This window comes from Hibiscus syriacus, unplaced genomic scaffold (assembly GCF_006381635.1).
Source record: "Hibiscus syriacus cultivar Baekdansim isolate YM2019G1 unplaced genomic scaffold, ASM638163v2 tig00110694_pilon, whole genome shotgun sequence".
In the NCBI taxonomy this organism is placed as follows: Eukaryota; Viridiplantae; Streptophyta; class Magnoliopsida; order Malvales; family Malvaceae; genus Hibiscus; species Hibiscus syriacus.
Window position 1 is genome coordinate 134,794 of NW_024062828.1, and position 72,089 is coordinate 206,882.

The 72,089-nt window shown below is 32.1% G+C and overlaps 1 long non-coding RNA gene and 2 pseudogenes across 1 annotated transcript; 1 reads left to right on the plus strand and 2 right to left on the minus strand.

The window, feature by feature from the left end:
• Positions 1-8,240: 8,240 nt before the first annotated feature.
• On the minus strand, positions 8,241-9,997 carry LOC120138511 (annotated as a pseudogene).
• Positions 9,998-21,102: 11,105 nt separating this feature from the next.
• LOC120138468 lies at positions 21,103-22,902 on the plus strand (annotated as a pseudogene).
• A 35,713-nt stretch (positions 22,903-58,615) lies between these two features.
• LOC120138470 lies at positions 58,616-70,116 on the minus strand. The gene is made up of 3 exons (XR_005517540.1): positions 69,975-70,116; positions 64,959-64,964; positions 58,616-58,626 (listed from the first exon to the last, which is right to left on the minus strand). It is a non-coding gene; the product is annotated as an uncharacterized LOC120138470 (long non-coding RNA).
• Positions 70,117-72,089: the final 1,973 nt, after the last annotated feature.

Genomic DNA, 72,089 nt, shown 5'->3' on the forward strand with positions numbered 1-72,089 from the left:
AAATGGGTTCAACTTAAAAAATGTGTTAGAGCCGCCACCAATCATTTATCTAAAAAAAGGTTTATCGAACACCTTAATTTACCATCTTACCTGATCTACGTTTTCCAGAAATATTCGGATTCAGGAGTCGATTACAGTCAAGGAAGGATTAGCACCTTGTACTGCCCTTTCGGTACCAATTTAATTTCTCAGTTGTCTTAATTGCGAAAATTAAAAGTTAAATTGAAATTTAAAGATTTGATTCGAATTACCTACCTTTGATCAATTAAAATTGCCCCTAAAAGTCAAAATGTTAGATTGGAAGATAAATATTAAATAAATCAAATAAGAAAAAGGTTAAAAACACTGTTGAAAGTGAAAAAATAAATAAAAACAATAATAAAATGAAGAAAATATTGAATTTCAAAGTAATAAATAATATAAAAATATTAAGAAAAAAAAGCGTTAAAAATATAAAAAAAGGACATGTCAAATCAACAGAGAAAAAATGAATGAATAAATGAGATTTAAGAGGATCAAAATTAGGGGTTAAATTGCAAAATATTAGAAATAATCAAGGATTAAATCGAAATAATTCAATATCAAAGTCCAATTTATACAGGTGACTAAAATGAATTATACATCAAGTATCAGAGACTGTGGAAATAATTTAACTATTTCATATTTACAAGTACCATCCCTTATAAATACGCCAAAATTAACAAATTTCTCATTTCTCACCTCTTCCCCTAAACCAAACCCCCAACTCTCTCAACTCTCTCATTACTCGACCGAATGGCAGGCACCGCTCTAGCCCGACACCTTGCCCGACTGTCGCTCCGACCACCACCACCACCGGTGGCTGGAAATCCTAAAACTACCCTAAAATATTCCCCTCATGACCCACACTGAAACCAAACCCCAAATTCCTTGTAAAGTCCCCAAACGGCGTAGATCTGAAAATAAATTTTAGGTTTTACCTTTTTCTGTCGAGCTCCTTTGTTTTCCGGTGACCTTCGTTTCCCCACAATCGTGCTTTCCTCCGCCTAGCAGAACCGAGGTTTAAGGCTTGTTTTTATGCTTTTTGTTTTGTAGTATACCGAATGTTTTGGGCTTTGTTATGCTTCGTTTTTGGTATTTGGTGCTAGTTTCTTCGATGTTAACGCTTTGCTTTTCTTTGTTGTGATGTTATTTTTCTTCTTCGATTTCCTCTCTATTTTCCTCGAATTTCTTGGCTTACTCTCCCTCTCTTTCTGATGTGTCCGGCATGGTATTTATATAACCACTCGATGGGGTTGCTTCTAACTTTAACGGGGTTGTTTCCCTCGTCTCTAATTTACTCGGGCTTAAGAAAGTTGTTGTTGATCGGGTAAACGGGATGTTACAGTTTGATTTAGTCGGGGTTCCTTTGCATGACGATTTTTGACACTTTCTCGATTTTGGTTGTTTCATTGGTGCGTAGTCGTTGTTTGACTGGGGGACCTTTCGGTTTCTGATATGCCATTGTATCATTTTGACCACATCCAATGGTTGTTACTCCTTGTGGCGTTGGTACTAGGGTTGAAACCCTAGTTGTCTTTATCAGGCCGTTGATCTATCCTCGATCTAACGACTGTGAACCGTGCGTGTCCTTTGCTAATTATTGAACCCTAGCTTTGTTGGGCTCACCGGGTGGGCTTGATGGGTCTGGTTTGCCCACCCGGTTGGGTTCTTTACTGGGCCCTTTAGACTATTGGACCCGGTTGGACCTCGACCCTGCCTTTGATTTGGACCTGAAAAATAAATAAAATAAATACATAATAAATAAATAATATAATAACAACTAAAAACTATATTATATACGTTTTTTAAATGTTTTCAAAACCATTATTTGTATATGGTTTCAAAGTCATTTTAAAAACTATATATTACATGTTTTCAAAGTATTTTTAAAAACTATATATTATACGTTTTCAAATATTTAAAAAAACTATATATTATACGTTTTCAAAAATATTTTTGTAAAACTATATTTATATGTTTCAATTTATTTTAAAACTATATATTATGTTTTCAAAAATATTTTTTTAAAACTATATATTATACGTTTTCAAAATATTTTTTAAAAACTATATATTATACGTTTTTAAAGTTATTTTAAAAACTATATATTACATGGTTATATATACTATGATATATAATATAATAAAGACCATGGACGGAAATAAGTGTCTACAAATACACATAACATGTTGCCTCATTAAAATCTTATAAGGAAAACCTAATATGAAAAACATTGATTAAGAGAAAAAGAGTACAATGTTTATTACTCCCCCTCTTATATGCATCACTGAAGATCTTTAAGATGACACAATTAATATTAAAATTAACTTCTTAAATGTAGCATAGGAAGTACTTAATAAATAAGTCTATCAATTTTTCACTTGATCGATTTTGTTGAAGATCATGTCTCAACTCTTTGTGGATCATGAGTAAAGAAAATATTGGTGATACGAGGTGTGTTTGTCACTTTTTATTTATCTTGCTTTAAGTTGGATGATACAAGTTGTATTATCTTCATGTAAACTATTGTAGCTTCTTTTTCCTAAGCATAAACCATCGTCTTTTCAAATTTGATGAATTACAATCTTTAGCCACACACTTCACAACTAATTTCATGAATAACCAAAATCTCAACATGATTAAAAGAAGTGACATATCTTTATTAATTGATCGCCAAAAATTACAGAACCATCATATGCGAAAACATAACCATTTTAATCGGTATTATGAGGATCAAATAAGTACTTTGAAGGTAACAATATATGCTTGATCATTCTAATATTTCTGATTGGATAAGTTGAATCTAATAAATTGACAACAAATGATATGTCAAATCGTGTATGACTAACCAGGTACATTAGTGCATCAATGGCACATAAGTATGATACTTTTAGACTAAGAAGATCTTCACCCTTTTCTCATAGGTAAAAAGGGTCCTTTTTTTCATCAAATGATATAATCATTGGGGTGCTCAACGAATGTGCGTTGTGCATATAAATATTTACCATCTTTAGTATATTGTTGATCGGTGCATAATGATTCCAATTTTTAGGTGCTTAAAATGATCTAAGACAAAATCTTTTCTTTTAAGGTCTTCATTTGGATATTTTTAAGTATTCATCATTACAAATATTTTTTAGGATCCCAATGATATATAAATTATCAACGTATACAATAATTATCTGATCCAAACTTCTTGAAGAAAATATATTGGGAATAAGATTATTCTTATATTCTTCCTTCAACAATATTCATCGAGGTGATTATATCACATGCGTTAAAAAAATTTAATCCATAAAATTTAATTTGATTGAGTAATGTTCTCGAGGACCTAATTAACGATTTTGGCAGTTTGAAGCCTTCTAGAAATCTCATGTAAATTCACTATTAAGTGAGTCATATAAGGCTGTGATAACAACATCCATTGGACGAATGATAAATTCTCTTTTTATTACGAGAATAATAAAAAATCTCAAAATAGTTACATCTACCGTAGGAGAAAAGTCTATGAGTAATCAATGTCATGTATTTTGAAAATACTTGCAACCAATGTGTTTATATCTCATAATCTTCCTTTTCATTTCTCTTTCCCACAAAAATCATCTATACGTCACGAGCTTCTCACCTTTAGGAGTACAACTACATGTGAATACTTCACTTTTCTAGAAAATTTTTATCTTTGCAGTTATTGGTCAACCACGCTTCGATCGTGCTCTAAATCATTATCATTAGAGTTATCTTTTAGAGACATCAAATTTTAGTCAAAGCATTCACATTTGATATTATGTGACTTAATTACTCAGGTTCATGTTTAATATTAATTCGAATCGAATCGATTACAGATTATCATCACCTCGGACCACAAGAATTTACACTCGAGTTTATTCATCAATTTTTCAGATCGGGTAAGTTTTTTACACCCTAATAGACTGTAAATAAATATAAACGTTGTACTAAGACTAAATGAAATTATCAACCTTTCTTAATGAAATTTCTTCTTCTTCAACTAAATTAACGATTTTTGGCAGTTTGAAGCCTTCTAGAAATCTCATGTAAATTCACTATTAAGTGAGTCATATAAATAGGCTGTGATAACAACATCCATTGGACGATGATAAATTCTCTTTTTTTACGAGAATAATAAAAAATCTCAAATAGTTACATCTACCATAGGAGAATAAGTCTATGAGTAATCAATGTCATGTATTGTGAAAATACTTGCAACCAAATGTGTTTATATCTCATAATCTTCCTTTTCATTTCTCTTTCCCACAAAAAATCATCTATACGTCACGAGCTTCTCACCTTTAGGAGTACAACTCCATGTCTGAATACTTCACTTTTCTAGAAAATTTTTATCTTTGCAAGTTATTGGTCAACCACGCTTCGATCGTGATCTAAACTCATTATCAATTAGAGTTTATCTTTAGAGACATCAATTTTAGTCAAAGCATTCACATTGATATTTATGTGACTTAATTACTCAGGTTCATGTTAATATTAATTCGAATTCGAATCGATTGCAGATTATCATCACCTCGGACCACAAGAAATTTACACTCGAGTTTATTTCATCAATTTTCAGATCGGGTAAGTTTTTACACCCTAATAGACTGTAAATAAAATATAACGTTGTACTAAGACTAAATGAAATTATCAACCTTTCTAATGAAATTTCTTCTTCTTCAATCTACTAGGTAGACCTTGGGCTAGGGAAGAAGGGGCGTTCGCCCATGGTTCATAAATTACAAAATATGTTAGTATAATATTTTCCCTTATTTTTTTTATAGAAATTAAAAAAACTGTAAATAAAATAATGGACTTTATAAGTTTATTAAGTGTCTGTGTAGACATCAATTTTTTTTCATTTAAATTATTATTATTAAAATTATTATTATATTTATAGTATTATTATTAGTATTAGTATTATTATTATTATAATTATTATTATTATTATTATTATTTATTATTATTATTAATATATATATATTATTATTTAATAAATAATTACAAAACTGGAAGCCATTTACAAGCCCAAAACCATGCCCAACCAGAAACCGACCCATACCCAAATGGAAACCCTAAATTGATTTAGGGTTTCAGCTAGGTTTTCAAACCCTAGCCCCCAGCCGCCGTCAACATCATCAGCCGTTGGATCTGGCAAGATCCAACGGCCCAAAAGGGTTCCAGATGGAAAACCCTAGGGTTTTTAACCCTAGCAGCCAGCCGTTTCTAGATGTTTCCAGCCGCCTCCGATGAGTCCAGGTTGTCCAATAGCTGCTGCCACTCCAGAACGTCACGAAGCTACCCACGTTGAGCCCTATGGTGAGTCACCACCATAGCTATGGTGACTCACCGGGCCTTTCATCTCTGGAACCGGTCCAACAAGAGCCTCGGTGGTGGCTATAAAAGCACCCCACCTGCAAGAAAGAAACAGCCACAGAGAGCAACGGAGAACAACAGAAAAACAGACGAAGAGAACAAAAAGAGATAGATACGAACAGCAACAACAACCAGACCAAACAGAAACCAAAAAGAAAGGAAAGCTTACCAAGGAAGCCACCGGTGATCGAAGACGCTACAGGCCGACTAAACTATTTGAAATACCCGAAGGTATTTCTCAGATCTACTCCGATCGGGAGTTTTTTAGGGGAAACTAACGCCGGATTCGGCTTAATAGGGTTAGGAGGTTATTGGGTATTTAGGAAAAACCCGGCCACCGGTGTGGTGGCCGCGGTGGAAGACCGACAGGTACGGTGTCCGGCGACTGCCGGAAACTCTCTCGGTTAGAGAGAGGCGAGAGAGTTTTTAAACTCTCTCGGTTAGAGAGAGACGAAGCGGAGAGGAAATGAGGATGCTGGCCCTACGGGCCAGCCATTTGTCTTATATACCCTCCCAACGACGCCGTTTTGGGCAGGGGTATATCTGTAATTTCGCGCACGGGTCAAACCTCTCGCGTAGTCATCCTAGATTTGTAAATTTCTATTTTTGTCACTAAAATCAATTCTTATACGTTTTAATTTCGTCTCGTATAATATAAAAAAGTATACCTTCTTGTTATGGAAAACAATTTGGAATTCTTAATGTTTAGATAAAATAAATAAGATTTCGTTTGTAGAGTTAGTACTCTTTAGTATTTGCCTCACTAAGTCATCGACTTAGCGTATTATTTCCTCACGCGTAAGTTTCAAGAAATCTAAAGATTGAGTTTGTTGAGGATAGCATACTCCCTTGAAGATCAGATCAAGACAATTGAATGTAGGTTTTATGTAATTTTATAATTGTTGGCATGTACTACACGTTTAATTTGAAATGTTGTGATATATTTTTGTAAACTCATACTTTTGTATTTATGTAAATAAGTAAAGACTTTTATTAAGTATGAATGTGAAACTTATATTTATTTTAAGTTAAAGAGTTTTACCTTATTAATATGAATAAAAGTTACAATTTTCCTTATTTTTATGAATCAATGTTTGAAAAGTCATGTGACACATCAAATTCTTATTCGGGTCGGGTACGGGTTAGGGTGTTACAAGTCTGCTTCTTTTCTCTTCCATATTTCACAATTCTTCTGAAAATTATTACTTTTACTTTTTAATTACTATTCTCGCAAACAGAATCACAATTGTTTATCATCAATTGTGGTGCTTGAATCATACTGAAGATTATTCTTAAATTTTAGGTAAGATCGTGTTCCAAATTATTTCTTTTAATTTTATATATTTCTAAATTTTAAATAATCGTTCTTTTATTTCCAAACTATGTTATATATTGAGAAAAATATATTGGGAAACATTATGTTGACACTATTATCAATGATTTGTATCAAGAAATCGAATGCAATATTTTTATAAGTATTTATATGCTTAAATAATTTTTGATATTTTTATATGGTAATCAATTGTTTTGTTTAATTTAATAAAAAATTCCAATAGAAATTTTATATTGCATATTTCTTACTTTTTTTTTAATTAGGGACTATTTTTTAATTCTATCCCAAACCAAAAAAATAATCATGACCAGTCCAGTCAATCTATAAAATTATTCTCTCTCGTCATTAGGGGTGTTCATTCGGTTAATTCGGTGGCCGAACCGACCGAACTACCATTTTCGAATTAACCGAACTTTTTTTTTTCTTTAACCGTTAACCGAATCGAATTTTTTTTCGAAAATATTAACCAAACCGAATAAATTTCGGTTAATTTTCGAATTAACCGAAATTTTTTTAAAATTTTCTAATTTATATAAAAATTAAATATTTATAATTCAAAAAACAGTTTATAATTAATTTAAATATATAATTATAAAATAAAAATTTTATATAAATTTTTAATTAATTAATTGATTTAGGTTTAAAAGTTATTGAATCTTAAATTATTAATTGGGTTTTAAATGGTTTGGGCTGAGCCCATATGTTATATATAATATATATAATATTTTTAATTCAAAAAAATAGTTTACAATTAATTTAAATAATATAATTATAAAATAAAAATTTTATATAAATTTTTTAATTAATTAATATTGATTTAGGTTTAAAAGTTATTGGATTTTAAATGGTTTGGGCTGAACCCATATGCTATATATAATATATTTAAAATTTAAAATTTTATTTCAGTTAATTCGGTTAATTAACCGATTTCGAACCGAATTAACCATTAACCGAATATCCAAAAAAACCTTAACCGTTTCCCGACCGAACTAATTCGGTGGCCGACCCAATTAACCGAATTAGTTCGGTTCGGTCGGTTAATTCGGTTAAAACCGAATTTTGAACGCCCCTACTCGTCATCCTTTCTTTTCTTAATTTCTTCTGAACCAATGGAAACCCCTTAAATCTAAACAAAGAGATGAAAATACAAGCCCAAAGCCTTAACCATTACAGATCGCCATTTGCCTTATCTGTAGTAGCACTATCCCCATTTGCCTGTTACTGCTGGAAACACTTTGGTGGTGAAGAGATAGAAGGGGAATGGGTTTAAGAGATAGAATACAGATATCAAATTGTCTAAAAAGAACTTTTATGAGCACTATGATCAAGAACCAGAATCAAATTCATTACAAAACAAGGATTGAAGAAGATTTCTTGATGATTTAACAACCCAAAACTTAACTAAGCTTATTTGCATTAAACAACTATAAGCTATTTATAACAAATATATATGTATAAGCTTGTATGCATTACCATGTTCCGTAGATTTCTCCCAGTTTTACTCTATAAGGCTACATTGATTCATAAAAAAATCAGTGGGAAATCATCAAATTCTTCCGAGGAACCATTTTCTTCAGCCATTCTTTTCAATGACTCGTAAACCTGGTACATTGACCATCGTTCCTTCGACAGAGGGTTGACACAGTTTAATGCTATTTTGAGGAACTGCAATAGTCCTCATCGTGTCCTTTTCCACGAAGAGTGACATCGATAGCGTCTTTGGTTCTGCCGGAGTTTGAGAGATGATTAATCCAATCCACCAAATTCCCTTTGAATCCTTCTTACCACCTGCGTTAACTTCCAGGGGATTTTGCCTAGTTACCAATTCAAGAAGCACGACTCCGAATCCGAATTCATCCCCTTTAAGTGAAGCTACCATAGTGGCTGAATACTCAGGAGCAACGTAACCAAGTTCACCTAAATCCTCTTTCATGAAATTAGTCTCATTAATGTCTGAGGTATTCAAAAGCTCTGCCAATCCGAAGGCCATTATCCTGGCATCAAATCCTCATCGAGAAGAATCACTTTGGAGCTCATGTTCTGTTGCAGAAACGGAGGCCTGCAACCATGGTGTAGCCAAGCAAGACCCTTGGCTGAACCCAACCAATCTGAAACCGAGTTGGCCAATCTAAAGCTGCAACACTACCGTGTAGCAAGGAATATAGAGTCCCTTAGACTATGCTTATAGACCAAGAGGTTTTCATCCCCTGCAATGCAAAATCCCAAAAGGGGTGCCAAATTTGTGTAAGCAGTTCCAGTCCTAGTAGGAAACTATGATGCTTTCAGCACTGAAATTGTTTGAAATTGTTTGTGGCAGCCATTAAATCAGCCAACTTAACTTTCACAAGTGACTGCTGAAACAATGAAACTTGATTCAGCTTGTGAGCCCTCAACCTCTCAGCCAACCACCGTCACCATCCCTTCCAAAAACACCATTTTTCCTCAGCCTCACCCTTCTCAAATGGTGCCACCACCAGACCCCAAACCCATACATCATCGAAACTGCAGCACCTAAAACCCATCTGCAATTATAATGGCTAAATTCCTCCTACTCAAACCCCCACAGCTTCCAAGAGGACCTCCACAAAGACCACCATTCCCAGCAAAATCTGCCTTATCATGCCCCTCAAAAGCTGAAGGAATAGCACCGGTAAGATCATTATTTGCTACTGAAACCTCTTCAGCCTAGCTAAGCCAGATAATTGGTATGGAACTGGCCCTGAGAGTCTATTGTTGGACAGTACCAAATTGTTCAAGTAAGCACAATTTGATAATTCAGAAGGGATAGGACCTGACAGATCATTGCTGGACAAGTCGAGGGTTACTAAATAAGGTAACCAAGAACATATCTGAGGAGGGATATTACCAGAAAGATTGTTGGCCGACAGATCCGAAGCAAACTCCTACAGTACTCCAAAGATTGAGGTAAGTGACCCGAAAGTCTCATGTGACGAAGTTCAAGACTTAACAGCCGGTTTTTCCCTTTGGTTCCAAACATGTAACTCCAACAAAATTGCATATAAAACCAATGGAATTGTTGTGAAAATTCCAACTGCTTATTTTGTCATCTGGGTCGTGTAGTGAACTCTGGACTCCTTCAAGGCACCTCATATCGTTCTCAGTTACAGCTGACAAGACAAGACATGGGAGAAGCATCCAAGCCAAAACTAGGAAGCTGGAAAAACATCTCTTCATTGTTTATCACCAACAAAAGAAAGGAGAAAACCCAGAGTTTTGTTTGTGATTTAGATAAGGAAAACTGGTGATGATAAATATTGACTTTTCTTCTTGTTGGAGCGAGACAATGACTTTGAAGGAAGTAAATTTGCGCGTGGAATGGTCTAAGGAGAAGGATATATGTCTTGAGAGAAATTACTAAACAATATCATTGATTTGATTGTTTGTTTTGATTAGTGAGAAAATCCGTAAAGTAAAAACGTTAAGAAAACGTCCAAATTGAAAATTCAGTCTGTTCCAACATTTAACCCAGACTTTTATACTTTCTCTCTCTATATTTTTCAATGGTAAAGTATAGAAATGATCCCTCAACTATAGGATATTACTTTTTCGAGTTCTCAACTACTAAAACTTATAAAATAGTCACTTGACTATTCATATATTCCAAATTCATCATTTTTCATTAAAAAATTGATGTCGCCTGAGCTTGACGTAAATTTGTTGATTGTGATATGATAAAATCTGATTCTAGAAACGTTTGAATTTTATTTTGTGGATCGAGTATTCGTTTATATTATGCCACTAAGCTAGTTAGCAGGTTTACATAATGTAAACGGAGACTCGAGCTAAAAACGATTGTTTGGTGACCATTTTATAACTTTTAATAGTCGGAGCACTTAAACAAAATAGTGCCCTATAGTTGGAAGACTATTTATGTACTTTATCAGTTTTAACTTCAAGCTCAAACTATCGATAATTTTCTAATAAAAGAGGATGAGTTTGAAACATTAAGAATAATTAGATGACTATTTTGTAAGTTTTAATAGTACGAGACTCAATAAAGCAATGTCCTATAGTTGAAAGACCATTAATGTAATTTATCCTTTTCAATTTGCGAAAAGTATCGTTGACTTAAAAATAGAAATGTTTATGGGGATATCAAATTTTCTTTTCCAATAATCAAAGCTCCTGACCCTTTTTTAGTTTGCAAATTTCTTTGACCAAAAGACAGCCACCAAACATCAACTCATTGTATTATTTTCTGTGACTTTATTTCTTTTTCTTTTCAGAACAAAGGAATTATTTTATTAGTTTGAAGTTGATTTGGCTGAATTATAATAGTTTATTTGACTGAAAGATTTATTTATTTAAAATAATTAGTTAAGAATTCATTAATTAAACTAAGAAATATAATTAGACTATGGATTTATGCTTATTAAATTATATATTTTTTACTTTCTCATTAAAATCATATTTGCACAAGTTTTTAGCTTTTTTCTAATTTCTTTAAATATTAGTTGATAACATATAAATATTTTTATATTTAAATAAGCTAAATTTGGAATTAAATTATCCAATGTAAACTTATGTTTCAAGAATCAAAAATTAAAATAATGTGAATTAAACACAATAAAAATGATGAGCTCAAAAGTTAGGTACTAAATTCGACTAGGTTTCATGTGGATTTCGGGCTTAATGTTTTTCAGATTTAAACTATTTTAGGTTTAAGATCTTTTCAATTCGAATCTTTTCAGGTTTAGATTTTTCTAGATTCGATCTTTTAACTTTTTGATCAAATCATGTGTAACTGGCTTAGGCTCATATTTATTTTATGGTCTCTATTAAAAATAATAATATTTGATCAAATCAATATGATCTTTTTATATAAGTTGAATGACTAGTTTAAATTAAAATAAATTAACTATGAAACATGTTGTTTACTATAGTGGTGAGTAAGATTTTTCATCAATTTAAATTGAGGATTAGAACTACAAGATTAGTAATATAATATGTGAGTGTATAAAAAATTAAATATTAAGTATTTATTTTAACCAAAAATAATTTAAGGACTTAATGCAAAAAATGAAAAACTTTAATATTTTTTAAACTCTAAGCCTAAATTTAATAAAAATAATAATACCCTAAACCATTAATCCAATTGTGAAATCATGATAGCTTTTAGGGTATAAAGGACGCCTCCTATAAGAATAGTCTTTTAAGTATGTAATAAGTGCTTTCTATAGAAAACACTTTTGCCAATTAAACGTCATATCGATAATTATTTGTGAATGTGTTTTATTTCGATAAAAATATTTTGAAGTTATATTTAGTTAAAAATGCGTGTTTGATCCGATAATTAGTTTTAATAGTCTAATATAAAAATAATATGAAAATTAGAAAATATTATTATAAGAATATTAATTGTTGCTTAAATAAAAATATATTTTAGGATAAAATATACAAATGATCCCGACTATATAATATTGTTTTGTTGAGTCCTTAAATATTAAAACTTACAAAATGATCCCCAACTATAAAGAGTTATTTTATTGAGTCTCTTGACTATTAAAAATTATAAAATAATCACCCGATTATTTATTATGTTCTAAACTCATCCTTTTTTTATTAAGCTAAGGTAATTACAAAGTAATATTTGTTCTAAATACTCTACACTATTTAACAATGAATGCACACTCACATTTGCAATTGATGGTGCACGAACCCATGACTTCTGAAAACGATAACGATTCTTTTAAACACTGAGGTAAATTGATTCGTACAACTCGTCCTTTTTCATTAAAACTTGATTAACCCATAATATTTATTAAGTTAACGATAACAATAATAAGCATAAATAAACGTACATTACTGGAGTTAAATATACATTGTTTCATGTTAAAACATCTTTTTTTTTACAAAGAAAATCGAGGGAAATGAAGAAAAATGTATTTAATTGAAGTACTTTATTTTATTCTCTTGATCTCTTACATGAATTATAACAAAATTTTCTCTTCATTTTTACTGTTTAACCAAATAATCTTTTTCTGTACTTATTTGGATAATTGTTTGATAAATTGATTATGATGATTTCTTTCTCGATAAACAACTTTAATTACTGCTATGTAATGTGCCCTTAGTTGTAGAGGAAACAATTTACATATATTTACTTAGTTAAAATAAAAAAGAAAATAAACTTGCTAAAATGTTTTTTATTCATTGTTTTTACATCTTAGAATATCTTTTAAAATTTAAATATTTTTTAATATTTATATATAAATTTATAATGCATAAAATGTAAATAAATAATTATCATTTTTTAATTTTAATAAAATTTAATTTAAATTAATTTATTTAATTTAAAAAATCCTTTCTTTCTAGTCTATATTATAAAAGAAAAACTTATCTCAATTTAGTTTTTACTTTTATAAGTTTATTTTATTTTCATGGTCTTATTTGTTAGGTAAAATAGTTTTACATTTTTAATAGATTCTTGTAGGATTGATATTTTTATTTTCTGCATTTGTAAATATGTATGTCAAATATCAAGATTATGAAAAAAAATAATTAGTTTTATATAAAAATTTCAATTGTTAAATTTATATTGATAAAAAGAATGTTCTAATTTGATGTTTCGTGATATTAAATAAGAGTGTAAAAAGTTGACCCGACCTGTAAAACTGACTGAAATCGACTCGAGTCAAAACTGTTTTTGACATGCGCTGTGGCGATCTGGAACCGACTTGAGTCGGAACTGATGTTGACCTGAACCCGAGTTGGACCTGGAAATTGTGGATTTGAACCCGACCTGAGAACGACCTGAACCCGAATTAAATCGAAAATATGATACCCAAACCCGAGCTACATTCGATTGATATCAACCCGAACCCGAGATTGACTTGGTAAATAATTAGTATTACTCGACTTGTTTTCAACCTTACTTGTTATGAACCTGACATGTTTTCAACCTGACATGTAAATGATCCGACTTGTTATTGACCTGATCTGACATTTACCTGACTTGACATTACTTGACTTATATATTACCACTGATGAAATTATAAGATTTTAATAAAATTGTGAGATTTTGAGTTTATAATAAATCATATTAATTAATATGATTACTTTTTAAATTTTATAATAAAATATTAATTATGATAATTAAATTAATAAATAGACTTATTATATTAATTATGATTCTTATGTTATAAATATTCAATATAATCATTAATTTTATTTTATTAAGTAATTTATGTATTCAACATTATTAATTAAATTAATTATAATGATTACAAGTTAGAATAATTTATTGGCATTGAACATGACTAATAAAATTATTTTAATGTAAATTATATAGTTTAATTTATGTAAAGAAATTTTATCTAACAATTATAACATATATAAAACATAATATAAAAGATGAATTTAATTGATATTGATAATGTAAATAACATTTGATCTAAAATTTGAATAATATTTGATTTATTACAGTTGAATACAATAAATGAACAAAAACAAGGTGTTTTTTAATCTCTCAGATCTTATAACAAAAGTTTTATAAGGCTAAAAGCCCAACTTTGCAACAAGAAATTTCTTCATCGAGCTTTTGTATCAAAATATCTACATGCTGCTAACATTGTTAAATTACGAGCAACTTTTCAGCTTTAAAGTCACCAACATAATTTAACATGAGTAACAATATAAAAAAAATGACAAGTTACAACAATTTATTTAAGTCGAACCAACAAAATAAATTACAAGGCAACAACAGACAGCATGCAGCAACGGCCAACAGGTAGTAACAACCAACATTTCTACATTAAATAAGCATGCAGTTAGTGGTAAAGCCAAAGGAAATACGATGGCCAATAGTGCCAAACATTTCCGACTTTATAAAACCCTTTCAGAATCAAGCATTCAACATAGTTTATAATAACAGAAACAATATCAAGCGGAATCAGGGGAAAAACAACAAGAATCATTTAGAATGATGCTTGTTGTAACTTGCAAGGTACCCTACAAAAAACAGAAGCATTAGTAAAGAATGGTTTCAGTTACTCTTAAACATAATAAATATAATAAGTCACTAGTATATAGAAGTTACCTGTAAAGGGAAGAAACAAGACAGAATCTCCAATTTCAATGGTTTCACTTATTGTTAAACACCCTAACAAATTAAAATGAAAATGAAAATGAAAATAATTAATAAACAATTTGAAATATTAATGACATTGACATAAAAAATAAAATAATTTGGCATACCTTTACATAGAAGACTCATTAACCACAGTAAGATATTCTCCATCCTTATCCTCTAACTCAAAACCATACAACTAATTAAGGGTTGTTGAAAAAATCTTAACATTTTTAGGTAAGAGTTTAACTCTTAATTTGTTCAAAATTCGACCCTCATAATAAAAACGATTCAGATGCAACTGAAGTAATTGGAATAGTCAATATATATCTCGCCATGCAAGAAAGTATCGGATATGAAATACTTTGATTTTTCAATACTCCAAATATCAAAGTTAGATTCTCCAGTATGAGGGACAAGAGGCAAATTGATGTAAGAGTCAACATCGGATCATCCACTCCTTGAAGCAGCTAAATTGCCATCAAAATTATGAAAAATAAAAGACAAAAATTAGTAAATGAAAATAGGAAATAAATAAGATAAAATGCAACTCGAAGTTATAATAACTAACCTAAAATAGATCTGATTTTCTATATGTTCGAGGTCGATTGGAATTTGAGTCACTTCTGTCTAAGAATGTGTTACTTTGGATAGAAGAAGAAGAAGAAGAAGAAGAACTACAAGGTGCATTTTTTGAATAAAATACATATAACTCAATAAACTCATTATAAATGAGACTTACCCTCCGTTAAACCTCATCCTCAACATAAATAATATTTTACAACTCCTTCATAAGTTGTAATTTATATCAAGGATAAAGTAAAATAGCAAAAGACAGAATCATTGAGTGATCATACCAATATTTCTCATATAGTTCAAGCATGGGAACTGCCATTGCAGAAATACCTTTATAAGAATCATTATGTTCATCACACAACAATTTTTCAATTGTAACAACGTTAGCCAAATACAAGTTAGAAGTGGGATACTTAAAACCAGATAACAGAGTAGTAATTTCATAAAAGGCTCAAGAAAATCACATATTGTTTGAACAATTTCCACTCATGATCAATAATGATATCCAACTCATTTTCCTATTAACAAACAAGTTAATTGCTAATCTAGTCTCAAGTGCTCTATGAATCATCAAGTAAGTAGAATTTCATCGAGTAGGAACATCTAATACTAACTTACCAGAGAAAGAAGAATCACAATCTTTAACAGCTAATTCAAAGGCACAAAGTCGAGAGTCAGAAGAATCAAAGAAATTAACAATCTCACGCAATTTAATAACATAAGAATCAATTACCTTCAAACCTTTTTTAACTATCAAGTTCAAAATATGAGCATCACACCTTATATTGAAGTACTTACCATTGCAGGGAAGAAGAGAAATGACATTCAAATCATCTTTCAATTTCTTAACCATTTTATCATTTGCAGAAGCATTATCAAGTGTAATGGTAAATGGTTTTTTTTTCAAGACCCCACTCACATATCATCTTTTTAACAAACTTAAAGATTGACTTACCATAATGAGGATGAGGAAAACGATGAAAAATTAAGTATTTTAGACTAAAGTTTCCAGTTATTATCAACATAATGAGCAATAAGAGAAAATAAGAACGTGAAGTGCAGGCAGACCAACCATCACATGTAAAACAAACACGACTTTAAACAGAATGTATTGAATCAAATAGCATTTTTTTATGCTTTTCATGCTCCAACATGCAAACTTAGTAACAATATACCTAGATATATCCTTAACATAATAATTAAGGTAATGATTCAAATCACTAAGTTTTTCATGCTCAACAATACTATATGCATAACCATGACACATAATAGCCTCAGCAAACAATTCACAGTATTTGTTTTGATCAAAAGAACTTACCAAAGCAAGATTTTCAACAATATATTCCTTATAAGGTTCACATTTCTTAGTATGTCTTCTAGGGTTAGATGTACCAATATAAGAATCAAATTTATATATTTTAATTTTGCAATGCTTACACTCGGCATAAACAAAACTATCGACACATTTGATGAAGGTGTAATGTTCCCAAATAGGAGAAGTTCTTCTCCCAAACTCGGCTGAACATGTAGCCTTCCTCTTAGAGGATTTATCGACATCAACTGCTTCAGATAATAGATCATATACATCACCTTGTAAAAAAAACTAGGATTAGTACACAAAATTAAAATTTTTAAATATATATATAAAGCATATACAAAAATAAGAATGAACAATTTATCTTTTTCAGAATGTTATTCATTCTGATATGTTGGGGTTTCTCCGAAAAAACAAATGAGGAATATATTAATTCGAATATTAAAATAAAAATAAAAAAAAGAAATGAAAAATACCTTGATAATTCAACTCGTAAGACAAACTATCCATGAAATCGTAGAAAAAAAATAAAGGTTTTGAATAGTTTGTAACAATCTTGGTTAGATCTAGGGTTACAGAAGATGAGCAGAGAGAGAGGAAGAAGATGGTGAACATTATCGGTTAGGGTTAGAGAAGATGTACAAAAGAAAAAGAAGAACATTATGAAAAATAAGGGTTAGGGTTAGAGAAGATGAATAGAGACAAAATATAAAGAGGCTCGATTTGGGTTTAGGGTTAGAGAAGATAAATAGAGATAGAAATAAAGAGGCTCGATTTGGGTTTAGGGTTAGAGAAGATAAATAGAGATAGAAATAAAGAGGCTCAATTTGAGTTTGGGGTTAGAGAAGATGAATAGAGATAAAAGATAAAGAGACTTGATTTAGGTTTAGGGTTAGAGAAGATAAATAGAGATAAAAATGAAGAGGTTAGGTTTGGGTTTGGGATTAGAGAAGATGAATAGAGATAGAAAGTGAAGAGACTCGGTTAGGGTTTGGGTTAGAGAAGATGAACATTTGTGGGTTTGATCTAAAAAATAGTTTGGGTTTTGGTTTTCAGTGTTTGTATAGATCAAAGAAGGGTTTTGGGATAAACATGGATGAACTGATGTTTGGGTTTGCGTTTGATCAAAAAAATAGGTTGGTTTTAAGTTTTGGGTGTTTATAAGGATCAAAGAATAGTTTGGGGGAAGAACAATGATGAACACAAATGAACAAGGCTTGCATTTTTGGGTGTTTGATCAAGAAAAATATGAATGGGTTTGGGTTTTGGTGTTTTTGAAGATCAAATAAAGGTTTTTGTGATGAACACGGATTAACAACAGTTTAAATTTTGGGTGTTTGATTGAAAAAAGGAAATGATTTAGGTTTTGGTGCTTGTGAAGATCAAATGAGGGTTTTTGGGATGAACATGGATAGACAAAGGATGAACACGGATGAATTTCTAGAGAAAAATAAGAGAATTTTGAGAGAAGCGGAGAGTTAGAGAGAGAGAGCAAAATCACAAAATGAAAAAAAAGGAAAATGGCTGAAATCGGAAAATTTTGGCTTATATATGAGTCTAACCAAATCCGGGTTTGGGTTTTGGCCCGTGTGTTTTTTAACTTTATTTGGCATTGTAGCGTTGTACCCTAGTTTTAAATTTGTTCAATTTAGTCCAAATTTAATGATGCAATTTATTAATTTAAGCTTCATATTTTAAATTTGTTCAATTTGATCCTTATATACTTTTTAATTCTTTCAATTAATATATATGTTTATATTAATAAATTAATATATAGTTTATATATACTAATGAACTATATAATATATAGTTTATATATACTAATGAACTATATAATATTTAGTTTATATATACTAATGAACTATATGAACTATATACTAATGAATTATATACTATATAGTTTATATATGCTAATGAACTATATAATATATAATTTATATATACCAATGAATAATATACTATATAGTTTATATATACTAATGAACTATATACTATATAGTTTATATATACTAATGAACTATATAGTTTATATAAACTAATGAACTATATGAACTATACACTAATGAACTATATACTATATAGTTTATATATACTAATGAACTATATAATATATAATTTATATATACTAAATATACTAATGAACTATATAGTTTATTAATATAATTATATAAAGTATATAAATTATATACTTTATATATAGTATATTATATAGTTTATATATAGTTCATATATACACTACATAGTTTATATACATTATATAAATATGTAAATATAAATTATACATTATATATATATATATATATATATATATATATATATATTATAATTGTTTTAATTTTTTCTTTTAACTTTTGAAATAAATGCAATTTACTTTATTTTTCAGATTTGCTTGTTTTAATTTTTTTTTCTTTAACTTTTGAAATAAATACAATTTACTCTATTTTTCATATTTGCTTTACGTTTTACAATTATTTTGATTTTATTCTTTTGTGTTCTTTACTTTATGTAAATTTTAATTTGTTCATTTTCATATTTATTCAATTTAATCATTAAATTTATAGTTTCATTTGAATTTGACACATTCTTATTTCTTATTTATATTTTTGTAATTAGTCCATAACTTTTTAAATGGGTATAATTTAGTCATTTTCTACATTAATTTCAACCTCACATTTTAAAATTATTTTGATTTGGTCCTCAATAATGCGTGTTGTTTAATTTATTTAAATTTTTATTTGTAATTTCATAATTGTTCAATTTAGTCCTTAAATTTATATTTTTTATAAAATTGATCCATGATTATTTATATTCTTAGTAATTTACTATAAATCATATACAATCACAAATTGTAATTCAACGTTCGCGAAAGAAGAAAAATAATTAATCCAAAAATAAAAATTTACCCGATCTGAACTCAATACGTATTTGATAAAGATCCTACTTGAATTTTATCTGCCAATGATGTGACCTGATCTGAATGAGATCCACCTGAAGTCCATCCGAACCTGAATTAACATGGTTTTTAACTGCTTCAGACCTGAACTGACATTGATACAAACTGAAAGTAACTCGACCTGAACTCGAACCGAACATAGTGTCAAATCAACCTGAAAATGACCCAACATGATTTGAACTGGACCCCACTTAATCCGAGTCGAAGCATCAAATTGAACTGACTTGACTTGTAACTGATTTTACTCGACCTGACAAGATCCGACTGAAACCTAAACGATTACTTGATTTTACATTCTTAAAAATTAATTAATTTAAATTTTATGTGTATGATAAGGTTAATTCAATTAATATAATCAAAAATTAAATAATTAAAATATAGATATTATAAAAGGATAAAATATATTAAAAGTTACTTAATTACGTTTAAATGATTATCTTAATCATTAAATGTATCAAATTATTTCATATACGAGAACAATCATTTGAACATAGTTTAACAACGATTGATGTACCTTATCTTATACAAAATTAAATAAAATATATAAATTATCACTAAATAATACTAAAATGATATTTTTTTATCGATAAAGTTTAAAAGTTACAAAATGATCATTATATTTATTTAAATATTATAAATAATTATTATATGCTATAAAATAATAACTTTTAATAAGTCTAAGGATTATTTTATAACAACTTAATAAATTTAAATATTTTTTTATAATAATTTGATAAAATTTAATGATTATTTTATAATTATTTAAAAAATTAATAAAAAATTTGTAACTTTCCAAAATTATTTCAATATAGTTTATTGACTATTTGTGTAATTTATTCTATTTTTTTTATAAAATTACAAAAGCCATTCTAACAGTAAGTGGGATTGTTTAATTTATAAATATAAAATTTCATTTATTTAAAAGAATATTTTTTTTGGGTACAAATTTAAAAGAATAGTTTACCATTATTTAAAGCTTAAGTAAATAATAAAGAATTCTTTCTTTCTTTTTCTAAAAAAACATAAAATATTTGGTAAAAAAATCAAAATTGAAGGGCATTATAGTAAGCAGACAATCCTATAAATTGAAGGAAATAAATTTCACCAAGTCCCAATTAATATAATTTAAGTAGAGTTTCCCTCTCTTTCTCTCTCTCTCTCTACCATTTTCAGCCTTTTAATTTTCGTTCTATCCGGTACTCGGCTATTTTATCTGCCGGTGATAATCTCTTTTCCGGTAAAGAGTTTTCAAATTTTCCGAGCACCCTTAAATTATTTCTCAATTTCTCACAATGGGTTCCGATTTTACCTACAGTGCATCTCTGCCTTGCTCTTCTAAGAAGAAGAGAGTGAGTAAATTTCCTTTTTCTCTTTTTTTTAATGATTTCTGATTGTTTCTCGAGAAAATGTAGATTAGTTTCATATTTTGAGATCTTTTTTTGGGATATAGACAAATAGTTTGGCAAAATTGAAGCAGTCGAAGCGCGATACTAGGCGTGAATAATGGCTATCTCAAGGTAACATCCTTTTTCTGTGTTGTTTTTAATTTCAATTATTATATTGTTTTCTTTTGAATGTTATTTTTTTCAATAGAAAGATTTACTGTTTTTTCCTTTCACAACGAACTCAATGACATAGCATTTTTTAGAGAAAAAATTGTTAGGAATTAATTGCTTATATCGGAAGGTGCGGTGAGGACATGTGATGGGAAAAGAAATTGAGTATTCAAATACTTATTGTTAGGATTTATTCTTTCGTGTTTTCAAAAATCAAATTAATTCCATTAATCGACATAGTTTTGTTGAGTTATTTATTTCTTTTATTCTTAAGCATTTAATATATATATGTATAGTATTGGAGGTATTGGCGATGCACATTGTGAATATCAATGCATACATAGAACCATACGGACAGAGTTATGATAAAAGCAGAAAGCTTCTGACCCAAGGTAAATTCATTGGTAGGATCTAGGATTTAATTTGAAATAAGTGATCTTTATCTTATTTAGGGGATGAAAAAGATAAGCTGGCTTTTGGGTTTGGATTGGATTGGCAAAATGTACTGAGTTACTGTATTTTTCGTAAATTCATCTGTTGAGTTCATAATGGAGTCGGGTTGTAAATGCAGTAAAGAACAAGGACTGCAAGGTGGATTTGAATAGGAGTGCTGGGTCTCCTCCATTCTCCACAATGAATTCTGACGAGCGAAACAAATCATTGCGTAATTTGCAAACAAGTTTGAGGGAAGAGGAAAGTGAAGACATGAGCATCCATGACAGTGATGTGGAATCTTTGAACTTCTCCATTCAAACTGATCTGGGTAATAATGACTCAAAGGAAGCTACTAGTGTGCCTAGTTGCTGTGACTGTAGCAGTGGTTCTTGTTCTGGAAGTGGCAGTGAGGAAGATAAAGATGGTTGCCTAGACAATTGGGAGGATGTTGCAGATGCCTTGAGTGCAGATGAAAATCAACATGACTCAGCCATTAACTCTCCTGCTAAATCCGAAACAATGGTGGAATCAGCTGGTGCTGGCCAACAGTTCAAGGACCAAGGAATAGATCAGTCAAATTCAGAGATTAGGCAACCAGTTTATGGTTCACTGACAAATTGTCGAGCTTGGAGACCTGATGATGTTTCGCGTCCTCGAGGTCTTCCCAGAATTTGTAGAGCATGGAGACCTGATGATGTTTCATGTCCTCAAAGTCTTCCCAGACTTTCAAAACAGCATGATATTTCTTTGAAATAGATTGGTGTAATGGCAATGGGGCTATCACCTGGGAACAGAGGAATATTATGTCTCACCCTTCATCATGCCCTATCTGCTATGAGGACATGGATGCCACAGACTCTAGTTTTCTCCCTTGCACATGTGGATTTCGGCTCTGCCTCTTCTGTCACAAAAGGATTCTTGAAGTGGATGGGCGGTGTCCTGGATGTAGGAAACATTATGATAGTGTAAATGGGAATGAATATATGTTTCACTAGATGAGCAGCACTTTTCAACTAGCCTATTCATGTAGAATGAGCCCCAGACCATTGGGGGAATGTTTCTTTCTTTTCATCCTAATAAAATTCATGTCTCATATCTCTCCGTATATTAATAATGTGCAGAAACAGTTCGCCGAAGTGACCTGAAGCTGAATTAAGCTAAGATTAGTTTCATCTAGACATTTACTTGCATAATGTTTTGCATGCTTTACAGTAAGAAATTGATGCTGATATTCAAATCCAAGTACTGTGATTGGTGACCTTGAATTTATGATAGCTTATGCTTTCAGTGCTGTCCATTGCTCTTGTTCTCTTTCTGATCCAAACAGTTTGTAATATTTTTCTTTTGCATGTTTATAATATATCTTTTTTAATGCATTTCATATGAATATAGGATTTTTGACATTGCTTTTGGTGTTTTTTTCCCTTTCCTTTTTGAGTTATCATGTACGGTTATACTGTTTCCTTTAATCCTTTTGCCCGTAGTGGAGTAACCACATGCATCTTCCACAGTGCTACTTAGTTAATATGTTTCATGCAACCTGGCCATCATGAATCTAGCATTTTGTCATTTTTGTGCATATAAACATGCATTTTTTAGGGACAAATTTGAAAATTTTACAGGTTATTACATCAGACTAGCGGACTTAACTGTGTTTGTGGTCGCATCTTTTAATGACTTAGCGAAAACTAATTGTAGATGTTCATTTTATCCAAGGTTTCATTCGAGTTTTGTTTGTGTTTATATATATTATTAATTAGTTTAAAAACAAAAAATTATTGGGCTTTACTTAGTTACATATATAGCGTGCGTATTCTATGGGGTCTTGCATGTATAATATGTATCTAGGATGGTGTCTGCGTGTGTTATATATTATAAATATATTATATATATTGATTTATATTATATATATGTATATGTATGTATATATATATATATATATGCATATATCATTATTAATTATCATTAGTTAGTTAAATATTTTAGATATATTTATATATATATTGTTATTAATATAGGTTAGTTATTAGTTATTACCATTAATTATGTGCGTCTATATATACACACGTATATGTGCTATTATTGGCATGGTGGCTTACATTTTTTCCTATGCGAGTATAATTATATGTATATATATAAACGCATGTATATATTATTGTTATTATTATAAATATGCATTGCAATGGTTATATTATTATTATTATTATATATAGGTAATGCTTATAATTATAACATAATACATATTATATTTAACTCATTTTGGTTTTTGTTTGCAGGCTCGAGTAACTACACGAAGCCCAAAACCATTATAAAGTTGCAAAGCCCAATATTCCCAAACCCTAGCTTGCCTCATCAAGCTCCAACGCCGCATGTTTTCAGCTGTTGGATCCGGTCAACGATACAACGGTCCATCTACAATTCGAGGTAGTCAAATGTCTAGATTCACGCGCCATGGTGCCACCATTGTTGCTTCCTTTGACGTGACAGTGGCAGGGAGTAGAGGTATCGATTGCCACAAAGTGTCAAAGAGGTGCAATCTTTCCCGCGATTCTCACATGCAAGACTAAAATCTAAAGATATAAACGAGCTGAGTCGACTCGAAATCTTGAATTGAAACTCGAGTATTGTTAAGTTCAACTCAAAAATTTTGAAATGGAACTCGACTCGATTCAAAAATTCGTGAATTTAAAATTTTTAAATTTGATTCGAACTCGAAATCCTGAATTGAAGCTCATGAGCGATTCGAAAAATATCGAAATAAAAAAAAATCTTAAATTTAACTCGATTAAACCCTCAAATTCAAACTTGAACTTAAACCTTATATACATGAAAATCTTACTATATTTTAAAAAAATTAATACATAAATGTTAATATTATTAATAATTTATTTTTTTAAATAAAATATTAATATATTATATTTTCGAGCTGTTTACGAGTTTTTTAAGTCGAATATAAATTAGCTCGTTTTGATTCGTTAAAAACTCGAGTTGAGTCTATTCGATCTGAGTATTTATCGAGCATTGACAGAATCGATATCCAGTAACTTGTGATATGTCTCGTCTCATTTACAGTCATACTAAAAACCAAGAAGGATATCAGCAAAAAAAAAAAAAAAGAAGGTAGATTTCCTCCCCTCAGCAACTGAAACAACAAAAGAAAATATGAAAATGGGATCTTTTTTATGATCAGCATCCAACACAGCAAACGAAAGGGAGGATCTTTTCCTCCATATAAGATGTAGAGCAAATTAAAAAAAAAAGAACTTTTTTCGGATAAAAAATCATAAAAAGAGCAGAGAACAACAATTTTTGGAGAGTTTTGGAACCCAAAAAGAGAAGAAATAGAGAATAGCAGAGGAGCAACGAGAATCAAATCAGAATCATGCTTACTAAAATATATAAAATATGTTGTAAAAAGATACGAATTGTGGGCATTGGCTGAGTGGCTCAGGCGCGCACTTTCTAATATATTTTCCATCAATAAGGTGGTGACACGTGAAGGAAAAATATTAAATTAAATAAATTAAAATCAAGAAAATATCTTCTAACGAGATACTGATATGTGTTATATCTAATTGAAGATTAAATTTATTGTAATTAAATTAAATTATGACTAAATTAATAAATTTATAAATATTAAAGACGAAATAACTTCCGGATTCATGCATTCTCATTGCTGCGTAATAAGGATTGAGGTGAACAGGTCCAAGAATGACAGTATTTGAACATTGGGAAAAAAGGGGATTGGTATTTGAAATCCAGCCCCTCCCATCTTTCTTATTTCGGATAATATCTCCAAATGTTTACTGTAACATATCTGCAGTGTACAGCTGAGAGAATTTAATTCATGTAAATGAAGATAAAAGTAGAACAGTTCATTTCTATGGGATCACCTCACTTTCACTCTGTACAAAAACATTATGATTATTCTTGGTTTGTTTGCAATGTCAAGGGCGTTAATATCACCAAAAATTTACATTTCACAGGATGGATATACAAAAGGCAATATTTAAGGGCCTTTTTTAATTCAAATTAACTGAAAAAATAATTTATTAATTTTAATATAATATTTAAGGACGTTGATTTGTGTGATTATTGTCAACAGTGATCCAAATAAATCAAGATTATATATGTAATTTAGTCCTGAAAATTATAATTTAATTAATCGATTAGTTATTCAGTAACCAAATTAAATTAAAAAAATATTGATTATGTTTTTGATTGGTTAATATAACATCGACAATTCGATTTCCGACCAGATTGAGTTGAGGGTGTAACATATTTTCATAACCGATTTTCGGAGGGAAGACCGAACTGACGTTTTTGAAGATAAAATAAAAAGGTTTTGATGAAAAGATGAGAGTCATCACAAATCATTTTTAAGCTAAAATTGGAACACCTAAAACCATGTAATTTTAATAAAACATTTTATTTTACTAAAAAAATACAAAGTTTTGGTCTGCGAAATCATAAATTAGGTGCGAGAGTCAATTACGCGTGGGGAAAAATTAGCACCCCCACAGTGCCCAAAATTGGTACCTAGTCGATGACCCTATATTTTAAAATTAAAAATTTTGAGTTCAAAATTTTATTTAATTTAAAATTCATTATGTATGCGTATTTTAAAAAGATGTCGATTCACGATGATCGATAACGACCACCCCACGCAAAAGCGGAAGCTTCGTTATCAATCACAATAAACGAACATTGTCTTGTCAATTTTAAAATCATAATGTGAGATTTTGAAAAGGATGTTGGTTTACTTTGGAAATTGATAATGGTCACCCCCGAACAAAAGAGGGAGATACACTATTAACCCCCTAATAAATGAACATTGCTTTATTTTAACAGCAAAATGCAATCAAACAATCGGTTATGGAACCTAATTTTATTAAGTGAATTAATTAAGGATTCCCTCTAGCTTAAAGTGTCAAATTATGAAATTTGAAGAATCTAAGGATTGACTTAAAATGTAAGCTCTAATATTAATCCAAATCATTTTTAATAAATTATTGAATCAAATAGTCAAAATAGAACCTCAAGCGTAAGCAAGGACCAAATAAAAAATTCTCCTAAATTCAAGGACTAATTATGAAATTAAGCCTATGGTAGAGGTTCTAATTATTAACCTAACTAATTTTAATCAATTATGACTCAAATAATTAAAATACAAACTCGAGCAAAAGAGAAGACCAAATTAAAAATTCCCTTAAATTTAAGGATTAAGTGTGAAGTTAAGCCTAAAATAGAGACTCTAATTGTTAACCTAGTTAATTTTAACCAATTATTTGATTTGAATAATTAAAATGGAACCCTGAGCAAAAACGAGGACCAAATTAAAAATTTCCCTAAATTAAAAGGACTAAACCTAACATCTAAGTAATTTAGATTAGGACTGAAATATTAAAAAACTAAATCAAAAGGTTTAATTTAAAATCTAAAATTCTAGGACTAGATTAAAAGGAACTTGAAATTAAATGTAAAATTAAAAGCAATTAACAAATGTAAAAGGACTAAATTAAAATAAATTAAAAAAACATTTTCAAAACTAAAGAGCATTAAATAAAGGACCAAAATATAATAAATCAGAAAGTAAAGCTTAAATTAAAACAATTTAGAAAATTAAAATCTAGAATCTAAAGGACTGAAATATAAATGCTGAAAAATAAAGCGCAAAAATAAAAGGCAAAAAATTAATGTAGTGAAATTTAAGGACTGAAATAAAATAAAGAAAATAAAGGGAACAAATTTAAAATACATAAAAAATTAAATAACAGAAATAAAAAAGAACAATAAAAATAGAATGTTAGTGTTAATTTTAATATTTAACCCATACTGTAAATAATACGAGTCGTACCCCACGACTGATCATCGCAAGGTTGTACCATGATTCGAAGATAAAATTAAAAATTAACGGTTATTGGTTAGAAAAGTTAGAAGTTAGTTGTTAGAAATTAGTAAAGTCCGAATCGTAACAATGCGGATTATACCCGTGATCGAGTCACCACAAAATCGAATCGAATATTAGCAATAAATAAATTAAACAATGATTAAAGTGCAATAAAATAAAAAAATCAGGTCAAATCAAAATAAACAAATAAATAAAAGCATAAATTAGTGACCATATTAAAATAAATCAAAACAAAGGATCAAAATCATAATAAAAAAATAACAACAGAAAAGCATGGGGACCAAAACATAAACACATGTCTAAAGTTGAGGGACTTGTCTATAATTTAGCCTAAACCTAGTGACTAAAATGTAAATATACGTGGAAAGTTAGAGGGGTTAAGAGTGATTTTACCACAAAAAAAGATTAAAAAGTAAAAGTTGCCTAAACCCTAGGTACTTGTGGGTGATTTACTCCTAAAGCTTAAAATAAAACAATCGTTTCTATTTCAAGTAAAAAAGATTTAACCCTAAAAAATGCTCCTTCATCTTTTCTCTCAAACATTATCCTCCCAAAACTACATAGCAGCCGACGGAGCACTTCCAAGGAACCGGCGGAGCACCTCCTAAGGTAAAGGTGCTTCACTCTCTTTATTTCATTCATATTCATGCACCCAAAAAATAGAAAAGGGGCTAAGCAAAAAATCGAAATACCTTTAAAACTTTATTTTTTTTTAAATCCTTTTGTTACTTGTTGGAGAAATGTTTTTGATTTGTATTGATTTGTTTTTTGTTGTTCTTGTACATGGAACCAAAAGGAAGAAAAACGAGGGGGTAACCCTTTTTTACAAAGCTCGATTCTTTCCAATAGGAGAAAAAGGCTCCCTTTTTTCTATATATCAACTTAAGTTACAGAAAAAATGAACTAAAAATTGTTTTTGTCTATTACTTGCATATTGGTTCTAATGTGGCATGAGGGCTGTCGTGGCTGCTGATGAAGATACGGGCCTATTGCTGTGCACATGCTGTCGTGGAGCTCTAATGGAGGCACGACGCTTGGGACCATTCTTACGTGGACAAAGACTGCTGGAACTATTACTGTTGTTCACATTTGGGGCTAGGTTTTTTGATAACTAGGCTTGTTGGGCTGTTAAATTTTGGGTTTCAATATTTTTGTTTTTTTAATGGGTTATATGGGTTACGATTTGGCTGTAAGTGGGCATATGGAAATTTTGTAATTGGGTCATAAATGAGTTTTGATAACAAAAAGGCTATAACTTGAATTTGGGCTTTAAAATCTGTAAGGTATATGAATGGTTACCAAACCCTAAAATTATAAATAAACACAACCTAAATCTCCCAGTTGAATTTCTCAACGTCATTTCGAATAAATGTAGAATTCCACAAGCGATTTTCCACTAAATGTCCCCTCGTTCCAAATCACTCTTCATTTGATTCGAATTTTCCAGGCAAAATTAGGGTATTACGATTGCCCCTCTTTGCTTGTTATTATAGGAACAATAACATGACAAAGACAAATAATGGCCTAATTTTGTCTGTTATGATTGCATCTCTATCTTTCATATTACATCTCAATCTTTCTGGCGCCAATATAACTCTTTAATGTTTTACTGAATTGTTTCCCATCTTTCAACCGAATGATTTGTCTATATTCATCTGAAAATATTCTCGTTCAGTTTACCTCAATCCCTCGAATGATAAGCCTACAAAAGACAATCACCATTAATCAACACCTCTGAGGATTTGTTTTTATCATTTATTATTTTCTTTTTTTCTCTCTTTCTTCATTTTCATTTTTTCATCTTTTTTTTTTTTTTTCTTCCCCTTTTTATTTTTATTTTTCTCGTTTTCTTTTTTCTTTTTTTATCCTTTTTTTATCAACTAAAAAAATTAATCTTTGACAATTAAATCCTCTATAAGAGAAAATCAAAAGGTTTCGCTCTTTTCTTTTTGAAAGATTGTGTGAGTTCCCCTGTATAAACAACAGATTCTTCCATAAAGGTCATGTTGGCGTCGAACAAGCTCTCACATATAAACTTCTTTTCCTTCGATTGTATTGATCCACCTCCTTATGTGATAAAATCTAGAAAAAAACTGACAATGTTGATCCACCTCATTCTGTGATGGAATCGAACATAATGTCAATGTATTTATATAATTCTGTGATATAATCAAGCAAAAGGTGACGCTGATCCAACTCTTTATGCGATGGATTTGAGCAAAATGACAATGTTGATCCACCTCTTTCTGTGATGGAATTAAACAAAATGTCGATGCTGATTTACCTCATTCTGTGATAAAATCAAGCAAAAAGGCGATTCTAATCCAACTCCTTATCTGATAGATTTGAGGGAAATGGCAATGTTGATCCACTCATTCTTTGATGAAATCAAACAAAATGTCGTTGCTGATATACCTCATTCTGTGATAGAATCGAGCAACAAAGTGATGTTGATCCAACTCCTTATGTGATGAAATCCAGCAAAAAGGGAATGTTGATTCACCTTCTTATGTGATAGAATCCAATCTATAAAAATTATATATGTCAGTGTCAATTGTGTTCGAAGTACCTGAAGATATTGACCCGAAGGTTCTTGAATCTTTGATGAGATCCACTTCTTTTAAAAATGAAGTTGTGGATTAATTCTTTGTTGAAAACTTCTTCTTCAACACATAACTGTGAAAAAATCTATGCTAACTTTTAATTCTTTCCAAACATTTCATTTTTGGAAAGATTAAATGAGAAACTTTGAAAATGACTTTCTCATTTTTTACAAACATCATATGAAACATCATGCTCAAAGGTCTTATAGATAGCACAAAGAACTTATCATTCTGCTTGAAAGATTGACAAATGATTCGAAAGATATAATCATCATGCTCGAAAGATTTACTGATGGCCCGAAGGACTTACAAATTTTGGAAATAGTCTACTAGGTAAGAAACTTTGGAAATCTCTTTCTTACTTTTCAAAAATTTCGTTTTCTGAAAATCTGAAATGAGAAACTTTGAAAATCACTTTCTCATTTTTTATGAAAATTATGTAAAAATAACTTAGTGGTCGGGTAACAAGCCCCACTTCAAGGCGATGATTCTTTTGTAGATCGGGCTCATATATTTTTTAGGTTCTGCCACTCTGAACATGATTTCATTCATTTGAGATTTGAATTTTGAGTTTCTCTTATCGAGATCTTGATATCACAAATATTTTTCTCTCATTGGAAGATCTATAAAGAATTATGCACCTATTTATGAGGATATGAAAGTGATTAAATGTATCTAAATGTAATGCATTTTTCTTGTGCAAATGATGTTCTCATAGATGCAAAAATGTGGTTTCAGTTTTCTTTTAACTTCAAATTGGAGAACTCGATCTTCCTTCACTTAATCAATATTGTCTAGAGCCTACGCCAATATTGGCGTGGCAACTTGTTAGTTCAAGCTGACATTTTCTGTAGAGTAATCTGATCGGTTTATGTCGTCATGTCTTCTCTCTCATTTATTTTTATTTCTTTATTAAAATCTCAGAAGAAACGTTCCCTCTCTTGAATTCTTTTTGCGACCATATATATGAACTTGACGCCTTTCTTATCTTGGAACCGTCTACTCTATCAGAGTTGTTTTCTTAGGACTCTTCTACCCATTGAATCATGAAAGGTTTGTTTTTCAAAGTAAGATCTTTTTGTTTCCATCTTCTGCCCCTGATAATCCAAGCAAAAGAGTTCATTCTCAATACATTCTTGATTTGAATCTTGTTATCCTAACATGATCTAGGTATTTGGTCATGCCCCAATGTGGGTACCTATGAAGCTCTTGAACATCATTATCAAAACTTCTTACTTTGAAACTTACTCAAACAAGTGATCAACACGTCTAATATAAGAATTCCCTGAACATTTGTTATGACTTGATATACTAAAAGATCCCAAGACAATACATGCCCCTTCTTATTAAGGTGATTGTCTGCTCTTGATCGATTACCAATGATGTCACAAAGAAGTGTACAAAGTTTTACTATTGAGTCTTCTGATCTTTCAGACTTTATTGTTCCAAGGATCGGAGAATGCCTCATTTTCCCTTTCATCACTTTCATTTGAGGCAAAATAAGCTTCATCACCTTCAAGGATCTCTTCATTCTCAAGAGATCATAACATCTTGGAAAAATGTTAAGTAGATATAAATTTAGCTCGCATATATTTCCTAAACATACACTCTTTAACAAATAAACTCGAGTGCAAAGGTTTTGGGCTACTTTGGATTCCCTGCATTTAAAAGATTAGTTCAAAGTAAACGAAGAAATATTTTATTTTATTTTCTTTGAACTATGTTAATCTACTTATAAGATGCTTGTAAATGAACAAAATTGGGGCTTGAAATGAGAAAATTAGAATTTTTATAAAGTTTTGGAAATCATAGAAAGAATAAAAATCAAGAAATAAAGTCAGATGCCTCAAGCATCAATAACATGAATGTTCTTGAACCAATCAACTTGATATAATTTGAAGGAATTATTTAAGCTTTTGTCTAAAAGAATGCAAATGTTGCCAAAATGTCTGTAGATGTGAAGCTCCTCTCAAAACATCAAACTTTCCAAACCAATCAAGTAGATATAACCCCGAAGCATAGAGGTAAGCTTTTGTCTAAAAGACTTCAAATGTTGCCACAATTTTTTGCAGATATGAAGCTTATACCAAAGTATCAGACTCTTGAGAATGGTTTACTTGCCAGATGTCTAATATCAAAATGCATTTGAGTAGCCCTTTCGGGTTTTCAACTCAAATTTCCTTTGGTTCCAAGACAATTTTTATGGATTCTCGTCTTGAACCCCCTTCACTTTTTCTCTTTTTTTTTTCTTTTTTTCTTTTCTGTTGAACCATATTTTATAATATTTTGATATAATAAATTAAGGCAAAATATTTTTAGACTTGAATTGAATTTATTCAATTTTTTTCAAAAATAATTCAAAGTTCATTAAAAGTGAATTTGAGCAGAAAACTGATTTTTCACGTACGAAGTACCGATACTATTCTTACATTATCGATACTATATGAACAGTACCAATACTATTCATGTGGTACTGATATCCTAGGTAATAGAAGTATCGATACTCTCAAGGTAGTACCGATACTACCAGTTTGCTCAAATTCCAGAATGCAAAATAGGTAACGATACCCAAAGAGGTACCAATACTACTTTACATAGTATTATCGATACCATGAAAGATATTATCGATACCATCAGGCCCAACAACTAGTAATGATTAGTTTTATTTAAATATTACAAAGGTATTATCGATACTCGCTCTAGGAGTATCAATACCCTTTGTTCTGGATAATTTTATTTTACATAGAAAACATCCCCAACGACTCAAATTCATTCCCAACAGCTAAAAACGACCATAAACACATTTCAACATATAAATACAAATTCAAGACACTTGAAGAATGGTTAGAAGACCTATCCACGTAATCAAACACAAGAGAAGAACTTTTCACTCTTTATTTCCTTTCTCTTGTAAATAGTTGTGTTTTTGTGAGCTTTAATTTGTAAACACATTCCTTTTTATAGGTTTCTTTGTTTACACAGTTTTCCTTTTGTAAAGGAATTTTGGTTCTAACTAATCATTTGAAAAGCTAGGGAGTTTGTAAAATGTTACTCTTGATCCTTAAAAAAGAAAGAACAAATTAGTGATTTCTTGGAAAATCCTAAGTGAGGAGCTTAGGTAGTGAATGTAGACTTGGTTGAAAAGTCGAACCACTATAAATCATTATGCAAAATTGTCTCTTTTTTTCTCCTTACTCCCTAAACACAATTTGATGATTCACCCCTATTGGCTCATTTTTGGTTGTCAATTGAGCTTCATAAATCCTAACATTTGGTATCAGAGCTTGAATCTTTAGAAGGATTCACATCCTTGAGACGATCATTGAAGAAGCTCTACCATTTTTCAACATGATCAATAAGAAGATGGCTTTGACCTCCGACTCTTACTACATTGAAGACTCTCAACCGGTTAACAAGCCACCTTATTTCAATGGAGAAAATCATGCCTATTGGAAGAATATGATGATGCTCTTCATTCAAGCCAATAATCTAGGAGCTTGGAATTCAATCATTAAATGATACTCCATTCCAACTGGTGAGATGTATGATTGGAGTAATGGAGAGAAGAAGAAGTTCCAACTCAATGCTAAGGCTATGAACATCCTCTTTTGTGCATTAGGCCTGGATAAATATGGAAGAGTCTCCTCTTGTTCTAATGCCAAGGAGATTTGGGACAAGCTCCAAGTCATTCATGAAAAACCAATGAATTAATGGAAACCAAAATCAGTCTTCTCAACTATAGTTATGAGATTTTCAAGATGAAACCGGATGAAGACATCAAAGCTATGACATATAGATTTTCCGTGATTGTCAACGATCTCAAGGGATTTAGAGAAGTAATCCCTAATGAGAAGCTTGTAAGGAAGATGTTCTACTCTTTTCCAAAATCTTGACAATCAAGGAAGATAATGATTATCAAAGCTAAGAACCTCAAATCACTCACTCTTGATTAGCTTGTCAATTCTCTTATTACTCATGAGTTGATGGTAAATAAAGAAGAAGAAGATGAAGAAAAGAAGAACAAGAAGAATGATGTAGGCATCACCTTTAAATCCACCAATGAGAGCAATCAAGAATCAAATGAAGAGGTAGATGAAGATGATAGTGAAGAAGAAGAGATGACTAAGCTCTTCAAAAGATTCAAGAGATTCATGACTTCCAAGGAAGTGATGCATGAATCAAGCAAAAAGAAGAGTCCCCAGGTGTGATTTAATTGTTAAAGAATGGGGCATGTCAAGTATGATTGTCCACTCCTAAAGAAGAATGGATCAAATAAAAAGAAAGCATTTGTGGTGGCTTGGAGTGATGAAGATGACTCCGATGATGAAGATGAAGTAGACAACATATGTATCATGGCCATTAATGAAGATTCAATGGTAACTTCTAACTCCAGTGAATTAGATTCTTATTCTTTTGATGAGTTACAAGTTTCTTATGGAATTTGAGACCATGAATTCCAAATATAAGAAATTAATTTCAAAACTTAAAGTTGAAAATGATATGGTTTTGAAAGCAAAAGTTGATTTTTAAAAACAAAATGAATCTTTGAAAAATGATTTAGATCTTTCAAAAGTCAAAACCAATGATTTAGAAAAAGAAATTTTTGATTTGAAAGTTAAGCTTGAGAGCTTAATAAAATAAAAATAATTAATTTCTAAAAACAACTCATTCTGTTTAAAAATGCCAAAATGCTCACATTGCCATTTTCATGGTCATATGGAACATGCTTTTCCTATAAAGAAAATAAAACCTTTTAAAATTATACAAGTATGGGTTCCTAAGGGAACAAGGGGAATTGAAACTAACGTTCAAGGATCTAAAACAATTTGGATACCAAAATCTACTAAATGTCTCTTGTAGGTTTGTGGGAGCAATGACGATGAAAGTGGAGATACTCAAATGCTCTAGCTACACTTGAAAAGGAATGGGTAACCTCTATGCTTAATGCTTTTGTTTTGATTAATTGGTTTCTCATTTGATTTAAGCATGCATGAGGTTTTTTTTATTTTAAATCATTTTATGTTTTCTATCTCATGTATGTTGAAAAGTGTATTATGATAAACATTTTAAAGTTTTAATTATTTTTCATAATTTTTTAGTTCATCATAATGAATTTTGGTCAAAAATGATTTTTAATGCAAAATATATCTCTCTAGCAATTGATATCAATTTTTCAAATGCTTTGATTTTACACATTTTAATTTTTGACCTAAATTTAAATGTTTATGCATGTGGTTTAAAATACAAATGATATCTCTCTAACAATTGATATCAAAATTTTCAAATGCATAACATTTTTGGATAGCTTTATGCACATGCACTTAATTTCAACAATTGGTATTGCATAAAGTATATTAGACTTGGATATATTGAATTTCATATTCTACTAATATGTTTGTTTATCTTTGTTGAAATTTAATTTTTTTAAGTATCAAGCTTTTAAAAGTCAAATATTTGTTTGGAATGCTTTTATTAAGGGGGAGCTTTTGATTTGTCAAATGATTTTATGATAACATTTACCACTTACTCTCCATTATTATTTTTGAACCTTAAAGTTGAATTATTTTTTATATAACAAAAAGGGGAAAAAGTATGGTTTGAAAAATTCAATTTCTCAACGAAAAAGGGGGAGCTTTAATATTTTTCAAAATATGTCTGTTTTTCTTTAAATGTTTATTAAGAGGGAGTTTTGCCAAAAACAAATTTTCAAATGTTTTGTTATATCAAAAAGGGGGAGATTGTTTAACCATGTTTTATAATATTTTGATATAACAAATTAAGACAAAATGTTTTTGGACTTGAATTGAATTTATACAAAGTTTTCAAAGTTTTTCAAAAATAATTCAAAGTCCATTAAAACTGAATTTGATCACAAAACTGATTTTCACGTACGAAGTACTGATACTGTTCTTACAATATTGATACTATATGAACAATACCGATATTGTTCATGTGGTAACGATACCCTAGGTGATAGAATTTTCGATACTCTCAAGGTAGTATCGATACTGTCAGTTTGCTGAAATTCTAGAATGCAAAATATGTACTGATACCCAAAGGGGTACCAATACTACTTTACATAGTAGTATTGATACCATGAAGGATATATTGATACCGTCAGGACCAATGACAAGTTTTATTTAAATATTACAAAGGTAATACCGATACTCTCTATAGGAGTACCGATACCCTCTATCCTAGGCAATTTTATTTTGCAGAGAAAACAACCCCAACGGCTCCAAATCACTCCCAACGGCTAGAAACGGCCACAAACACATTCCAACATATAAATACAAGTTCAATACACTTGAAGAATGGTTAGAACACCTATCTAAGCAATCAAATACAAGAGAAGAGCTTTTCACTCTTTATTTCCTTTCTCTTGTAAATAATTGTGCTTTTGAGAGCTTTAATTTGTAAACACCTTCCTTTTTAGAGGTTTATTTGTTTACATCTTTTTACTTTTGTAAAAGGGTTTTGGTTCTAGCTAAGCCTTTAAAAAGATAGAGAGTTTGTAAAGGTTACTCTTGATCCTTGAAAAAGAAAGAACAAATTAGTGGATTTGTTGGAAAATCCTAAGTGAGGAGCTTAGGTAGTGGATGTAGACTTGATTGAAAAATCAAACCACTATAAATCGTTGTGCAAAATTGTCTATATTTTCTTTCTCCTTACTCCCTAAACACAATTTGACAATTCACCCCTCTTGGCTCATTTTCGGTTTTGAATTGAGCTTTATCAATCCTAACATTTTCTTTTCTTTTTTTTATTATTCTTTTATTATTCTTTTTCTCTCCTTTTCTTTTCTCCAAATGTAGCATTTTTAACCCAAATATGAATTTATCATATCATTCAATTCATCTTCATCTATCTCTGTAAAAAATAACACTCATTCGAAAAAGACCTCATCGATAACGTATAGTCCTTTCCTAGTTGGGCGTCCATTTCTCACAAAAATCTTTATGAACTAGCAAGATCTTTTCAATCACTAGATCACCCTCTCAGAATTCTACTGGACGATCTTCCCTATCAGAAGCTCATGCCATCTTTTTCTAACATATCTGTCCAAGGTATATAGCCTTTTAACCTCTTTTCTTCAATGAGGTTTAATTGATCATATCGACCTTATGCCTATTTAACTTCGTCCCATTTTTACTTTCATCAAGACTTGACATAATGAGATCTTAGCTTCGATGAGTAAGTCTACATTTATTCCAATACCTAAGACAAAAGGTATTGCCCTCTATTTAAGCACATATTGAAGCTTGACATTCATACATGATGGAAGAGCATTTCTTGTGACAATTATCACTATCCTATAGTTGACAAACTACTGACGAGGAACTTAAACATGCTTTCAACACCTATATTTTTATTGTCCATGGCTACTCTCATTCTCATGGTGCAAACCTCACATTATACCATATTGTTAGTGCGAAAAAAACTCTGGCCTGTTTGTAAAAAGGTAACATACATTTTCTAAAGCAATCACCACTGCCCCAAGTTCTCATCCCAAAGTATTAGATGCCCTATCAAGATAAAGCTTCCATGATTCATCTTTTTAAACAACATCCTCTTCATTTGAGATACGCATTAAATCCTCATTTGGAGAAATTATAGTCCAATTACTCGTCATCATCGGAGACACAACTTGAAAGAATATATGCTATGACACTCCCTTTTATCGCCTTTTGACTCGCATGCACAATGTCAGATTTTGATAACAACATTTACTATCGAGTCATTCTTTTAGTCAATATTTGTGACTATATCAAGAATCCTTGTGGATCGAGTCTGGATACTGAACAAGTTGTATGTTATGACATGTATTGTTTGAGCATTCGGATAGCCCATACTTAAGCACATCATGACTTTTGGATTGGCTGGTATCAGATCTCACAATCAGTGAACTTCTTTCTCAGACAATATATGACTCTTTCCTTCATTTCAGACTCAACCCCAACACGCTTCTCAATGAATTTTCAAAGACTGTCAGATACATGATTAATGGTCTATTTGGGACTTGTGCACTACTTCATACATATTCAATCCTAGCATGTTTTGACACGACCAGAAAAAGAGCCTTGAAATCTTGAAGCAACTTTATCAACTCTTGTCTTGTTTGGTGCATCAAAGTAGTGTCAATCTATATCTCTTTATTTTTCATCCATCATAGGTTTGGAATCTCGACTTCTTCTTTACGAGATAAGACCTGGTTATTTTTCTTTTCTATTAGCCTTAATAATTTGTTAAAAATATCACATTTTACCTCATTTTTGTACTCATAGATTTCTACTAAACACAGGCCGCTCAAAATTTGTTTAATGATTAAAATTCAGAAATATTCATGCTATTAATGATTGGGACACTTGCAAAGAAAATATAGAACAAATATATACATTTGGAAGAGTCATAGATATTTGTATAGAATGATTGAAAGAATAAAAATGTAAAAAATAATAAAAATGTAAAGAATGATAAAGAATGTGAAAATGTATAAAATTATTGCCACTTGATAAATGAAAGAAAGCATATTCGATTGCAGAAAAAAGTAAAATTAACATAACAACCCTCAGAAAAGATTCCTTAATCCTCACGGGCAAAAGCATAAGGGCTAATTCTGAGTATTACTTTATTTTTTTATCTAAAAACTACATGAAGATCCTCTATAGTCCAATTGTTCAGTCCTTCTTTAGGGAAACATGGTCAGATTTTAGCCACAGATTTTTCAACCCCATCATCTTCAGATATCACACTGATGTCTAACTATTCTTCATCGATTGTCTCTACCAGTTTTGGTTCAACATTAACTTTTCGAAACTGGTAAAATATTCTTCATATGCTCCAAAGGATTATCCTCTATTTTCAGACTGGCATTTCTCGCCTCTTTTTGCTTTTTCAACTATTTCTTTCCATGATGAAAATTGGGCCCAAACTTGGTTCCAAAACGATTTCCCCTGGAGAATACAATATTGCTTGAAATTTGATCATATGTTGCTGTTGCTCTTGATGGCGTGGGTGCATGAGATATTTTAGGGGTTGCATCTGACCAATTCATTTCTAATCCTATGGGCTAATCTCAGATTACATCCATCTTCTCGCTTGGATTTCCATTCTTATCCTCTTTCGCTATGTAGCCTACACTAGATTTGGCTACATTAATCTCTTTTGCAGAAGAGATTTCTAGGCATTGAATTATGACGTTTTATTTCTCCGTCTTGCACCTTTGAATCATTTACTCTAGAGGATCTTGAATTTTTCCTTCAAGGTTACTAGAAACCTTAGTTTAACATCCTAAGGTATAAGTTTGATTTATCCAATGAATCTCTTTATATGATCATTTCTTGTTCGATGGCCATTGTGGAAGAGTTTGACCCCTTTTGGCTTTTTTGACTAGTGTTTGGGCTTCTTCTATGACCCTTTTTTCGAGTAAGGCCCATCTTTCATATGGAAACCTTCATCTCTCATTGCTTCTTCATTCATTGTCAATCCAATGATACCTTTTGGGACCACATCTAATTTCTAGAGCTGGCTTGACTTACCTTGTTCTTTAATAGGTTCTTGATCCTCTATTGGCATTATTTTGGACCCAAAACTAGCATTTAGAGTCTCATTCAAAGGCCTTACAACATGATCATTTGGTGGCTTCTCTCAATGGATCAAAACAATCATCATATGCATCAATTTAAACATTTTCTCTCTTGACTCGTGTTGAAATTTCCTTGCTTAATCAGTCATTTCTTATTGATTTTTGATAAGTTGTTCTTGGAGCTTCTCAATCTTGTTGGCACGTTCTAAAATCTCATTCAGGGCTCTTACATTTCTCTAGGAAGACTAAGTTGGCTCCATTTTGCTTTCAAAATTTATGTCATGAAATAATCCATGAATTACTCCCAAATTTTCATGATTGAATACATGTTGAAAAGTTTGAAACAAACAAAATGAAAATACAAATACAAATACAAATATAATGATGCAAAGATGTAAATACAAATGCAACGAAGGTGTTGATTCCAAAGTAGTTGTCATAAAACAACTTCCAAAGAACACACAATGTCTCAATATACTGAGGCATAAGAAAACTACAAATCACGTCACATTGCTTGACTTCATATTTTTTCGATCGAATATGCAAGGAAATATTCTTCTTTTATCTTTGGTTTTATGTACGACTCCAAAGGCTTCGACTTCTTTTCCCCAAGAATGTGCTTATTGACAACCATATGCAACAAGCATCAACCACTGTCTCGTGTTTGCTTTTGTTATTGTTTGACGACTTCAAATATATTACTTCTTTCGGTTAGTTGTATCAACAACTTGATCAACTGCATCGTTTGAGCTTCATGTATTCCAACTTGATCTACCTTTTTCAGCTGCTTCCTAGAGCACCCTTCTAGACCATTGATATGTTTTCGATGTTCTATTCTATATCTTTCAGTGAAATTATCGTATTGTAAGCCTTATAATATGACTATTAACTCGGGAATCAATATCTTCTATGATATGTCATGTATGAAACATGAGTTAATTCTAAGGTAATTATCTTAAATCAATTTTCAAAGAACACACAACGTCTCAAAACGTTAAAGCAAATAAAAATTAATTTTATCTACCCCTTCATGTGGTGTTGTGGTTTTAAAAGCCTTTCATTTGATAATTACCATGGGATTAACACCAGGTTTATGAACAAATAATGTAAAACAAATAGACAAACCCAAAGGGATGAAAGATTAGTAAAACTAAAATAATAATCAAAGGAAACGTGTGTTAGAAAAATATGAAATGATTAAATTCAACTGATAAATCAACGATAAATATAGTAAATAAAACACACAAAGAAATTTAAAACCCTAACCACATACATTCTAATTCTCTCAAGATATCTACATGGTTCTGGGGTGAGCTAACTAAATTCTCTACATGATGTTTGATTCTAGAAAGGGTTCCCAAACTTTCCTTGCAACCTGCTATGGTAAGTAAGGACTTTGATCTTGGCCCATTACAGACTTTTCAGATCAAATTCAATCCAGGGGATCACATCACTAAATGACTATCAAGGAAAACAATATCTTGACAGATATAAATAATGATTTCCAGAGGTACTCTGTCGAACCTACACAAGGAAAAACAATATTCCTCAGTGGTGTGGCGTTTCCTACTACTTAGGTGAAACGAGACAAAGCTTGGGTATAAAGCTATGATATGCAACAATCATATTTATATTCAAACAGGTGAAAGCATTAATCAAAGAGAAAATATTTTTTGGATCTTTTAAAAAAAATAATGAATCGTAAATTAAATAAACTCGAACTCAAAATTTCCAACCCTTAAAATATAAGGTAATCAACTCATGGCTCAACTCTCCTTTTGTTCTAGAAAACAAAAGTACCCAGAGAAGTCACCAAGTTGTCGTAACCGATTTTCAAAAGGAAGACCGATCCGACGTTTTTGAAGATAAAATGAAAAGGTTTTGATGAAAATATGGGAGTCACCACCAATCATTTTTAAGGTGAGATTGGAACACCTAAAAACATGTAATTTTAATAAAACATTTTATTTTACTAAAAAATACCAAGTTTTGGTATGCGAAATCAGAAATTAGGTTTATAACTCAATTACGTGTGGGGAAGGATTAGCACCCACAACACCCAAAATTGATATCTAGTCGATTACCCTATATTTTAAAAATGAAAATTTTGAGTTCCAATTTTTTTAATTTAAAATATTATGTATGCGTATTTTAAAAAGGATGTCGATTCACGAATATCGATAACGACCACCCCTAGCAAAAGTAGAAACTTCGTTATCAATCACAATAAACGAACATTACATTGTCAATTTTAAAATCATGATGTGGGATTTTGAAAATGATGTTGATTTACTTTTGGAATTGATAGCAATCACCTCCGAGAAAAAGCGGGAGATACACTACTACCTCTAATAAATGAACATTGTCTTATTTTAAAAGCAAAATGCAATCAAACACGCATAAACCCTAGGGACTTGTGGGTGATTTACTCGTATAGCCTGCGACGCACCTCCTAGCAACAAGGCCACCGACAGTCGCTCACCTGCACTCCTCTCTGCCTCCGAACGAGGCCACGAGCAAGGTGACCGATGTGGTCACCTGAGCAAACCCGAAGCAACACCCCACCCCTCTAGTCATACCTCCTTTCACTCGGCCAAATTTTTTACAAAAATCGGTTCTTTCCAATAGTGGAAAAAGAACCCCCAACAGAATTTTTTACTACTGTTCTTTTCGAATAGGACAAAAAGGCCCCCTTTCTTACACTGGATTTTTTTGTTTATGTATTAAGTTACAGAAAAAATGAACTAAAAATCTGTTGTTTGTCTCTTGCTTGCATATTGGTTCTGATGTGGCATAGGGTTGATGTGGCTGCTGATGAGGATACGAGCCCATTGCTGTGCACATGCTGTCGTGGAGCTCTACTGGAGGCTCGGTGCTTGGGACCACCAATCAGCTTCTCACGTGGGTAGGGGCTGTTGGAACTGTTGTTGTTGTTCACATTTGGAGCTAGGGTTTTTTAATAACTAGGCTTGTTTGGCTGTTAAATTTTAGGTTTTAATATTTTTATTTTATTTTATTTTATTTAATGGGTTATATGAGTTATGGTTTGGCTGTAAATGAAAATTTGGTAATTGGGTCATAAATGAGTTTTGATAACAAGAAGACTATAACTTGAATTTGGGCATTAAAATCTGTAAGGTATATGAATAGTTACCAAACCTTAAAATTACAAGTAAACACAACCTTAATCACCCAGCTGAATTTCTCAACGTCATTTCGAATAAATGCAGAATTCTACGAGCGATTTTCCACTAAATGCCCCCTCATTCCAAATTGGTCATCGATCACCTTTAATTCATTTGCTTCAGCCCGCTATCGTCTTCCTCTTTGCTTTGCGCGAATCTGAGGCTTCCAGAACACATTATAATACACAAGAATCATTTGACTTTGTTGAAAATCTATCACAAATACAACACTCTGAAAATCATCACTTATCACTGCGAATCTATATCGAATCATTATCTTCAAATCCTTATACCTCTAGCGCAAAAACCTAAATGTCCAATTAATCACGTCAAGAACTACCAATTACAACTTTCAATAATCAGATTTAACATCAATCACTTCCTAATTCAATCAAGATTTGATTTCCGGAAAAACAACATCAAAATCGAAATATAAATAAAAGAACAGACAAGGAAAATCATCAATCTTAATCTACATTTTTAGAATTAAATCTCAAAGTATTAAACCATTAGAAATCATCAATCTAAATTAGAAATCATCAATCTTAATCTACATTTTTAGAATTAAATCTCAAAGTATTAAAGCATTAGAAATCATCAATCTAAATTACAAATCATCAATCTAAATTAGAAATCATTTAGAATCAAAGCTCTTAAAATTAAGAATGAAAACCACAAGATTTAAAATGTAAATTCACGTAAAATTTCCACTGATTTTGGAAACCATACGAAGGAGGCCCTAAGTTTGATCTTCAAGGCAAAATCAAACAATTAAATGTCAAATAAATGATATCGTATCTTACTGGAAAAAGATGAACGAAAATGAAAGAAATTTGAGTGAAAATTTCGGAAAGAAAGTTTAGAAAGTTGATAAAAAAAAAGAGTGAAAATATGGAATGTTTGGGAAATTTGAGTGAATATTTGAAAAGATAAAAATAAAAACAGTATGATTTAGAAAGTAAAAGTTAATTAGGATATTTAGTTACCAAAAAATTAAGGAAAGTATGTTGTTGTTGTTGTCGTTTTGAAATAGGGTACCTTGTATTGAAGAAATAACAAAGTACACTACCTCATAGACCTCGTTAAAAAATCTCCCTAAACCTAGTTGGAGGAAAAAGAATATGCCTTGAGGTAGAAAAGATCAGATACAATTATGGTAATACATCAGAAATAGACACATTCCAAACCCTAAAACCAGTTCACAAACTAGAAAAACAGAACTCCTTGACAAACATAGAACCTGCCATACAAATAACACTGGAAACTCGGCTGAAACCTATGATTTTGAAACAGAAAAAAAACGCAAATGCCGAACCAGCTGAAAGTCAAAACAATAGCAAGCAGTATAAGGTGAACAATGTTGAAAATTCAATATTAGCCTAAATAAGTTCACACCTAAATTAATTTAATGTCATTGCTTACATCAATTTAGTTTTGATGTCATTGCTTACATTAATTTAGTTAGGTGAAAATTAAGTATTTTTCTCATGTTTTAATTTCAATGGTTTAGATTATTTAGTGCTTATTTTAATGAGTGGTTTAGATTGTTTATTGTAACCTATAAATACCCTACTTGTATTTGAGTTTTATCATCCAACAATCAAAGCTTAATTATAAGCATTTGAAAGCTTTCTTAAGAGTTCTTCCCTTTTGCAATTTTGTGAGATTATTCTAAAGAGTTTTTCTTCTTCTCAATCAATTAGAGTTTTTACTCTATTTTGATTCTACAATTGGTATCCGAGCCACGTTTTTAAGGTCTCTTGAAATTCTGAGTATGCTCTGTGGCTGTAGTTTTTAACTGATCTTCCACATCAGAAAATATTTCTTGAGCTATTGTCGGGGTTATTACAAACCTTGTGGAGCTTCTTTGTGTTTAGAGTAATTTAGTACTCTGCACATTTGGTACTCAAGTTTGTTCGGTGTAGTCAAAGCCTTGCCGTTAAGATGGGTGATCTTCAAGTAGTTGGAGGAATCAAGAAGCTCAACAATAAAAACTACAACACGTGGGCAACATGTATGGAGTCATACTTACAAGGTCAAGACCTTTGGGAGGTTTTCAGTGGTGGTGAAGTTACACAACCGGCGACAGAAGATGCCAATGGAATCTTACGAAAGTGGAAAATTAAAGCAGGCAAAGCAATGTTTGCTTTAAAGACCACAATTGAAGAAGAAATGTTGGAGCACATTCGGGATGCTAAAACACCAAAGGAAGCATGGGACACTTTTGTTACACTCTTTTCGAAGAGGAACGATACAAAATTGCAAGTTCTCGAGAATGAACTTCTATCAATGGCGCAACGCGACATGGCGGTTTCCCAATACTTTCACAAGGTAAAGTCGATATGTCGCGAAATTTCAGAATTAGATCCGACAACTGCTATTGGGGAAGCCAGGATAAAAAGAATAATTGTCCATGGTTTGAGACCCGAATATCGAGGGTTTGTTGCTGCTGTATAGGGATGGCCGACACAACCATCGCTTGTTGAGTTTGAAAATTTGCTTGCAGATCAAGAAGCCATGGCCAAGCAAATGGGAGGAGTCTCGCTGAAGGGTGAAGAGGAAGCGCTTTACACCAGCAAAAGCAGAGGCACTTTTCAGCGGTATACTGGCAGTGGATCTAAAAAGGATGGTGACAAGGTGAAAAATTACCAAGGAAAGGGAGGCCCTCATTCAGGGGGAGCATCTAAGAATCGCGGTAATAGTAGAAAGTTCGATGACAAGTGTTATAACTGCGGGAAGATGGGTCACATGGCAAAAGACTGTTGGACCAAGAAAAAGCCTGTTGAAAGTAATACTGCTACTTCTTGTTCGAAGGAGAATAGTGAAGATGGTTGGGATGCTGAAGCGTTATTTGCTACGGAGGAAGAAGAATTAGCTCTCACGGTAACAACACCAGAACATATTGACTACAAGAATGATTGGATCGTAGATTCTGGCAGCTCAAATCATATGACGGGTGACAAACAGAAGTTGCAAAACCTGTCTGAGTATAATGGAGGTCGTGTGGTGGTGACAGCTGACAACTCAAGGTTACCGATAACTCACATCGGTAAGACAGTAGTTACGCCTCGATATAATACTAACCAGGTGCAACTCCAAGATGTTTACCATGTCCCAGGAATGAAGAAAAATTTGCTATCTGTGGCTCAACTAACATCATCAGACCATTATGTCTTATTTGGTCCCCAAGACGTGAAGGTTTATCGTGACGTCAAAATCTCAGAAACACCAACAATGGAGGGACGACGTTTGGAATTAATTTACGTGATGTCAGCAGAGTCTGCATATATAGACAGGACAAGGAAAAATGAGTCATCATATCTATGGCACATGCGGTTAGGTCACGTTAGCTATTCCAAGTTAAGTATGATGGTGAAAAAGTCGATGCTTAAGGGGCTTCCTCAACTAGACGTGAGAACAGATATGGTCTGTGCGGGATGCCAGTATGGTAAAGCAAAAGAACCATTGGAGTTGGTTCACTCTGATGTGTTCGGACCAGTTAAGCAACAATCAATTAGCGGTATGTGGTACATGGTAACATTCATTGATGACTTCTCCAGGTATGTGTGGGTTTTCTTTATGAAAGAAAAATCTGATACTTTCTCAAAGTTTAAAGAGTTCAGAGACTCAGCTGAAGGAGAAGTGGAAAAGAAGATATGTTGCTTGCGCACAGACAACAGAGGAGAATATAGATCAAACGAGTTCTCTCAATACCTAAGGGAATGCCGAATACGTCATCAGTACACTTGTGCCAACACGCCACAACAGAATGGTGTAGCGGAAAGAAAAAATCGGCATCTTGCAGAAATTTGTCGAAGTATGCTACATGCAAAGAATGTACCTGGAAGGTTTTGGGCTGAAGCAATGAGGACTGCAGCCTTTGTGATCAACAGACTTCCTCAACCAAGGTTAGGATTTGTTTCACCCTTTGAGAAACTATGGAACATAAAACATACAGTTAGCTACTTTTGAGTATTTGGCTGTGTATGTTATGTGTTTGTTCCTGATCATTTATGGAGCAAATTTGACAAGAAAGCTGTTAGATGTATATTTGTGGGATATGGCAGCCAGAGAAAGGGGTGGAAATGTTGTGATCTAATTAGTGGAAGATGATACACGTCACGAAATATGGTATTTGATGAAGCATCTTCTTGGTGGTCCTTAGAGAAGGGGGTGTTGTCAGATTCGAGAGAATTTAGAGACAAGCTACAACAAAAGATGGGGGAGCATGCTGTTCAACTCCAAACAAGTTCAGATGAATCAGAAGATCCAAATGGCGATGATGTCGAACAAAGAGTGACTCAGAATCCTTGGCAAACTGGCGTGTATCAACAACCAAACGAAGAAGGTGGGCCTAGTGAAACAGAAGAATCAATTCCATAATCTCAACTCCGAATGTCAACAAGAATACGAAGGCCAAATCCCAAACATGCCAATGCAGCCATAATTGAAGAAGCAACGGAGCCTAAGACGTTCGAAGAGATCTGAGTGGATGACAGCTATGAAAGAAGAGATCGATGCACTTCAGCAAAATCAAACTTGGGATATTGTACCTAAGATAAAAGATGTGAAACCCATATCTTGCAAATGGGTTTACAAGATAAAGCGCCGTCCAGATGGGTCAATCGAGAGGTACAAAGCGCGATTGGTAGCTCGTGGTTTCTCTCAACAGTATGAACTAGACTATGATGAAACATTTAGTCCAGTGGCGAAACTTACAACCGTACGAGTCTTACTTGCACTTGCAACCAACAAGACTGGAACTTGTAGCAGATGGATGTGAAGAATGCTTTTCTTCATGGAGAACTAGATCGAGAGATCTACATGACCCAACCAATGGGTTTTCAGAGTCAAGATCATCCTGAATATGTGTGTAAGCAACGAAAAGCACTCTACGGATTGAAATAAGCACCTAGGGCATGGTATGGTAAGATTGCTGAATTTCTAACGAAAAGTGGTTATTCAGTAACACCTACAGATTCTAGCTTGTTTGTCAAAGCCAATGAAGGTAAGGTAGCTATCGTGCTAGTGTACGTGGATGACTTAATCATAACCGGTGATGATGAGGCATAAATTCTTCAGACGAAGGAGAATTTATCAGTTCGTTTCCAGATGAAGGAACTTGGACAACTTAAGCACTTCCTTGGTCTAGAGGTTGATCACACACACGAAGGAATATTTCTATGTCAACAGAAATATGCTAAAGATTTGTTGAAGAGGTTTGGAATGCTCGAATGCAAGTCAACTTCAACGCCAATGGAACCAAATATCAAAATGTGTGCACATGAAGGAAAAGATTTTGAAGATGCAACAATGTATCGATAATTGGTAGGTAGTCTGATCTACTTAACCTTGACCCGACCGGACATTTCTTATGCAGTTGATGTGATGAGTCGGTATATGCAAAATCCAAAGAAGCCTCATTTGGAAGCAGTTCGACGAATACTGAGATGTGTGAAGAATACAATTGACTATAGTCTTTTGTACAAGAAAGGTGAAGACTGCAAGTTAGTTGGTTATTGTGATGTTGATTATGCATGAGATCATGACACCAGGAGATCAACAACTGGATATGTGTTTAAGCTTGGCTCCGGAACAATTTCTTGGTGTAGCAAAAGACAACCAACGGTATCATTGTCAACCACTGAAGCTGAGTATCGAGCAACAACAATGGTAGCTCAAGAGAGTACATGGTTGATACAGTTGATGAATAATCTACATCAACCAGTAGATTATGCAATTTCTTTGTATTGTGACAACCAATAGGCAATTCGGCTGGCGGAGAATCCTGTGTTTCATGTAAGAACTAAACATGTGGAAGTACATTACCACTTTGTTAGGGAAAAAGTTTTGCAAGAAGAGATTGAGATGAGGCAAATCAAGATAGATGAGCAAATTGCTGACTTGTTTACAAAAAGCTTGAGTGTTGGAAAGTTTGAACATTTCCGTCGTCAGCATGGCGTGATTCAAAGAATGGAGGCTAACATTGAGGGGGAGTGTTGAAAATTCAATATTAGCCTAAATAAGTTCACACCTAAATTAATTTGATGTCATTGCTTACATCAATTTAGTTTTGATGTCATTGCTTACATTAATTTAGTTAGGTGAAAATTAAGTATTTTTCTCATGTTTTAATTTCAATGATTTAGATTATTTAGTGCTTATTTTAATGAGTGGTTTAGATTGTTTCTTGTAACCTATAAATACCCTACTTGTATTTGAGTTTTATCATCCAACAATTAAAGCTTAATTATAAGCATTTGAAAGTTTTCTTAAGAGTTCTTCCCTTTTGCAATTTTGTGAGATTATTCTAAAGAGTTTTTCTTCTTCTCAATCAATTAGAGTTTTTACTCTATTTTGATTCTACAAACAACAATAATTATTCTGTGACAAAACTGTCTAAGAACCACAACAAAGAACAATAGATTCCGGGCTACGAACAAAGTCTTGAACATATGGAATCAACGACGGTCATGAATAGTGTGCCCAAACCCCAATATAAAACAAAGCAATATTAAAGATCTTATCAACTGAAAAAGAGGCACCATTAAACCTTGTTTTATTTCTACATAACCAGATTATCCAGATCATACCAAAGAAACCCAGCTGCCATAATCCCCGCAATCTTCTCTTTACTTTTTGAGCAAACCATAACTCAATTACTTGTTTAACATTCATCGGAAAAACCAAATTTATTTTCCACACACTAGACCAACGTTGTCAAACTACCTCGCAATGGCACAGAACATGATTAATAGATTCTGGTTCAAGGTTACAAAACAAGCAGTGTGAATTTTCGATGCAATTAACTCCTCGCTTTATCAACTCTAACATTACCGGCAACCTTTGATGGAGTGCTTTCCATACAAAAGCGGAAACTTTAGGATGAGCAACTTTAGACCAAACCAAACTCCACATTGGATCTTTAACTTTGCCCATAGAAGCCAATTTTGAGTAATAAGATTTGGGGATGTACATGCCATCAGCAGAACCTAACCAAATTAATCTGTCTAGGCAAGAAAGACAACTCACAACTCTATTCAGAACCTGAATAAAATCTGTCCACATTTTCTTTTCCCATTCAAAAAGACTTCTTCTCAATTCAATCCTCCATTCCCAAACTCCATGAACTCGAAGTCCAAACTCACTGATCTTACCTGATTTTTTAATCGGCATACTAAAAGTTCTGGGAAAAGTTGATTTTAGAGAATCAAATTCTGTCCAGTGATCCGACCAAAAATCAATTTTATTCCCATTACCCATCACGCACCTCACTTTAGAAAGGAAATCAATCTCACTGTAAATGACCGGATTAACAATGTTATGCTACACCCACGAAGAATTTCTAACATTAACAGTTATTTGAAGAATTGAATTGTTATCGTAGTTGTACTTAGCCACTACTAGTTTCCTCTATAAAGAATCATTGTCCTCACTAAATCGTCAAATCAATTTATTGAGCAAAGCGCGGTTCCTAATATTATCATCATAAATACCCAAACCCCCATATGATTTAGGGCCACATAAGCTCTCCCACTTAATCCAATGAATACTCTTATCCAACTTAACGTTCCATAAGAAATTTGCTATACACTTATTAATCATCACGCTATGGACTTCGAAATTTGAAATAATGATATATAATACACAGGCAAATTAGCCAAAACTGATTTAATCAACGTTAGCCTACCTCCGAAAGATAGAAGTTTACCTTTCCAACTTTGAAGCCGAGATCTAACTCTGTCCAAAATGGGCTGCCATAGAGACTTAGAATTCTTCTTATGACTAAGCGGAAAACCCAGATAAGTCGTCGGAAGCTTTGCCCAACCGCAATAGATCGAATCGGCTCAACTCCTTACTTGGCTATCATCCACATTTATGCCGAGAATCATGGTCTTTTTCTTATTTAACTTCAGACCCGCTGCCAATTCGAAAATTTTCAGTACATGATTAGTATTAATAATCATCGATTCATTTGCTTCCGAGAAAATGAAAAGGTTATCCGCAAATTGAATATGGGAAAAAGCTACGCCTCCAAAACATACTTCAACCCCACGACAAAGACCTATATCAATCAATTTCTTGATCAATCCACTTAAAGCCTCACCCACAATATTAAAGGCGACAATGGACAGCCTTGCCTGAGACCCCTTTTGATTGAAAAACTATTAGAAGGACACCCATTGACTAGCATAACAATTGTAGGGGTCGAAATCCAAAATTAACCCATTTCCTCCATCTTCTACCGAAGCCCACTTTCTTAAGAATCAGATTCAAAAAAGACCAATCTACAATATCATAGGCTTTGCTGAAATTAGCCTTTAACAATACTACTTTTTTCTTTCTTTTGAACAGATCGTCGATTAACTCATTCGCAATCAAAGAACAGACTGCAATCTATTTACCGACAATGAAAGTGAACTGGTTCTCACCAACCACTTCTTGAAGACAACTTGCCATCCTCTTAGCCAAAACACGAGCCACGATCTTGTACATACTACCCACCAATGAAACTGGTCTGTAATCTTCAGGATTAATTGCCTCGCCTTTCTTTGGGATAAGATCAATGAAAGATTTATTAAAAGAATAGTCTTCGATTCTAACCCAGAAAAAATCATTCATGAAATTCATGACTTCACCCTTGATATACTTCTAAAACCTCTTAAAGAATTCCAAATTGAACCCATCTAGCCCCGGATCTCTTGAACCATCAGACGACTTAATTGTAAGCCAAACCTCATCTTCAACAAATTATACTTTCAATAAACCTTCTAGTGGCAACATTTAATCGCTTGAAAGGAACGTCAAATCTCTTAAGAGGAAGTGTATTCACGTCATTATAACCGACCCGGAAATAATTAACAAAAGCTTGTTGAATTCCAGCCTGATTCTTGAAAATTGAATTATGAACCTTTAGTTTGGAAATTTGATTATTTCAGACTCAAGAAGCAGCAATAAGCTGGAAATATTTTGTATTTTTGTTGCCCTCTTTAAACCACTTTAGCCTGGATTTTTGTAGCCATTCTCTTTCTTCCTTCCTTCCTCAAAACCGCCCATAATTTAGCTTTCGAATTTACAATCTCATACTGGACTGAAATATTAGTAGGATCCGAAATGCACCTATTTTCTAAAGAATCAATCCTTTTACCAATCTCCTCCACAGAATCAAGATTATTGATTCTAACTTCTCTCTCACGTTCCTTAGTAGCAGTCTTGACCAACATCAAAATTTGATTCAAACCAATGCTGATGTTAGAATTATATACCCCCTTAATAGAATCGAACAGAATGGGGTCATCCGCCCAATGATTAAACCATTTGAAATGCCTATGGAATGTTCTTACCCTCTTTTCTTTAAGTAAAACATGTTTGTGGTCGGATAAATTCCTAGGAAGAGTAAATTGCAACAAATGAGGGAACATGCTAGCTATTTCATTTGAAATCAAGAATCTGTCAGGCCTACTTGCAGCAACATTCATACCTCCCCTGAACCAAGTATATAGACTGCCCGAATTTGGAACTTCAATAAGATCACATGCAGAAATAAACTCTTCAAAAATTCTCATGGAAACTGAATGATCATGGACCCATAATCTTTCAGAATCCACCCTAATAGCATTAAAATCAGCCCACTATAACTGGGATATTCAGATTAGAGATGATATTAATCAATTGCTTAAAAAAATCAATTTTTTCACCTTGAACATTAGGGTCGTAGACGTTGATAAGTCCAATCTCCCTATTGTTCAAAACTAACCTTCCTTTAAGAGCAACGATTCTCCTAAGAACAGTTGTACTACTCACATTAAACACATTATGATCCCACATGGATATGAGCCCACCTGAAAGACCTTCGGCCGGAGCAAAAACCATTCATAAAAAAATGAACCCTTTAACCTTATTTGAACAGAAGCAGTAATACCTAAAAAAATTTATTCATGTAAGAAAACCACATTTTCTTTGTTCGAAACAATAACCCTAGAGATGTCTCTAACTTTTTCGCTTCTACCCAAGCCTCTAACGTTCCAAGATAATACCGATAGACCCGATTCCATATAATTAAATACGCACAGTTAAAATCAATACAGAGCAGAATCAAGACTAACCGGAAAACCCGATTGATTCTAATCTCTGAATTACGATCTGTCTCAATCCAGAGAACTCCATACCCATTGCCTCGCCAATATCTAGGGATGCCTCCGCTTCGTTTACTGAACCCAAATTTCCACCCGAGTTTCCTTCGCCAAGGATTCCACATTTAATCAAGCCGCTTCTCGAATATTGCACACCGACCCTTGCTTTCGAGCACATCTTCTTTCTAATTGCGATTTTGATTTTTGAAGGGGGTTTAGCACTTGCCCGATTAACCTTCATCCTTGCTGGGTTAGAGGAGTTACCAGCAGGAGAATTAACACATTTTGTAATGACGTCTGAAAATTTGGACTTTTTTCCAACACGAGTATTAACCGAACATACCTCATCTAGTCCTTTAAGGGAGGACACTTCTTCAATTGGCACAACAAGAAGCCTTGAACAGTCTATGAAAGCTCGAACCTCCTCCTGAACTTCAGTCTGAATTTTAATGGTATAAATACGACCATTAAAGATAATGGAAGTTTTGTCAGGAACGACTGATCCAAACTGTACTTCCAGCAGAATTCTTGCAACGTCAAACCTGTCCCGATTGATAGTTTCCTCATCGATCGAAATAACTCTACCCCACAGACTACCAATATCCTTAAAGAACTTGACACTCCAAACTAAAAGAGGAACATCCTTAAGGATAACCCAAACTTTGATTTTGACTCTATTCTCATAGCCTTCCAATAATTCTAGTTCATCAAACCAAAGCCGAATACAATCTTCTCTTTTTGCCCAGTATTCCTGCCGATCACTTTTATTTCTCAATTGAATAATCACCAGCAAGTCATGCCATAAGCTAACCTTGACATCCACACCTTCAACTCTAAAGGCTGTTTGAATGAAATCTTCATTATATATATTTTTTATTTTACCAACCAGGCTGCACTCTCTCCACGATACCTCCTACTTAGGAATGACAATATTCCTACTTACTAAATCCGTAAAAGAAGAAAAGCTAAGATCTCTCTCTTCTGCAATATTGACATGAACCATACGTTCTTATCCACAAATTTTAAAAGAATGATTACATTCTTCTTTCTCTTTAGGCTTACCAACATCTCCCGTCACACCTCGAAGAGCTTCCTTGAATGATCTGGAATCCCTTAAAGAAGGCTTCCAAACCTTTGTGAAACCTCTACCAGCTTCCCCTCTGTTAATATTTCCTGCTAACGCTCTATCATGGAAAACTTTAATCTTAAAACCATCCATCATCCTGCCGTCAGCACATAAAACCACTTTGTTTGCTTCATCCTTACTTCTGTACCTGACAAAGGCGATTGTCAAACCACTTGCTCTATCCATCATTTTGTGAGCCTGAGGTTGATGGTGATGAGTTTCCCACAAACATGGCATGAAGCGTTATAGGAGATGGTGGAAGCAATATAAACCAAGCGCAATATGAACCTCCACCATATATGTAACATTAGGAGCTAAGGCAATGTACACATCGAAATTTTTTTATATGCTAATTTAGAATTCAGTGGAGTTAACTCATCTTCCACTAATGAAGAGTTATATATAAGAATTAGAGCTCCCACCAAAGAGCTCGCAATGGTTGTAGTATACATAATTTTATTCATTTCTAAGTCAAACAAGATAATAACGATAAATATGTTTATCATTAATGTCTCAACACAATGACAGATTTAATTAAATGGTTTGTGTATCAAAAAAAAGGACAAAAATATCCGATAAAGAACATATACAACAAATCCTATCCATGTTGTACATGGGATCAATTAAGTTCATCATTGCTGAGATTCTTATATCATTTACACAACAATCTTATCCCCGGTAAAAACACCCGTCAAAGTTATTATTACTATATATGTTAATTATGTTTGCATTAGTGCTCTAGATTTATTGTATATACGTAATATTTTGATTATTGGATTCTATTATTATCATTTGCATGTTTTTTTTATTTTAATATCCTTGAATAATATTGTTAATTATTTTAAATATTCTTAATTGATTATTATTATGAGAACAATAATAAAATAAAATTGGTATGAAGTTTGATAGATATCCATGAGGTGAATATGAATGAGATTCAAATCAAATTCATATGTATTTATTGAGAACAAATATTATCGACACAATTTGAGATCACTACAATAAAACTGTTCTTAAGTGCCGTTTTGAGAGTAAACACCACTAACTTTAAACATATAGCGGCGTTTACATTCCAACGTCACAAAATGGTAACTTTAGCGATGTTTCTTTACAAACATCATAATAGGGTTCATTTATAGTGGCGTTTTTTCGACAAACGCCGCAACAGAGTAGTACTTTAGTGACATTTTTATACAAACGCCTCAATAGATCCATCTATAGTGGCGTTTTTTCAATAAACGCCGCAACAGATTAGTACTTTAGTGGGTTTTTATACAAACGCCACAATATGGTTCACCTATAGTGGCATTTTTCAATAAATACCGCAACAAATTAGAACTTTAGTGGGTTTTTATACAAATGCCGTAATAGGGTTCACCTATAGTGGCTTTTTTAATAAACGCCGTAACATATTAGAACTTTAGCGGCGATTTTATACAAACGTCGTAATAGTGTTTACCTATAGTGGCGTTTTTTCAATAAACTCCATAATTGTTTGAATTTATGCGAAATACTATAATAATTAAAGGAAAATATTATTAAATTATGGACTAATAACAAAAATGAAATGAAATGAATTAAAAATTATTATAATAATATTTAAAAAAAATATTATAATAGTTATAAGTTAACGAACATTAAAATATATCACTTAACGTGATTAGTAACATAATCTCAATTGAATACTTTCTTAAAACTAAATTTCTAATTTATTGTAATGATAAAAAATATTAAAATATAAATATTGTTAATACATTGTAAATAAAAATATATTAATTTCAAACATTTATATAATTAAATCCTTATACTTGAAATTACTACAGTTCTCAACATGATGATTATTATGTTTTGACCAAATTGAATGTTGTCTTTAGTCGAAAGATTATAAAGGTTATGTTTGAACGTGACAAGAATAATGTAGTGGAAAGTGAGTGATTAAGATAAAAATTTATCCCTCTTATCGATATCATTTGTTTAGTCAGTTCAACTGGGGCATTGAGAAACTGAATATAGAATGATACAAGGTTGACATTTTTAATGCATTATTGATAACTCCGTAAAAAGGTTGTATTTATGGCCTTTTCACTTAAGTTATTGATTGTCTAAAAGCTCATATAGGATCATATAGATGCATTTAGGACCATATAGCTGCATGTGATGGATATATTTTGGCGTGACATTTTATTTTGGAAAACGGAGCTGCATTACAAGGAAGGTGTGTTGTTTAATGATGTGCATGATTTAGGAGCAAGGATGTGCAAGGAGAATTGCCTCGAAAAATTGGAAATACTGAGCAGAATGCAAATATCACGGCAAATCAGATGGCATTTCTGAGCATAAAAGACAAAAGAAGATATTTTTATTAAAGTCACCTGTATTTGCCTACACGTGCTCTCTGTTATAACCACCTAAAAAGAAACCACTGCCACCTTTGTACCACCCCTTATGTGAAGGGAATGAACCTTAGGTTAGCATGAGCATTTTGACACAAATCCCTAGGTTTATTCTCCACTATAAAAAGGATATGATGTCACCATATTTAAGGGGACTTGATTTTGAAACATTTGAGTTAAAAATTTAGAGAGAAAAGGCGATTAGAATAAAAAGTTTCCCCTTTTTCTTCACCTTCATATTTTTCGTGGTGTTCCTCTATTAACAAGCTCGAGGGAGTGGCAAGCTAGGCGTCTGAGAGAAGCTAGCAAGCTAAGGTGGTTTGTGGTGGCCGATGGGAGCTCTGGTAGTGCACGTCGAAGGCTTTTCCTCCATCACTTTGTTATTCTTTCTTACTTATCACATTCAGGTTGTAAGGAATGAATATATTTTATGATTTATTTCATGGATTATTCAAACCCCACCATGAACTAGCTTTATTTAATAGGAGTTCACTATAGATGTTTAAGTTTTTTTCTTTAATAGATGGTTATCCTTTTTATGTGTTTATATTTGTTTTGTTTATGGTTCTTAATGAATTAAGGTTGTAGGAGCTATGAGAGTAGCCATTCCTTAGGAAAAAATACTTAGTGTTCGAAAGAAACTAAGTAGCTTATCTTTAATGTTCGAGAGAAACTAAGGAGGATCAACATATACAAAGGGTTTTAGATAGTAACTTGACCTAATACACCCCTATACATAAGGCTAGGATTTCAATCAACTAAAAGGAGTAGTGCTCAGTCGAGAGGTTAGATGTTAGTGCTAACGCTGAGTGGTATTACCATGACATATTCTGTTTATTTGAACCAATAGGATCCCTACACTTGTTAGTGCCAAGAGGTATTGTCATGGAATTCTCAACCTGTCGAGTCCCTTGACTTGATATAGCATAGGGCATTTTCGTAAACTCTGTCGGGTAAGTAAGACAAAGAAGCAAGACCATCTAGAGAAGATAGACTTAAGTTTCTTAAGTGACTCCTATATTCATTCCCGTAGTAGTTTGTTGTCAAGTCATTCTATTCAAATCCAGTGTTTACATTTTGTTTTGCCTTTATATTCTTATTTGATTACTCTACACACAATCTATTTTTCTACGATATCTCCATTTACTTCCATATCACACTATCATTCTATTCCCACCAATATACATTTTTTTGAATTATGTTTCGATATAAAAAATTTAAGGAAAAATGTTTTTGGATTTGAATTGAATTTATTCAAATTTTTAAAAATGTTTCAAAAATAATTCAAAGTCTATTAAATTTAGATTTGAGAAAAAATGTTAAAGTGTACCGATACACTCTGCAGTGTATCCATACACTGGTGTACCGATACACCCTGCATTATATCCATACCCCTATGACTGCTCAAACACCGAATGTAATTAGTGTACCGATACACTCTACAGTGTATCCATACACTGGCTACAACGGCTAGTTTAATTTGAATTTAATGAAGGTGTACCGATACCCTATGAAGGGGTATCGATACCCCATGTTATGGGCAACCTATATTTTACAGAAACACCATCCCCAAATGGCTCCAAAACATCCCCAATGGCTATATATGACTTCAAACATATTCTAAGCTATAAATACAAGATGAGGACACTTGAAGAAGAAAGAGAGCACCTATCCAAGTATTCAAACACAATAGAAGAGTTTTTCAATCTTATTTTTCTATTCTCTTGTAAGTATTGTGTTCTTGTGAGCTTAAATTTTGTAAACACCCTATCTTTAAGAGGTTTTATTTTTTACTTCTTTTATCCTTTTATAAAATGAAAGGTTCTAGCTGATCCCTTGAAAAACTAGGGATAAGGTTCTAGTTTAGCCCGTGAAAAACTAGGGAGTTGTAAAGGTTATCTCTTTGTCCTGTAAAAAGAAAGAACAAATTAGTGAATTTGTTGGAAAATCCTTGGTGAGGAGCTAAGGTAGTGGATGTAAACTTGGTTGAGAAGTCGAACCACTATAAATCATTGTGCAATTTTTTTATCTTTCAATCTCCTTACTCCCTAAACACTAGAACCGTCCCGACCCCTCTTAGCGAACTCTTTTGGTTGTCGATTCAAACTTCCACAAATCCTAACAATTGGTATCAGAGCTTAAATCGTTAGAAGGCTTAACATCCTTGAGATGATCCTAGAAGATGCTCTACCAACTCCCGACACAACTGAGAAGATGTCTTCCACCTCTGGCTCGTTCCACATAGAAGAGTCTCAACCGATCGACAAGCCTCCATACTTAAATGAAACAAACTACCGTCATTGGAAGAAATTAATGAAGTTATTCATACAATCCAATGATTTTGATGCATGAGAGATAATCAAGAACGACTACTCTTCTCCAAAGAAGAAGGAAAAGAAGTGGAGTGACCAAGAACGAAGGAAAGCTCAACTTAATGTTAAGGCCATACACATGTTGTTTTGTGCATTTGGTCCAGATATATATGAAAGAGTTTCTTCTTTTTCAAGTGCCAAGGAGCTTTGGAATAAGCTCGAAAAGCTTCATGGAAACATGAAAGAAGAACCAACAAAGGTGGTGTCCCTAATGGCTCATGAAGAGCCCGAGGTATCTTTTAACTCAAATGAATTAAATTCTTATTCTTTTAATGAGTTACAAGATGCATTCAATGAATTATTTTTGGAGTTTGAGACCATGAACTCCAAATATAAGAAAATTATTTCAAAATTAAAATTTGAAAACGATTTTCTTTTGAAAGCTAAAATTGATTTTTAAAATCAAAATGAAATGTTGAAAAATGATTTAAAGCTTTAAAAAATAAAAATTGAAAGTTTTGAAAAAGAATGTTTTGATGTAAAAGTTAAGCTTGAATGCTTAACAAAAGAAAAAGAAATCATTTTAAATAATTCATCTAGTTTCATAATGGAAAAATGCTCACATTGCCATTATCATAGTCATAAGGAACATACTTGTCCTTTGAAGAAAGGAAAACATTTTAAAATTAGACAAGTATGGGTTCCGAAAGGAGCAAGGGGCATTGAAACTAACGTTCAAGAATCCAAAGCAATTTGGATACCAAAATCGAAATAAATGTCTCTTGTAGGTGTGTGGGAGCAGACGTGATGAATATAAAGAAATCAAGATGCTCTAGCCACACAATGAAAAAGGAATAGGTAACCTCTAAGCTTAATTCTTTTAATTTTGGTTATTTGGTTGCTCATTTGATTTTAATCATGCATGAGTTTTTGTTTTAAATGATTATGCATTATTGTTTTAATCTCATGCATGTTAAAAAGGTTTTATGATGATCATTTTAAAGTTTTAATGATTTTACAGAATTTTTAGTTCATCATAATAAAATTTTGGTCAAAATTGATTTTAAATGCAAATGATATCTATCTAACAATTGATATCAATTTTTCAAATACTTTGATTTTACAAATTTTAAATTTTTGACCTAAATTTGAATGTTTATGCATGTGGTCGAAATAAAAATGATAACAATTGATATCAAAGTTTTCAAATGCATAACATTTTTGGAAGGCTTTATGCATATGCACTTAATTTCAATAATTGATATTGCATAAAGGATTTTAGACTTGGATATATTAAATTTCATGTGCTACTAACATGTTTGTTATTCTTTGTTGAAATTCAATTTTGTTTAAGTGTCAAGTTTTTAAAGCTAAATTTTGTTTGGAATGCACTTATTGAGGGGGAGCTTTGATTTTTCAAATGATTTTTAAATTTCAAATTTACTACTTACTCTCCAAAGTTATTTTGAACTTCAAAGATTGAATTTTTTTTGATATAACAAAAAGGGGGAGAAATTTGGTTTGAAAAATTCAATTTTTTTTAATGAAAAAGGGGGGAGCTTAACATTTTCATATATTTTCCAACAATTGGTAACAATTGATATCTTTTTCATTAAATTTTTTATTAAGGGTGAGTTTTGCCAAAAACAAATTTTCAAATGTTTTGTTATATCAAAAAGGGGAGATTGTTGAATTATGTTTCGATATAACAAATTTAAGGCAAAATGTTTTTGGACTTGAATTGAATTTATTCAAAGTTTTAAAAAGGTTTCAAAAATAATTCAAAGTCCATTAAATTCTGATTTGAGCAAAAATGCTAAAGTGTACCGATACACTGTGCAGTGTATCCATACATTGGTGTACCGATACACCCTGCAATGTATCTATACCCCTATGACTGCTCAAACACTGAATGTAATTAGTGTACCGATACACTCTGTAGTGTATCCATACACTAGTTGCAACGACTAGTTTAATTTGAATTTAATGAAGGTGTATCGATACCCTATGAAGGGGTATCGATACCTCATGTTATGGGCAATCTATTTTTATAGAAAAAGAATCCCCAAACGACTCCAAAAACATCCCCAACGGCTATATATGACTTCAAACATATTCCACGCTATAAATACAAGCCGAGGACACTTGAAGAAGATAGAGAACACCTATCCAAGTACTCAAACACAAGAGAAGAGTTTTTCAATCTTATTTTTCTATTCTCTTGTAAGTATTGTGTTCTTGTGAGCTTAAATTTTGTAAAAACCCTACCTTTGAGAGGTTTTCTTGTTTAATTCTTTTATCCTTTTGTAAAAGGAAAGGTTATAGCTGAGCCCTTGAAAAGCTAGGGATAATGTTCTAGTTTAGCCCGTGAAAAACTAGGGAGTTGTAAAGGTTATCTCTTTGTCCTGTAAAAATAAAGAACAAATTAGTGAATTGGTTGGAAAATCCTTGGTGAGGAGCTAAGGTAGTGGATGTAGACTTGGTTGAGAAGTCAAACCACTATAAATCATTGTGCAAATTTTCTATCTTTCAATCTTCTTACTCCCTAAACACAAGAACCGTCCCGGCCCCTCTTGGCGAACTCTTTCGGCTGTCGATTCAAGCTTCCGCAAATCCTAACACATTTCATTTTCCTGAGCACTCTCAGTAGTACATACTATCACACTAACTATACTTAGATTAAGTAGTTATTTGCTTTGATTGAACTTATAAATTTTCTCCAATCCCTGTGGATATGACACTCACTCATCACTGTATTACTTGTTCGATTGTGTATAGTTGCACATACTTCGCGTCAATATTTATTACTCACAAAACGCGGATAAGTTTTTGGTACCGTTGGCTGGGATTAACAACTAGAAGTTAATTAGTTTTGCTATAGAATTTTTATTTTACTTTTTCATTTTTTTTGTATAGTTTTACTTGTTATTTTACTTGTCTTTTTCAGGTTTTTCTTGGTGTATGACTAGAAGACATTTTGACAAGCTATTAGAACCAAATGAACCTGAGATTGAGAGGCTTTTTAGTCAAAGGAGACGTGCTCAAGCAAACATGTATCAAATTGGGAATAAAAAAATTGGTAAAGAGGAAGATTAGAATGTTGAGGCAATTCTAAATGTTGGGAATGCAACTAGGCCTCGTGCTATTCGAGATCATTTAAACCCTACCTTGAACGACCTAAAACCTACTATTGTAGCTCCCATGATTCAGGCAACCCATTTTTAGCTCAAATAGATTATGTTCGATAAGTTGGACTTGATTGGACAGTCTGGTGGTGCTCCTCATGACGATGAAAGGCAACATGTTCAAGCATTTTTTGGAGCTCTGTGATTCATTTCGATAACAAGATACGCTAAAATTGAAGCTAATTCCATATTCTTTGAAAGATCACGCCAGGGCATGACTTAATGGAGTACCTTCTGGCTCGATAAAGTCTTGGATTAATCTATACAAAAGTTTTTTACTATAGTATAATCCACTGAACATAAACACCCAACTGAGGAATGACATTACTTTCTTCGTCAATATGATGACGAATCAACGTATGAATGTTGGGATCGATATAAAGGATTGCTTCATAAATGTTCTAATCACGGTTTTCAAGATTAGACTCAAGTATTAATGTTCTATAATGGAGTCAATGCGTCCACGAGGATGATGGTAGAAGCCTCAGAAAATGAGACATTGCTCAATAAATCACCTGTAGAGGCATTTGACATCATGTATAGGATTGCTAACGATGATTATCAATTCTCATCTTCAAGGCTTGGAGGTGAGTTAAAAGCACCAGGGACATTCTAGTTAGATACTAAGGATTCTGTGTCCGTCTAACTTTCTGCCATCACCTATATGCTGAAGAATCTACAACGACCAAGTGAGATGAAATAAGTGCAGACAACCAACTCAACATGTCTTCTATGCCATGGCAATCACCATGAGAGTGAGTGTCCTACCAATCAAGAATCCATTAACTATGTAGGAAACTACAATCGAGGCAATAACAACCCATATTCTAACACCTACAATCCTGGATGGCGTCAGTATCCAAACTTCTCTTGGGAAATCAATGAACCTACAATGCTAGTCAGCCCCTAGGCAGTAGAATTTTTTTGACACTCAAGGTTCTGAAACGAATATTCCATGGCATAATACTAACAATGGAGTACCATCTTCATCCAACACAAGTTCTTTGGAGGCCACGATTCAAAATTTTATAGCAACCACGAAGGCCATACTACAAGACCATGCTACATCCATAAAAAACTAAGGATCCTTATTACACAGTCAATGAGCTTTGCTTCAAAGCCACAACTCATCTTTGAAGGCCTTGGAGGGTCAGGTTGGAAAAATTATCACGGCTTTACATTCTCACCCACAGGGAAGTCTATTCAATGATACTAAATTCATTAAGGCTCAAGACAGGAAGCATTGTGGTATATTCACCTTAAGGAGTGGTACCAAAATCTATAAAGATATTAAGTTTGGAGGGAGACACTCGGAGAGCCCAGTCATGAGATTGTGCACGAAGATCTGAAGATGCAAGAAGATTCACATTCGATGGAAAACAAGGATGAGGGTTCGAAGAGGGCAACCAATGAAGACAAGACAAATTTTATCACGGCAAAAGAAAAGTCCCCATCAGCAGAAGTTGATGACCAAAGGAAAGTTGCAGAATTTTTTCGTAACAAATTTTTATGCACTGATAATCACTTGAAACTTGATGAAGAAAATGAAGAGGAGCTCGAGGATATTCCAAAGGAGATGAATCAGTCTAACTTACTCATAGGAAGAACAGGTACAAATTTGAACCTTTAGATTTCATTAAATTTACTCATCCAAAACCCCAAGTAACTACCCATCTGTCTAGGGTAGAAATTCTGAAAGAATTAAAGAGTGAAATGAAGATTAATAAATAAAATTCCCTTATGAGAAGTTATTATTTTCCCGGTAATTTTGTAGTATGCTGACATTGTCAATTTTCTCGTTAATGGTGTTTTACTTCCTTACTTGAATAGTAAGGGAAAGAACAAGATCATACACAATGGTAGCTACTGTCATTGGGATGACCCTTACCTCTTCAAAGAATTTGCTTCCCAAATGATTAAAAGTTACCACAAAAAAGAGGAGCAAAAAGAGATCCATTCCACTATCATTCAGCTTCATGCTAAAGCACTTTGAAGAAGAGAGAACCACTGCAAAGGTCCTACAATTCATATGTGAAAAATAAAAAATGTCAGGGTAAAATATTTTGAAGGTGAAACTGTTATATGTGTGTGACATAACAATTCAAGATGTTTTCGAAAGAACAAACTGTCAAACATGTGAACAAGGGTAAAGCCCCTATGATAGTTGCACCCACTTAGAAAGAAGATTAGTGTTGGCACAAATAATGACATTGCTGATGATGTCCATCCATCTACACAAATTCCACGATAAATTGCAACACTTCTGGCCAAGAATCGCTTGAAGAAGACAACCAATCACATTTGGACTGCACCACTATCGGACTCTGAACACTCTAACCTCACACCATTGCGCAAGCACCCATGTCACACAACCACCACAACACCACCACCATAATTAGTTAAGGCATAGCATATTGTTTAGTTTAAACTTAGTTTTTATCAAGCATTGAGGACATTATTCTCTCAAGTTTGGGGAGGTAGGGTTCTTATTAAATCATTGCATGATAGTATTAGTAGAATAAATATGTCATGACATTAGTAAGTGTTCAATTTAGTTTTTTGGAATAAATTAATGATGCTTGATGAAGATGAACTCTTTATGGCTAGAATTGGATGTACATGATTGAAGAGGATGATATAACCAACTCTAGGACTTTCTTCTTTGTAACTTTTGATACACGATTGTATGTTTTCCATGCTTAAGGAATTTAAAGTTTTTTTATAAGAGAACTCTTGCATGTTTGGCATAAAACTTTAACAATGACCGTAAATGATGAAAACCCCACATGTTTCTAAAAATGAAAAAATAATTGTGATAAAAAATGAAATTGTGAATAAATGCTTCAGCATAACTGTATAGGGACACTTTGCTATGCCATGACATTGTCTGGATACTGCATTTAAATAAATGGTAGCCACGACATATGAGTGAATGAAAGTAGTCATGGAATGACTCTACCTGACTATCTCGGGGGTGGAAGGTATGCTCCCTTTCACCTAGAGTGTGGGATGGTAGGGGTGATGAGGTGACACCCCTCATAGCAGTTTAAAAAAAATAAGAAAAAGAAAACATTGTGGGAGTAAAATTGCATTTAAGTGACTAATAAATGCCATGGCAAGACAATAGAGCTTACATATAAATTTTCTAGATTTGTTAAGCATTGACTAGATACAATCACGCACACACACGCAAAGAATCTTGTCTTAGGGAACAATACTTGATTTCTCAAACTACTCTAGCGTGTTGAAGCATACTATCCTGAGGGCCAAAATTTTATCTCATATGACTACCTTGAACTTGAACTTTCCATGGTATTTTTATTTTGCTTACTACTATCCATTGCTTGAGGACAAACAATAGCTTAAGTTTGGGGGTGTGATAACTCCGTAAAAAGGTTGTATTTAGGGTCTTTTTACTTAATTTATTGATTGTGATAACTCCGTAAAAAGGTTACATGCGGTGGAAAATTTTTATTGTGGCATTTTATTTTGGAAAACGGAGCTGCGTTATGGGGAAAGTGTGTTGTTTAATGATGTGCAAGATTTGGGAGCAAGGATGTGCAAGGAGAATTGCTGCGACAAATTGGAAATGTTGAGCAGAATATGAATACCGCGACAACTCAGATGACATTTATGGGCAGAAAAGACAAATGAATAAATTTTTATTAAAGCTAGTTGTACTTCTCTACAAGTGCTCTCTGCTGCAACCACCTAGGAGAGGACCACTGCCACCTCTGTACCACCCCTCACGTGAATGGAATGAACCTTAGGGTACCATGAGAACTTTGACTCAAATCCCTAGGTTTATTTCTTACTATAAATAGGATATGAGGACACCATATTTAAGGGGACTTGATTTTGAAACATTCGAGTTCAAACTTAAAGAGAAGAGACGGATGGAAGAAAAAGTTTCCTCTTTTTCTTTCCCTTCATATTTTTTGTGGTATTTCTCTATTAACAAGTTCGAGGGAGTGGCAAGCTATGCGTCCGAGAGGAGCTAGCAAGTTAAGGCGGTTTATGGTGGCCGAGGGGAGCTCCGACAGTGCATGTCGAAGGCTTTTCCTTCATCCCTTTACTGTTCTTTCTCACTTATCACATTCGGGTTGTAAGTAACGGATGAATTTTATGATTTATTTCATGGATTATTCTAACCCCACCATTAACTAGCTTTATGAGGTAGGAGTTCACTATGAATGTTTAAGTTTTTTTCTTTAATGGATGGCTATCATTTTTCTATGTTTTTATTTGTTTTGTTTATAGTGCTTAATGACTTAAGGTTGTAGGAGATATGAGAGTAGCCATTCCTTAGGAAAATACTTAGTGTTAAAGAGAAACTAAGTAGCTTATCTTTAGTGCTCGAGAGAAACTAAGGAGGATCAACATAAACAAAGGGTTTTAGATAATAACTATATCTAATCCACCCTTAGACATAAGGATAGGATTTCAATCGACTAAAAAGAGTAGTTCTCGGTCGAGAGGTTAGATGTTAGTGCTGACGCTGAGTAGTATTGCCTTGACATATTCTGTTGTTCTGAACCAATAGGATCCCTGCACCTGCTAACACCGAGAGGTATTGTCATGGCATTCTCATCCTGTTGAGTCCCTTGAGTTGAGATAGCTTAGGGAATTTTCATAAACTCTGTCAGGCAAGTAAGACATAGAAGCAAGACCATCCTGAGAATATGGACTTAAGTTCTCTAAGTGACTCCTATCATTCATTCTCATATTAACTTGTTGTGTGAGGATTGTCAAGTCATTATGTTCAAATCCATTATTTACATTTTGTTTTGACTTTACATTCTCATTTGATTACTCTACACACAATCCATTTTGCCACGACATCTCCATTTGCTTCCACATCACACTATCATTCTACCCCCACCAACATACATTTTATTTTACCTCAGCACTAGCACTCTCATTAGTACATACCATCACACTAACTACACTTAGATTAAATAATTATTTGCTTTTATTGAACTTATAAATTTCCTCCAATCCCTGTGGATACGACACCTACTCATCACTGTATTACTTGTTCGATTGTGTATACATGCACATACTTCGCGTCCATATTTAGTACTCACAAAACGCGAACAATTATATTCTATCAAAATATCATGAGATAAAGGATTACGATATAAACTACGTTAAGGTTCTCTTGGTTCATGAGTTTTTCATTTAACTTAGGTAATCATAATGTCTTGTTAGAGACCACTTATGACTTGTAGGATCAATTAAAAAATATATGTTGATCTTGTATATCAAGTAACACAATTGTTCAATATAGACGAATAAGAGTTTCCCTCATATTGTAAAGAAAAATAATGGAACGAAGTTCAAAGTTAGCCTATAATTTTACCAGATCTCATGTTGTGTAAGTTCACTCTAGGTTGTCCAAAATCCACCAAAATTCATAGTGCTATGGATATCATAAAGAAAATCAGAGAATCTAAAAAATGCAAGCATTATAAAACTCAAGTCACTTGAAGAAAAATATTCATCTTTTTTAATATTTTTAATAGTAAACCATAATCGTGTGCTATTATATTTTGTTCTTTTTCATCTATAATATGTTTTTTCAAATAATTTCATTTTACAATACATTCACATAGCACGATTTCTTAATCTCTTAACTTTAACATAATAATCATATATCTAATAACTTTCATCACCCAATCTTACATAACCCTAACCTTAACATAAATAAACATATATAATAACTTTCATCTCCTAATATTTTTTTAATAGTAAACAAATAATCTTAAATTCAATCACCTAAATAAGAACTCTAAACCACTCTAACATAACATAACATAAAATTCAATCTAAACCATAAAAATCTTAATTCCTAAAATCTTTAAACCCTAACAAAAACATAAATCTTAAAAAAATCCTAAATCGTTTGCCCTAAAATTCTTAATCCAAAAAATATAAACCATCCTAGTTAAGAATCCTAAATCATAAAAACTTAAACCATCCTAAAACCAAATATCTAAATCATTAACATAAAATCTATTGAGTAATATGAGTGGTTAAAAGGAGTATTGTTCTTCCTTAAGGTCTTGAGTTCAAATAACTATAACTGTATGATGTATGTACATTATTAATAACTAAAAAAATATAAATCTATATTATTTTATAATTATCTCATACTATTAAAAAATCTATTAACGTAAGAAAAATCAACCATGATTTTAGTGTAAAAAGGCGTTTTTACAAAACACACCTTTCAAGGTTGTAGTCAAATTTATAAAAGACCTTTTCTACAAGGAACACCTTTATTACATCGGCAATAGAAAACTGCAATAGAAAACGTATTTTCAAAAAAGTGTCGTATTCAGAAAATAATCAGAAATAAATGTATCTAAGTAATAAAATTTTGTTTTTAATATATTCCGATAACAAAAAATATTTAAAGATATAATCTAAATTTATCTACAAATTATTTATTTATTCAAATGCGCGGATGCTCTTTACTTATTTAAAAATTTTAAATAAAAATGTCAATTTAAAAGCATACTATTATTAATATAAAAGAAATTAGCAAGTAATATGTTGTTAAGGAAAATTCAGGTTCAAAATTTAGGATATGTATTATTATTATTAGGAACAACCTCAAGTTCCAAATTTTTTTCTTAAGATATACAATAAAGATATCAAGAAAAATATTTAAAAATTCCACAAATAGAGTTTTCTTAAGGCCATAAATAGAGTTAAATACCAAAATTATATTATTTATTTACTTTTAAATATTTTAAGAATCTTTAAATAAAAACAATTTAAAACAAAACTAAAGGTCTTCTAACGATTAATTTAATTATAAAATTTAAAAATAAAATATACTCCAAGTTTCCTTACTCTTTGTGTATTTAAAATTTGATTTGTTAATTTTATTTTTAATAATTTTATTTATTTATTTTTTTCATTTTTTAAAAACTAAAATTTGATATCATGAATTTTTTTGTTAAATTCATGTAGTTATAATGCTAATTTTACTATATGGTTTTCAAATTAATATTTTTATTTTAAAATGTAAATAAATTTAACTTCAATTAGAAATTTAACAATATTAATAATTGAAATTAAAAAAGTTTAAAAATAGAAATAGGAAAATTAAATTTTAAATTTACAAAGAATATGATGGCATAAAGCATATTTTATTTTTATATCTTAATTTCAATTATGTTTTGACACTAAAATTAGAGTTCTACAAATGTAGGTGAAATTTCTTACATAATGTTATGGAAAAAATGATTTCCTCATATAAGGAGTTGAAAAAATTATTGTTTTATCTATGACTATTGTTATCATACACTATAAAAGATGTTTGAATTATTTGAGGATTTTTGGAAGACATCCAGATTTTTCGGCATCTTTTAGAAGATATCGTTCGAACCATAACATAAACAATTTTTGAGGATGTATGCATTTGGGAAAGACCATCGAATAATCCATGTGTCTTTTTTTAAAATGGTTGAGTGGTTTAAACATCTTTAATAAAATATTATAACTAAAACCCTATATAATAAAATTATTTTTCTAATATTTGAATGAGACAATTTTATTTTCCGAGCATTTTTAGGTAATTTTATCACAAATGTGTGAAAGTGAAACCCTTGTACCTTCTTTAATAGATTTTGTAACGTTTGTCTCAATAAAATATTATTTACCCTAAAAGTAATTATATATAAGTTTTTTTATCAAGTATATATAGGCTACTTAAATGTAGGGTTAGAGTAGAATAAAATAAATGCTAAGAACTTTGATGGCTATTTTATAGCATAGAGGGGGGGCTCTTTGGGTTTTATGATCTCTTCCTTTCTTTTCTCTCATCTGACAAAAGGAAGAACAGCACAAAAAACCTCAAATTTTCTCACTTTTTTTCTCTCTCTCAACCCAACAGCAATGATGGTGAAGTCCTCTTTCTGTGTATCCTCTCCATCGCCATCATTGATCCCACTACACCACCTCACCTGCCTTTATGATCATTACCTTCTTCACATTCTTCAAAGCCTGTCATCATTTCATCAAACCAAAAGGAAGAAGAAAAGGAAGAAAAGAATAAATCAGAGGCAGCTAAAGAAGCAAAGGTGATGTTGTTTTCAAGTGGAGGAGAAGAAGAGCAAAAGGAGGGCTTTTTCTTTCAACCTCTATGCTTTTCTCTTGGTTTTGAGTGATGGGTCTTTTCTCTTCTAGATTTTCCAAGTCTTTTTTTGGGGGGAATCAAGCATCTTGGTCCGAAAGATTTGCTTCCATCGAAGCAAATTTAGTACTAGCTTTTATCTTTTAAGTTTTCGTATGGTCTTTCTGCTTTTCTTGTTGTGTTATTGAAGACAACTAGGAACTGGAAGAACTTGTGTGTTTTATCTGTTTTCTGTAAGAGATCTCTCTTTTCTATATATGAACTTCTCTTTAACGTACTTTCTGCGATTTATACAACCTGATCTTTTCTTGATCTAAAGTTTCATCATATGTATGTATGTATGTATCCCAGTGGTTTTTTATGCCTAAAACAACAGATCTATCATGTTAATCATAAATGAAACTGTAGGTTTTTTTGTGTGTTATTGTTTTAGGGTTTCAAAGTTCAACCCTATATTGTATCAATTTTTTTAATCAAAAAACCTAAAAGTATACCATTTTGGTCTTTGATCTCATGATTAATTAAACTCATCACATCATGATTCACGAGCTTGACATAAATAATAACTTGACAGAAACAATCAATCTATACACTGTACACATGCTATCAGATCAGTCTTGTTCCTTTTATACAATATTTCCCTTAATTTCTTTCTTTGTGCTTATACTAAAACACTTATAGGATAGGTAATAAGAAGTACAATTAAATCCAGAAAATAAAAGAAATCTTATGATATTGCCTTTATATTTCATATTTGTGTTTGTGTTTTTCCACTCTTCTGCATCAAACAGTTCAGTTTTTATATAAGTACATGAATCGAGTAAATGATGAAGAGAAATTTAGATCCCCAAAGGTTAACGATTTGGGGGTTAATCATTTTACGTGTGGTATGTTTGGGGCGATGCATGTTTGAATACCATACGATATATTTAATATTTTGAAGTTTTTCTGATATGAATTGAATAAAGAAGAGTTGGATATCATTTGATTAGTTATTCTATGTATCCATATGCGTCCTTTCATATATACAACTAATCTAAATCATGCCTAGTTTACACCTTAGTGAATTCTTTTTGTTTAATAAGGTAAATCTCAGAGTCCTTATTTTAATATTTTTGTGTGTTTGATATCTGTATTTTATGCGTACGTGATTTTCTAAAATTTTAGTAATTAAAATGGCTGAAAAACCATTCATTTGCAGCTCCCTTAGCTCCCATCTCTACGTTGGAGAAGTGAAGTGATTGATGTATAATTTTATGTCGGAGAAGTTATTGACTTATAAATTTATGTTAGAAGGAGTATAATTTTATGTTGGAAAAGACAATGATTGATATATACTTTTATGTAAATATTCTAAATATAATTTTTATTTGAAGCATTTTTTTCACACATCATTTAATTTTATATTAAATGTGTCATATTAATTTTGATACATTACGTAATCTTACAAATATACTGTAATCATATTTATCTTGGCTATATATTGTACATATTATTTGTCGTGGTTATTATTCGTTTAAGACCAGATGGATTTAAATATAGTCAGTTGGAAATAAGTTTATTTAGATTTGGATAGGTCATGTTTAACTCATTAAAAAACAAAATTTCATATAAATATTGGTTAACACAAAATTTAATAATTAAAAAAAAAATCTTTTAAACATTTTGGAGCATGTCATAGAAGAGTTTAAAAAATATAAAATATTTTCAAGAAATACATAGACGTAAATGAGCTGGCTTTAATTGATGAGCTAAAGAATGAGACAACTTTGGTGGGCTATGGCATTCCAACAGAAAGAACAATCAGCTTGAGCACATGATAAAAAAAAGGGCATAATACTAAAAATAT